We start from the raw sequence: 72,089 nt of genomic DNA, 5'->3' as shown, positions 1-72,089 counted from the left end.
CTGAAATTCTAGGCCCCGCCCTGGCCTACTGCCATGGAGGAGATCCATACACTTTGTCTGTGACATGGTTGTCTTTCTTGTTCCTACATGTGCTGGTGCAGTGGTGCTAGTGTTGAGCCGGAGCGTTTGAGGACATCATAATCCCAGTGCCTCTGGATGACCGTCACTCGGCTTGGGGCAGCGGCTATTAGGGCGAGCGTGACGGTGAGGTTTTAACCCTATGCTGAAGCCAGCGAGGTCCCTCTCCCGGTATCGGTGACGAAGAGCCAACAAGATGATGCAGCGCCCCATATATGTTTGCTTGAATTGAGTGATGGACGATCAAGACGATAATACTTTCAGTGCTGCTGACCGTGTTTTTTGCGACATGCAGTGTCACTTCTTGTGTGCCACGGACTGGTACATAAAAATCGCCCCCTGGGGACGAGCCGGCGATTCTTTCGGCGCTGGGGGCGGTTTTGCGCCCAGTCGTCGCCCCCAGCTCACCCCCAGTCGCTGATTTTGGCCCACTTTTGAAGCCCCATTTCGGCGAAAAAGGCCCATATGGACAAGAATAGAGCTATATTCGGCGTGGTTCGCCGTGGCTCGGCGTTCAATTATCAACATAAATATTTTTTATCACATATTTCATCACAGAAATTTCAAATATTTCAACAAAATAGTACAACAACAAATAGTTCAATACAAATTATATAGTTCAACAAATAAAAACACATATTTCATCACACGTTGCGCCCAGTGTCGCCCTTGAGCCTCCATAGGTGCTCTATCAGATCTTGCTGCAGTTGATGATGCACCTGTGGGTCTCGGATCTCCTGACGCATACTGAGGTAGGCAGTCCAGGTTGCCGGTAGCTGGTGATCAACTTGGGCAAGAGGACCCTGCCGGTGGTATGGTTCAGTGTCAAACACTGACTCTTCCTGCTCGCTCTCAGTGATCATGTTGTGCAAGATGACACAGCAGGTCATGATCTCCCACATTTGATCTTTCGACCAGGTCTAGGCGGGGTACCGGACAACAGCAAATCGAGATTGGAGCACACCAAATGCCCGCTCGACATCCTTCCTGCAAGCCTCTTGAATCTTCCCAAACCAGGCGTCCTTGCCTCCAGGCACAGGGTCTTTGATGGTCTTGACAAATGTCGACCATCTTGGATAGATGCCATCAGCTCGAAGTTCACCGGAGGAGAATGACCTTCAACAAGCTTGGCAAAGACAGGAGAGTACTGCAGCACGTTGATGTCATTGTGAGTTCTTGGCATCCCAAAGAAGGAGTGCCAAATCCAGAGGTCCTGTGTGGCCACCGCCTCAAGTACCACACAGCAACCGCCTTTGGCGCCTTTGTACATCCCCTGCCAAGCAAATGGGCAATTCTTCCATTTTCAATGCATGCAGTCGATGCTTCCAAGCATCCCAGGAAATCCTCTTGCAGCATTCTGTGCTAGGATCCGAGCTGTGTCTTCCGCATTGGGTGTTCTCATATATTGTGGTCCAAACACTGCCACCAGTGCCCGACAGAGCTTGTAGAAATACTCCATGCTGGTGGACTCGGCCATGCGCCCGTAGTCGTCCTGTGAGTCACAGGGAGCTCCGTATGCAAGCATTGTCATCGTTGTCGTGCATTTCTGGATGGAGGTGAATCCAAGTTCGCCGGCGCAATCCATCTTGCATTTGAAGTAGTTGTCGAACTCCCGGATGGAATTCACAATCCTGAGGAAAAGCTTTCTGTTCATCCAATAACGGCGCCGAAATGTTCTGTCGCCCTGAAGTGGAGCATCGGCGAAGTAGTCGGAGTAGAGCATGCAGTAGCCTTCGAGATGATGCCGGTTCTTTGCTTTCACCCGCCCCGGCACCGAGCCCGTGGCTTTTCATTGCTCGCCAGCAGCTGGGCGAGGGCGGCAAGCACCATGAGATGCTCTTCTTTCTGGACGTCGGCCTTGGCTTCCTCCTCCAGCAGCGCGGCGAGCACTTCCTCGTCATCCGATTCCATCACCGAGGCAGGCAAATCGCCGAACACCTTGCGCGCGGTGAGCATGCACCCACCGCTAAAGTGCCCCTCCGCAGCCGGAAACGGCGGCCGGAAACGCCCAGCTGGTGCCGGAGGGGCTATCGCGGCGAACCTATGCTATTTTTCCGGCGGGGAATTGCTATCTACCGGTGAAGGGCGATGGGGCGGCGCCGGGATATACCTAGTTGCGGCCGAGAGCGCGGGGGGTGGGAGGCGGTCGGGGAAGAAAATCTTGACTTTTCACCTGACGGCGTGGGCCAGCCGCGCTTTTCCCTTGCGGCGGAGCCCCCAAGCGCCCCCCAGCGCGCCGGGTTCGGCCTGCGGCCGCCGGGCGGAAAAAAGGGCCGAACCGGCGCTTTTCGTCGTCCTGGGGATGCGACTGGGCCGTTTTTTTGACGCTGGCGCCGAAAAAATCGCCAGGGGGTCCTGTTGGGGGCGTGGCTGGAGATGCTCTAAGCTAGCTCATGGTAGTTGCCCTTCACCAGAACGGAGGGGCAATGAATGGACATGATAGCTTATATACCTACATGTACATGTACAAATGCATTTCCCAAAATAACAACATTTTTCTCCAATAAAAAATTGTTAAGATATTGGGCCCTGCCATATAGGCAACTACTTGCAAACAACATCGCTTCAAGTATTGGTCCAAACAAATCATTGCTATACGAGCAGCTAAGCTGTTTGGAAGATGTTGTGTATGATATAAGACTCTATACATCATGTCCATCTTCTTTTATCAATATAGGTATAAAAATGCTCGACATCGGATGCTATACTTACTTTACCTGTTCAACTTTGTCGATATCTATAAATTGCTCGCCATAGCCCATAGGCTTTACTTACCCTATACAGTATAATTATGTTGGTAGATTACAGATCGATTTAAAATGGCGCATAATCTTTCAAAATTTTAGTATAGGACTGTGCTAACCATCAGTCGACTGGTGGTTAGCAACAGATCCGCACGACCTTCCATCGATCCTTCCGCTCCTCCCGCTGCGTCGTTCCTTCCGCTTCCACTGATTTTTTTTTCCTTCTCTCAAAAACCGTAGTAAATTGCTAGTGATTTTTTCTGGTTTTTCGCTGCATAATATGAAAAGAAAATAAAAGTGCTTGAAAGAGGATTCAAACCCAGGTCTATGTAATACCTATCGAGCCTAATAACCAACTGAGCCACCTTTTGTTGTTGTCTATTGTAGAATGACAATGTTATTTGAACCTTTTTTATTTCTGCCATATCAAAAGAAAAAATAAAGTTTGGCTTGGTAACTTTGGCAATGACCAGCGTGATAACTATGGTCTGAGTAACATGATAACTATACCATGATAAGGCTGGTAACTACAGTACGAGAAGGTTAAAAGCATGGGAAAGTATGGTAACTTAACATAGAAATTACCGGTGAAATGTTTCAAAAACTTTTTTCCCTTGGATGAAAGACACCATGGTGTTTAAACGTAAAATATTAGTTATCAAGTGTGCGATGATACATCATCATATTATTTACACAGAAATTATCGGGTGTATGTTTTTCAACAAAAAAGTTTCAGGTCAAAAGTTACAGTGGCATTTGTATGGGAGTTATCAATTTTGTATGTTTCTATTACCATGTTAGTTACACAGAAATTAGCAGGGCATCACCCCCTCGCCACAGTCGCCATATTACCAGGATCGGGTACATAAGTTATCAAGTATGCGATGTGTGAGTTATCATATTATTTGCATAAGAGTTATCATGGTATGGTTCAACAACTCCTCCCACCCCTACCCCCACCGACAAAGTTACCAGGACTGGGTACATAATTTATCATGTCTACGATGTGTGATTTATCATGTTATTTGCATGGAAGTTACCGTGGTATGTTTGAACGACTCCCCCCACCCCTACCCCCACCGACAAACTTACCAGGACTGGGTACATAATTTATCATGTCTACGATGTGTGATTTATCATGTTATTTGCATGGAAGTTACCGTGGTATGTTTCAACGACTCCCCCCACCCCTACCCCCACCGACAAAGTTACCAAGACTGGGTACATAATTTATCATGTCTACGATGTGTGATTTATCATGTTATTTGCATGGAAGTTACCGTGGTATGTTTCAACGACTCCCCCCACCCCTACCCCCACCGACAAAGTTACCAGGACTGAGTACATAATTTATCATGTCTACGATGTGTGATTTATCATGTTATTTGCATGGAAGTTACCGTGGTATGTTTCAACGACTCCCCCCACCCCTACCCCACCGACAAAGTTACCAGGACTAGGTACATAATTTATCATGTCTACGATGTATGAGTTATCATGTTATTTGCATAAAAGTTATCAGGACAGTGATGCGTAAACTATCATCATATTTACACAGAAGTTATCAAAACCCCTCCCTCCGGTGGAGGGAAAAGTTATCATGTTTGCGGTGCGTAAATTATTGGGGGTATATTTCAGCACCCCTTCTTGCCAAAGTTGCCAGGACCGGGGTGCATAAGTTATCGGGTCTCTGATGTCTGAGTTACCATGTTGTTCACATCAGAGCAAGTTATCAGGTCTCCGATGTGTGAGTTACCATGCTATTCACATGAAAGTTGTCGAGGGATACTTGATCACACCCCCCCCCCCCCCCCGACAAATTTATGAAGACCAGGGTACATAAACTATCAGGTCTGTGATGTGTGAGTTATCGGGGTGTTTGTATGTAAGTTATCAGGTTCGCGTGTGTTAGTGACCACGTTATTCACACAACATTATTGCGGGATGTTTCAACAAAAAAATGAGGTCAAAAGAATCACGTTAGTGGGGAAATCATTGACCGGACCACTATTTTTTAATTTTCAAATTCGTATTAACCAAGAACAAGTATCATGTAAACTTGTTTCAAAAACAACAAGTCTGAAGCCGGGCTAGTGGTTTGTGTCGTAGAAATTACTACTTGAGGAACAGGGTTCGATTCTTATCCAGCACAGGAAGCTATCAATTTTTTTGGAACGTGGGCAAGGATGCGATCGGTAATGGTCCTCTTAATTTAGGAAGATGGGCCGATGGGATGTGATGATGTGAGGAAAAAAGTAGTGGGAACGGGCCTGCATCGGGGAAAAAAGGAAGAGGGAACGGGCCAGCGTCGGGATATACGTGGGTTGTGCGGGCGATCCGGACGGGGTGCTTGGGGTCGTGCGATCCACAACGAGCAACGATCAGGTCGTATAGATCTATCGCTAACTTCTAGTCGAGCTTTAGGAATTGGCGCAAGTACTACACTACGCAACAATTCTTCAAAAAAAAATCATGTCCCTCGTCACAATTCGTTGATTTTGGAGTTTGACTCTAGCTCCCAGCAAAAAAAATCTGGAATTAGCACAACTTTTATTTTGATGCTATGAGGTATAAAAGGTTAAGTTCTTATGTTTTCCAGTTTGAACAACTAAGATGCTGTAGCTTGTTGGTCGAAGGGAGCATGCGGAGCCTGTGCGTCTTGGGTTCAATTCTCGTCACGGGCTTTATTTTTTTCCTCGAAAAAAAAGTAGCTAGCGATCTATCGGGAGATCGAACGTGGATCGTGCGTCGAGCGAGTGCCTGTGCCTAATGACCAGTCGACAGGTACAAATGCATTTCCCAAAATAACAACATTTTTCTCCAATAAAAAATTGTTAAGATATTGGGCCCTGCCATATAGGCAACTACTTGCAAACAACATCGCTTCAAGTATTGGTCCAAACAAATCATTGCTATACGAGCAGCTAAGCTGTTTGGAAGATGTTGTGTATGATATAAGACTCTATACATCATGTCCATCTTCTTTTATCAATATAGGTATAAAAATGCTCGACATCGGATGCTATACTTACTTTACCTGTTCAACTTTGTCGATATCTATAAATTGCTCGCCATAGCCCATAGGCTTTACTTACCCTATACAGTATAATTATGTTGGTAGATTACAGATCGATTTAAAATGGCGCATAATCTTTCAAAATTTTAGTATATCACGGTGTGCGTGAGGAATAGTTGGACGTGGATCCTCTGACTTTGCAATCCCTGCCATACCCTGCCTTTGAGTCACTGACAGGTGGGCCCCATGCTTTGTGGGACCCGTGTGTCAGTGACTCAAAGGTAGGCTTGGCCACGGCAGGGGATCCTCGTCCGGAATAGTTAGGCAAAGATTAGGTCAATGTTCGGTGCCTGGTGGCCCATTGCTACCGCGCAACGAGACAATAAATGCCAGTAAAGCATTGCAACTTGTAATGAAGTGAGAGATGTTGATCCCAGAATTAAAGCTAGTAATTATACATTTATTTATTTAGGTGCTGTCATTGTTATCATGTACAGTATAATTCTGTTCGTAGATTACAGGTTGATTTACAATGCGGCATAATCTTTTGAAATTCTAATTTATCGCGGTGTGAGTGAGGAATAGTCAGGCAAAGATTTGGTCAATGTTGGGTGGCTGGTGGCCCATTTGAAAACTACGAGTGCATTCCGGTTTTTAACCCCCCCCCCCCTCCTATTTTGACATTTTTGACACTAATTACCCAATTTAGTGAGTTTTCATCCTTTTTACATCATTTAGCAAAAGTGTTGCCATAATTTATCCCATTTAAAATTTTGTGAGCATTCTGACTCGTGAGTCAAAATCGTCTAGTCCAGCTGGCATGCCACGCCGATGGTTTTTCCTGTCTATTTTTCTCACTGTTGAATCGGGCCGCACAGCTTCTTCCGACCGGCTCGGCCCGATGGAGGCCGCTCGTGTTGTGTCCAACGCACAACGCCCGAGTTGGCTGCTCGCCACGCTCTCCTCCAATCACTTCCCGCTTGTGTTGCTCGCCCCCAATCGATGCATCACCTGTCCAGGCTTGCACCACACACTCCCATCAAGCTCGCTCGAACATACATAATTTCAGATTATATTAGTATATTTACACCACTTTTATCTGACCACAAAATCATGCATACTTAAGTTCGTATATGATAATACTGAAGAAAAACAAACATGATTTCAGATTATATCAGTAACAATTTCTCCTATAATTTATTCAATGGTAACATGCCATGCTAATTAAGTTCAGTCATCTCATCAATATACTTCTTCAAACCTGAAACGAGTAGCCTAAAGCCATCTAATATGCATCCTAGATTGAGAGAAAATCTAGCCACAAAAAACCTAACTACCAGGGGTGAGACACAGAGAATGCAGTCATGCATATGAGAGTGGAGAAGATTTTTGTACCTGCCGCCGCTTGCTCCGATGATCGCCAACGGCCACGCCCCTTGCCTGCCGCTTGTCGGCTACGTCGTCCTACCCCATCCTAGCAAAGGAGGCAATGGTTTGGGGCAGGATCGTGCGTGTGATTGTAAAGAATGCGAGTGATGTGTGCCATAAATAATGGAGGCCAGCATGGTGCGGCCCAACTCGGGCGTTGTGCGTTGGACGTGAGCAACTTGATCTGGTGCGCTCATATCAGGCCAGGCCGGTCGAGAGAAGCTGCGAGGACCGGTTCAGCAGGGAGAAAACCGTCAATGTGACATGCCAGCTGGATCAGGTAATTGGGATCCGCTGGTCAGAACACAAAAAATTACATAGAGTAAATTGCGGCAACAGTTTCGCTAAATGGGTTGAAACGGATCAAATCACGCTAAATGGGGTAGTTAGTGTCAAATATTTCAAAAGAGGGGGTACAAACCAGAATTCACTTGAAAACTTATGCAAACTATGTCATTCAAAATGTCTTTTTTTGTGGGACACTTATATTCCGATATACATTGATTTCATTACGTGCTGTCATTGCTTGCCTCTGTTCTAGGAAATTAGCGACAACTCTAAAGGTGAAATCTCTTCAACTATCTGAAATGCAAGAATATGGTCAAGGAAAAAAATGCTAAGATTGACATGCAAGTGATTTGCTGTTCGGCGAAGATAATGGAGGTTCCCTACGTGCACTAGAAAAGTAGGGTCATATAAGGGTGTAGGGAGATAACAAAGACATTCTGAAGGACATAGTTTGCATAAGTTTCCAAATGAATCGATTCGGTGTACTATGGATTATGGGAAAACAATAGAATGGAAGGTAGGCAAACAACATACATTAAGTAAAACAAAGCTTGGAAACTAAGAAAAGCTAATGGACAATTCAAAATTTAACATAGACACAAAATGTGAAATTTAAGCAAATCAAAATTCTTTGATATCATGTGTTCTAGCAAGCAACCCATTTTTGCTGCCATGTCAATCTATTTCTGGTAGCTGCAAAATTTGGTTGCCACCACAACTCCACAAACACGTGCGCACACACGCGTCTTTAAGAATTGCATGCCTGAGAGCCCTTCGTCCTGAAGCTCAAGAACCGCTCCCACCAACTTGTCGTAATCCATAGAGAGCAAGGTTACTAAGCTCCAGGAATGCAGCGCCCGGGGCGGCTCATTGGTGATAACAGACAATCCCGTCTCTCTATGAGTCTTTGGGAGATCGGTGGGCATAAAACTAGTCTTGTTGCCATGACTCTATCTTGGGCATTGGAAGCTCAAAGTATCCAGAACCTGAACAAGGTTGGATGACCGCCCTGCCGCAGTCTGGGATCCTCCCGTTCTCCTTATGCGGCTTCGCTTCAAAGAAATAGCGTCGGAGCTCAATTTGCAGGGCCATCCCGAGTAAGGACTCGCACAGCGTAATGAAACAGGCAAGGTGCAGAATCCCACTTGGGGTGCGATGGTGGACTTGGCACCCATAGTATGTCAAGATTCCCCGGACAGAGCTGTTTATCAGGAGAGACAAGCCACATAAAATGAAGGAAGTGTGAACGACTAAATTCCAAGGCAAAGGGTCCGGGACCTTTTCTGATGTCCATGCACCGATCCATGCCAAAGCACTTGTCTTGGGCAACAATCCCTGGGCAACACCCTCGAAATGACTGAAAATGGATGTGGAGACCCCCCAGCTCCCCGACCCTTCAAATAAGGCGAGTGCCCTGGTTGTGGGGGTGGCTGAGAATCTGAATATTCCCTCGTCCCGACAATTCTGTAGTCGGCGGCCGCATCACTATGTTCACCATGGACTTCCTAGGGTCGTTCTTCCGTGCGATGTCAAACATATTTCAGAGGGATTGGAGGAAGGAGATGTGCAATTTGTGCTCATCCACCTTGATTTATAAAGGTATGAGCGGAAGCAAAACCGCGGCATAATTCTTGAAAGTTTCACTGAGGCGGGCGGCAACACGTGGGCATTAGCTTGAGAAGTGGACATAAAGCTTTGAATTGTTCCACTGTTGGGGCCTCAGTTTCCAACCAAAAGACTTGACCACGGCCAAATTGGGAGCTCGGTTTTTAAGCCTCCTTGGATGCAAGAACGCCCTCACAAGCCGCAGATATGATGAGCTCGTGTCGCACAGACCTGAAGACCTCCTTGAAGCCAGACTCGCAAAGGGAGGCCGCAAACATGAGGAGCCCGTGGCGCGTAGACCCGAAGACATCATCGAATCTAGAATCACGAGGGCAGGCCACAAATCCATGGGGAGTCTGCCTGGATTCCTACTCCAAAGACTAAGATGCTCCAACTCCAACATGCTCGGGGCTACGGACGGTGTAATACACCGGGGTGACCGCTCGATGGGGAGCCCAGCAACATGCCCATCTCAGGGCCCGTCAAGATAGACGAAGCCCTAACCATGGGGGTCCTTGGAGTCTGGATAGGTGACAAAAGTACCATCCTGGTGAGCAAGTCGAGATGGTGACAACCAAATTGAATCTACCTCATGTAAAACCCTAGCCCACATCATCTATATAAGGTGGAGGCTAGGGGCTCTCAACCTCATCTAAATATGTAGAATCATACTTTCAGTAGTCTCCCCATTGTAACCCTCGCACGAGGTACTCCATCATGAATACTAACACAAAGCAGGACGTAGGGTGTTATTCCTTCTCGGAGGCCCGAACCTGGGTAGCTTCCTGGTGTGACTTCCAATCTATTACTTCCAACCACCTTCCACCCTACTGAGAGTACTGACATGTTTACGCACCGTCAGATGTTAGCCATCATTACCAGATCGGCATGGCTACTATTGACAAATAGGCAGTACTGTTGGTTTTGCCCCATGTCACTACAACTCTGGTTGCCCTTGCCTTTAGTGTGATATCATATGTCCACACTAGGCAACAGAATCAGGTTCGTTTTAATTGGACAAATTTAGCTCCGTTCGTTATGCGGGCATAGAAAACGAAGGAAAGATAAACTTTACAGGAACAATGAAAAACTATGGAATGGTATATAGGAGAAAGGAGCTGAAACTTGCGTTCGGACGGCTTGAAGAAAACACAGAAAGGCTACAGTAGCTAACTTGATTTTTTATTGGGGCACTACCTCAAGGGTGGTGTTGTTTATTTGTATGTTCTATCTTCCGCTCATGAACAACAACAACATGGTCTTTATTAGCTATAAAAAAATGGTCGAATAACTTATTCAGTCTTATAGTACGGCCTCTTGTGCCTTGGGACAACGTCCAAAAAATGAATGAGGTTTGGATGGATTTGGTCAGTCCTGTGGAATCTGCGTGCGTAGGAAAAGTTTCTCGGCAACGATAGGCGCCGGCGCACCGGCCGAAAGTTTGGCCGGTCCCTCGATAGCCGTACGATCTGCGCGCTCGTAATCGTTCGATTCTCCCCCAAACTCATCTCCTTCCTCGCGCTGGACGCGCGCCCCCCCGTGACCCGCGATTCCCCTGGTGATGGACACGACGGCCATGTTCGTCGAGCTCCGCTCGAGGGATGCCGCCGTGGCTGCTAGGGCACGCCATGGCCATGGGAGTCGAGCTCCGCGAGGGATGCTGCCGTGGCTATGGGCGTCGAGCTGCGAGGGGTGCTGCCATGGCCATGGCCGTCGAGCTCCGCGAGGGCTGTCGCCATGGCCATGGGCGTCGAGCTCCGCGAGAGGTGCCCGACATGGCTGCCGGGGCACCACCACACTAGATGCAGCTCCGCTGATGGCCGGTTCCAGCTTTTGACGATGCCTGTTGCAGCTTTTTCAACGAAAAAACTTGTCATCGTCGCCGGCGGTTGTATCTCGCCATTGTATCGTCGCCGGCGAAAAAAGAATGGATGTAGCAAAAATTGTTGCTGGATGTACCAGAAATCTATTACGGTTGCAGCAAAAAAGTCATCGCCGCCGTCGTCGGGTCGCATCTCAACCTGAACATATGTAGCAAAAAATGGAAACGGTTGTAGCAAAAAGCGACATCGATTGTAGCAAAAATGCAAGGTCGATTGTGCATTATAGCAAAACGTGACACCGGTGGCAGCAGTATGCAATGCCGTTTGTAGCAAATTCCGACACCGGTTGAAGCATGTAGCAAAAATAATGATGTCGATTGATTTCTCGGAGGAGCATCGCCCTATCCTCGCCATCCTGAGGTCGCCATGCTCGCCGTCTCATGGTCGGTCGCAGCCTCCCCGGGCACCGGTTGCAGCTTCCTTCCCAGACCTTGCCTCGTCTTGAACCATGGCTTATTTGAGAGAGAAGGAGAGATGTTTTGGGGGAGAAGATGTGTGGAGGAGGAGGACTGGCAGCAGTTGGGTAGTCCCCCTGGCTCGGCGAAGCAGACGGCCGGCAGCGGCCGCTGGTAGGCAGCAGCGCTGGGAAAGGGAAGAAGAAAAATGGTCACGGGAAAGGATGTATCTGGAGGTAGGGGATGAAGACAGCAAGTAGGGGAAAAATAAAAGGGATGAGGGGTGGTCCACGTGGAGCCCAACAATAACTGGAGTCTCACGCGGGGCGCGGCTTGGGCGGGCGCGGGGCGCCAGCGTGGCTCGCAACCGGCCGAATGTTCGGCCGGCGCCCCGGCCTGAAACGTTTCCCAAAATTTCTCTGGAATGTTGTATATCCTCGCTTTAAACTGAACAACCTAAAGGAAGGATCACTTGCGGAAGTTGACTTTCCTTGGATTGGCAACAAATCGTACGTGTGAACCGAACTGACTGTATCGGTCGCTTGTTATCATATGCATGGCGAAACCAATTAGGTTTGCGTGGGATACCCAAAAGATGGTGCTTCATCTTGCTGTGGATAGAGTTCGTGAGCGAGGCCATCATGTGATTAGTTATTGCATGATAATTACACGCAACTTTGACCCTGAAGTAGCCAGACTGGAGAAGCGAGGTGTTCACCCTAGCGAAGCAGGTGTTTCTCCCATTGCTACGCACGGACATATTCCCTGGTTTGTTACGTATAAAAGGAGCTTTCCGAAAGAAGATCGTGTGTAACAGAAGAGAAGAGCGCACATACAAGTAATCATTTGTTTTCCGGAATATCGGAAGCTTTAACCATCGTGCTGCTTTATTGGATACGATTTGATGCGAAACTTCCGGAACTTGAATAATCGGTAGTAAGTATGATTGCCGGGAATTTACCTGGTCTTGGCCGAGGTTTTGGCCTAGTGGTGGTGGTTAAGGAACGTAGTACCTGCTATGGGCGACAATCCGAGGAATGTTCTTAATCTTTTTCTAGAAACCCAGGCCAGCAGCATGAGTGCATGACCCATTTCTCTGTGTATAAATACCGGTGGTTCCAAGAAGCCCTCCAGAGTCCAAACCTAACTGGCAGAGATGGATAACTCCCCGATAGCTCAGCTCAAGCCTGTCCTCGACCAAGAATCCCAAGCGAAGCCAAAGAAAGGAGGATGGATCACTCTTCCCTTCATAGCTGGTCTCTCTCTCTCTCTCTCTCTCTCTCTCTCTCTCTCTCTCTCTCTCTCTCTCTCTCTCTCTCTCTCTCTCTCTCTCTCTCTCTCTCTCTCTCTCTCTCTCTCTGCACATATATCGTCACTCAATCTGTGCTGTGCAAAACATGGATGCAGCGACCATGCTGGGGCTGGGGCTGGCCGTTAACGGGACTACCAGCAACATGCTCGTGTACCTGCTCAAGGAGTACCACGTGGACGGCGTCGATGCCGCGCAGATCACCAACATCGTCCGTGGCTCCCTCAACCTGGTGCCCATCGCCGGCGCCATCCTCTCCGACTCCTACCTAGGCTGCTTCCCCGTCATCCTCGCGGGAGCGGCCATCAACCTTCTGGTCTGAACCCTACCCAAAATATAACAAAATGGTCCACGTTACAGTTTTCTTTTTTTTTTTGACAGAATGGTCCACGTTACAGTTCAAAGTATATATGGTGGGAAACACATCTTATAACTAGGCCCGCTGCTCCTGAAATTGCTTGGAATATATTTCAATAAGGTTTGGTTATATGAACATTAATATTTAAATTGATACTCCCTCCGTTTCATAATATAAGAACGTTTTTCAAGCTATGTTAACTTGAAAAACGTTCTTATATTATGGGACAGAGGGAGTATAATATAAAAACCTAAAATACATAAGGTAATTCTAAAATTAAAAATATTTATTTAATATAAGAAAATTAATATAATTATATATATTTATTGAATATAAGTAACGTAATATATAATTAAAATATTTAGCCTTTTTGCATGGATGATTGTATGTTAAGGGGTGCCCTTGACATGGCATAGTTAAATGTTGAGATAGTGTTTTTAGTGGGATCACCTACTTAGTTATAGTATAGGAACATGTAAATGGATATTTTGATTAATATATAAGTAGAAAAATCAAAATGCATATGATTGTTGTATTATAATAAAATATTAATTGTATATAAGTAACATAATATGATTAAAACATTGAGGAATTTTCAAGCGTGGTCGGAACAAAATTGAAAATACATATGATTACTGTATAATTATAAAATATTAACTAAATATAACTGACATAATTAATATGATGAAAACATTTAAGTCTTCTTCGATGCATTGTTGCACATGTTTAGATGGGCCTTTGAGGTGGCATAGTTACATGCTAAGATAAATATCTTAGTGGGAAATCACCTATTTAATTAGTTATATATGATGTTCCTATATACTCTTTCTGCACTTGTAGAAAACAGGGCATTATTTCCGGTTTCAAAGGGCCTTTAGTCCCGGTTCTGCAACCGAGACTAAGCAACCGGGACTAAAGGCCCCCACTTTTAGTCCCGGCTGTGTTACGAACCGGGACTAAAGGAGATCCACGTGGCCGATGTGGGCGCCCAGGCTGGAGGACCTTTAGTCCAGGTTGGTGTCTGGAATCGGGACTAAAGGTCCCAGCCGCTGCCAAGGCCCGGCTGGCGTCCTAGCCGCTCGAACCGGAACTGATGCTCACATTAGTCCTGCTTCGTAACACGACCGAGACTATTGCTCTGATCTGGACAGAACCAAAGCCTTGTTTTCTACTAGTGCTAGTGCGTCGCTATGCGTAATTACTTTTTAGTTTGAGTAATTTGCCATAGGATTCTCATCTTATTTTCCCCGCTAATAAAAGTAACAAATTGTTTAATGTATACCACCATTATTCAAATGGTTCTATGTCGAGAAAAGCATTCCGTGATCTGTATCAAAATAAGCATATGAATTATGCATGCATGATCACTTTGCACTTATCTGGAGATAATAGAAATACCAACCATATCTCATGCTCCCCACATGAAGGAAAGAAACCTCTCTTCAATTCAACTACCTCAATCCATATTATGATCCTTTCATATCCAAAAGTGAATAAAATATTTCCAGATTGTTTATAGTGATCGCTGCATCATTTTTCTCCGTTGAAAACACATATGTGCAAATACTTAACCGTGTGAGAAATAACTAAATCTTAGCCAAAATTAATTTTCACGGTGCCAACATTTTGTTTATATGTTCGCAACATGAAACATGACTGCACTATACCTTTAAATGCTCGCGATGCCAACAATCCCTTATCACGATAAATTAATCCAACAATCCATAGATCAACCTACTTAGGTCTTACTCCGTTTATAAGATTTTGGAGGATTCCTATGCGATTTTGACCCTTAGGAAGCTTTTCCTATGTATTTCATTCGTTTCATATGAATAAAATAAAAGTACTAGATTGCATGGAATTTTGTCCATGTTGCGCCAATACCTAAGGATTATTAGCATTACGTGAGATCACATGGAAAATTCCTAAGGATTTGAGTGGATAGGGCACCCAAATTATTTATCCTTTTTCCTATTCTTTCATTTGGAAATAATGTAAACGGAATGAGCCCTTAGTTATTTTCCGCATTCTCTGCCAATTTACGCAAAAGAAGAATTGAAGCACTTGAGCCAGGCAGTCTATGGCAAAATATCATATTTTGTTAATATTTTTGACAATGTGTTATTGTGCAGTCTTTTGTGCTGTTCACGCTCACCGCAGCGCTGCCATCCTTGCGGCCGCCACACTGCACATCACTGTCGGCCAAGTGTCAGCAAGCATCCCCGGGGCAGCTCGCCGTGTTGTACGGTGCCATCTGCCTTCTCGCCATTGGCGCTGGCGGGACACGTTTCAACATCTCGACGATGGGTGCGGACCAGTTCGAAAGCACGAGCGACAAGGACACCTTCTTCAACTGGTACATGGTCTTCCTCTACACCTCCTTCATGCTTGGCGACACAGCCATCGTCTACATCCAGGACAGCATTTCATGGGCCGTGGGCTTTGGTGTTTGCCTCGCCACTTCGGCGTTGGGCCTGGTCATGCTTCTTCTGGGCGTACGTTACTACCAGATGCCGGCAACAAAGGGCAACCCATACACAGAGCTGGCTCGCGTCATTGTTGCTTCCGTGCGCAAGGTTGGCATCAAAGTCGGCGGCGTACACGGCAGTGTGCAGTACAACGTCGGTGCCGGCGCCCTTGTGGACTCGGCCGCTGACGAGGCACCAAGCAAAAACTTAAGGTAGGCGGCATTCGACAGCTGCTTTCCAAACAGGACACCGGATTGGTGAATCATTCACTGGATCTGGTTTTTGTAGATTTCTGAATCGAGCCGCCATGATCACTGCAAGTGACGACAGCTCCAGGTCCGGAGATGGATCAGGTGGTGCGTGGCGGCTGTGCACAGTGCAGCAGGTGGAGGGCCTCAAGGCCCTCCTCAGCATCATCCCGGTGTGGTCATCCGGTATACTGTTGTTCATGTCGATCGGCGTGATGATCGGCATGATCGTCCTGCAGGCGCTCGCTATGGACCGCTCCGTTGGACCACACTTCAGCATCCCGGCGGGGTCGGTCGCCGTCAGCTGTCGCGTCTCGTTCATCTTGGCCACCCTGGTCCTGGACCGTGTTGTATTCCCTCTTTGGCGCAGGATCACCGGTGGCACGCCACCGACACCGCTGCAGCGCGTGGGCATCGGCCACGTTTTAAATGTCACTGCCATGGTCGCTGCCGCACTGGTGGAGCGCCGGAGGCTTGCGCAACCTGGCGTGCCCATGTCCGTGATGTGGCTCCTGTTCCCGCTGGGCATCGTCGGGGTCGGGGAGGCCCTGCACTTCCCTGGGAGCATGGCTTTCTACTACCAGGAATTTCCCAACACGCTGCGGAGCCTGGCTACGGCCATGGCTCCGATGCTCGTAGCGTTAGGATTCTTCTCGAGCACCATGTTTATGGACGTGGTGACGCGGATCACGGCGTGGCTGCCGGAGAACATAGACCACGGGAGGCTGGACAACGTATACTGGACGCTTGCGGCTTCGGGGACACTCAACCTTGCATATTTCCTCGCCTGCGCCAGGCGATACAAGTACCACAACCGAGCGGCAACATAGACAACATTATCATGTGCGTGGGTTGTTTGTCTACGAAATTGACAAGGGCTACCTCTTCGTGTGAGTTGCACCTTCCTACTTCGCAACAAAGTGAACAAAATGGATGGAACATCATAGCAAGGAAGAACTATCTAATAATATGCGCAATGGATATATTTTAGTGTCACGACATAGGCCTGTGTTGATTGATGAGCTCAACCTTACTTTATTACCAAGTGCTTATCAGTTGTTACGATCGGTCCAACGATCAAATGCTCCCCAATAGATATTACAGTGCACATACTTATGCATAGAAAATCCATGTACATACCACCACATAAATAGTCTGGTAAAAGCACGCGCTACCCAAAGTATAGTGTAGATCGTGTTTCCACATGTTGATTGTCGGTGTTTTGAGACGGTTAGTGTTGTTGAGTGATGACATATTTGTGTGGAGTGGGGCATGTGAGCGGCGGATTGATATGGTAAGGCAAGACATGGAGTTTACCTATATTCAGGACTCCGGGAGGAGGTAAGACCCTACTCCTTCCGTTGGTGGTTGTATTTCTCGAGTTCACGCTGGCGATCAGGAGAATCCTCAGAGAGAAACGTTTCTTAGGTTACAACTTACAAGCCCTCGGCCTGGTGGTGGAGGAGAAGAAGATGGTGGTAGGTGAAATCCTTAGTTCTACGATGATCCAGAATATATATGTTTGATCACTCCAAAAGGTCCCTAGCTTGCCTTATATACTTGGTCAAGCTAGGGTTACATGGCTCGGGGCAGACCATTGGTGGGTTGGTTCCCTTTGGTCGCATCGAACCATGTCGTACGATGTTGTCTTGTCACTTCCGTGCTTGCAAGTTGATGCCTTCGTTGACCTACAACTGGGCTCGAGAAGCTGACTCGACACCTGGCCACGAATGCATTGAGTATCCTTCCTAGTTGGTGCACCCGTGTGCCACATCCTCATAAGTAGCCATTGAGTGCCGCACAACCCACCTGCCAGAAGGTTATACGGGACTTGTTAAGTCTCTTTGCGTCTAGCGGAAAGCTACTCAAGAAGGAATTTCAGTGGTTGAATCATGGGGGCAGCATCCGGTCACATGGCCATGGGAAAATATTCCCACGATCTCGACTACAATGATGGACGGATCGTTGAAGGGGAATCATGTGCCACATGACGCTGACCGAGGGTTGAGGAATCGAGGCACCGCTGACATTATTGTTTGCCATGTCCCAGTCTTGATCGGTCAGTCTTGACTGGCAAATGGCATTCTGAACAAAGGGACGTTTCGGCCTCCCCCGTGCCTATAAGATTCTTGCCGCTCTCATCTCCTAAACCCATGCTCCTCTCATCTCCTTTCTCGTGATTCCCTTGTCTGGTGCTGCTCACATGTCACTGAGAGAGAATCGTGAATTCTCCCTGCCCGCCTTGCCGGTGTCCAGGACTTACTGCGTCATCAGTGCTTTCGTCATGGTGTCTCCCTCCTGTGTTCCCTTGGGTACCTCTTCCAATTCACCAACATCCTCCTCAACACCGATCTCGCCGGAGGACCAATCGGATCCCTCCATGGGGGGAGGATCCGTAAGTATGCACGGATGCGGTTGAGAGGAGGAGGAGGAGCATGAGTCATAGACATAGTAATAGCCTTATACCCATATTTTAGGGATCAAGATGAACCGTATTACCCGGTTTGATCACAAAATTATAATTTGTAGCTCCTTGCCCGGTTTGATTACAAAATTATAATTCATAGCTCCCTTGAACTGAGGAACCGGTTTTTTTTTTGTATGGGAGTGAAAACATGGATAAGAGATGAAGTGAATTATGAAGAAATATAAGCAAAATAAATACATCATGAAAATAAAATAAAAATGTATTTTAGCTTGTCAACCAATCATAAAAACATCCACAACGTCAATAATTCACGTGGCACTCCAGATATAACTTGACCAAATAACCACGGCACACGTATGTAACAGTACATCAATGGAAAGAATATACACGCCACGCCTCAGTGCACACCACCGGCGTCGTGCTTGTGGTTGTGGCCGCCGACGCCGGCGTGCTTGTGGAGGCGGTGCTCCATGGCGGCCTCGCGGTGCGCGACCTTCTCCCGGTGCAGCTGCGCCTCGGCCGCGGCGACCTTGGCCCTGCCGCGCTCGTGCGCCAGCTTCCGCTCGTCGTGCGACCTCGACGTCGCAGCCTCCACCTTCTCCGCCAGCTTGGCCCACGCTATCTTCGCCTTGGCCCTCAGCGCGCTCGAGCCATCCTTCACCTTCACCTTGGCTTGCTGCATCTTGTTGGTGATCCTTGTGGTTTTTTTGGATAGTCTTCCTGCAACCACCAGTTGTCTAGCTAGCTTGAGCTTCTTCTTCCTCTTTGTTTTCTTCTGGATTAGGGTGAGTTTTTATATAGGCGGAGTGGCGGTCCAGGTGGGTGAACCGTCGTGGCAAGGGTGACGGGTGAGAGGTTGCTGTTGAGAGGTCGGCCGACAGGGACCTGCTGTCGGTCGACATGGAGGAAATAAAAAATGAAAGGACGACATAGATGCATGCAAACTGCAAAGCCACTTCACTAGCGGTGAGACATGATAACGTGGCAAGCTGTTAATCAAAGTGGATTTGGCCGTAATGACATCCAAAGTCTAAAAATACTAGAAGATTCTTGGGAAGTTTTTCAACTAGCAAAAAATAGTTGAACAAAACAACGGAGCAAACAAACAAAATGCTAAACATCGTGTGGAATTTTTTCAAATTTATTAGTTGAAACATTGGCATTTAACAGATGGTGACAAAATGCCATTGCTAGAGATTGGAGAGAATGAAAACAAAGAGAGGATAGAAAAGCGAAAATTCAATTTGGTGCCGGGCTGGTGTGCACCTGGTGAACAGTAAAAATCATAAAAATAAAAATAAACAGATTTTTTTTCGTGGTGCAAGATACTCAAAAGCGTGATGTCCGTGCAAAATTGCAGGGTGTTTGTACATTCAAGGTGCTCATGCAAAAAAAGAGAAAAAATTGGGTGTCAAGAGTGTTGCTTTCAAAAGTTAAACTGTTCTTTATTAAAGTTAAGCGGCTAAAAACAACAGAGAGGAAAGAAAAGGCCAGCTGAAAGCGCAAGTAGTATACTCGAAATCGAACGGCCGAATAGTACAGTACGCTCAAGCTCTAGCCCTGATATTATCCAGCACAAGGGAGAACGAAGTTCCTCCTCGTCGTCATATCCACGACCAGGACCTTCTATTTGAATTTTTTTTGTCGTGGTGAATTTTCATTGTGTGTTTTGAAAAGTCATATATAATGATTTTTAAACACTAAGTACATATTGATTTTTATAAGATAATAGATTAATAATTTGTAAATACAATGACAAACATTTTTAAATACAACTATGAGCATTTTTCTGTAAACATTATGAACAAAAAGAACCTAATTAAAGAGAAATTAAGAAAGAAATAATAATAATGAAATAAAAATTGAACAAAGAAACAGGAATAGAAAAAACAAAAACAAAAAAAAGAAGACCGGTCCAGTACCCGGTATCTCGTGGGTGAAGGAACCCACATACTCCAGAGAGGCGACCGTGAGGAAAAGGAAATTTTTTGTCAGGATGAACCACTTGCAGGAGCACCGAAGGTGAGCGCAACTTATAACTCAAAATAAGCGAGATATAGTCGCCACACCGCATCCTCGTCAGGCCCCTCCAACCTAGTTCGATTATGTCAGTCGTCGACCTCTCCCCATTAGCTCCACCATGGACTAGTCTAAGCATAGCACTTTTTGGTCGCCGCTAGCAGGAGAAGGCTAGGTGGACGCATGAGTGGTGAAGTGGTTTGGCGTTGCTAGCACCCAACGTGTTCGAGTTATAGTGCAAAAATCAATGTAGTCCCATACTCCTCATGGAAATAATAGTAGTTCACTACTTGAAATACCCGGTGATCAATTTTGTTTACTAGTGGTGATAAATTTCAATGCAAACTGCTTTCCCTAGGTTTCAAAGAATCAATGAATCAGTACATTTACAAGCCAGAACAATAGTTAACTTGGCAGCAAAAACCTATTCGCACTAAAATTGTTCTTTAGGAGGTTACTACCGAGGTTCCTGTTTTCTGATATTTTGAACAACAGAATAACACCAGTTTTCTCATCTTTGAAAGGATCAAACAAACATGTTTTATTTACACCGATGCATGCTTGCTCACTTCCGGAAAAAATTAGGGACCTGAGAAAAATGTTCAGTTGTACACAGGGCACCCCTTGACAATGATACCTTTAGCAGTGGGGCAAGAAGCTAGGGGACATCCATCCAAATCATTGCCCCACCAGTTCAAACTAATGTTCACCAAGCCTAGGCACAAGTAAATTAAGACAGCCATGAACGCCAAACCTGCATCTAGTGCACCTGAGAGCAGATAATTGTGTCGTTCCCACCAGTCTCGTCGATATCTATAGACCATGGTTTTGGGTACCGGGCGGAATATTCGGATACCGCCCGGTTACCGCGTTTCTCGCCACCCCACGAGAAACCTACATACCGAGCGAATTCTTTTGGATTTTTTCGAATTTTTTGAATTTAAACTCTGGCACTTAGGTTAGATACATTAGGAACTCCTGCATAACAGGCAGCGATTTGTGGCTTACTGTTAAGCGTGTCCTTCCTAACTTTTCTGAGGTGTGGCGTACATGTACGACCTAACCACTGCGCCAGGCTGCTGTTGGTGAAAAAATTGAGTCCAGGGATAATCTATATAAGATTTTAAAAAATTGAATTCAAAATTCAAATTCAAATTTCGTCCGAATTTTTTCCGGGATTTAGCGGTTACCGCGGTAACCGAGAATTTCGGTGGCCCGCGAGAAAAAATGTGCACTTGGGATCCAAATCATTGCTATAGACCACATAACCTGACAAAAACCCAACAAGTACCCATGTGGTGTAGTTTACTGCAGTGGCAGGCGGCATCTTGACGGTGCAACCGATCATCACGGGCATGTTAATGAGTAAGATCCAATTCTGGCTGGGGAATGCCTTGTGTGCAAACCATACCAACAGCGGAGCAATAGCACCTCCCAAGAAGAACCAGTTCACTGCCGAGTAAGTTCCCAAGACTCCGAATATTCTGCGCGGGCCAATAATTCCCCATATGACCGACGCCCTTAGGACGTGTATGGAAGGAATTTTCATACAAAAACATGCCCTAATTATCTTTTGCGGGTATACACGTCCTAAGGGCGTGCTTGGATTGGGTGTATCTGAACACACCGGTATTTAACTTACAGGTGTAATTTACCAAGCTGCGAAGGAGTTTCGGCTGGAAATGAACCGGAGGTTCGTATATTTTCTACAAAGGTATTTGAGTGGAAACGACAATCCAAGCGCGCCCTAAATTGTTCGAATGACACCTCAAACGTGGTTTGTGGGAGTAAATCCTCACGTGTTGGTTGCCATATGCGACGACCGGCGGGAAAATCCTCACGTGTTGTGACAATCTAACCGAATTACTGAATTTCTTGGAACCGGCAGTGATCCGTGTTCATGACGTAATTTTGACGTGTCATGATCCCTGACAGGTAGCTAGCCAGCTACTGGTCTTTGCTCAGCCAAATCAAAGAAACTCTTACGTACTTGCAGTAGTCTAAGAAAAATAATACTCTCTCCGTTCCTAAATATTTGTCTTTTTACAGATTTTAATTGTCTTTATAGAAATTTCGACAAGTGACTACATACGAAATAAAATAAATGAATGTACATTCTAAAATATATCTATATACATCCGTATATGACAGTTCATTTGAAATATCTCAAAAGACAAATATTTAGGAACGTATGGAATAATAAATAATCATGGCTTGTGAATTAAGCTCAAGCATCAACAGTCAACCCTCTGACCAAGTAGTAGTATTAAGTTGTGTGTAATGTGATGACTAATTAGCGGTTAAAACTAATCATGTTGCTTGCCGGAGATATGGGAAGCGTGTACCTGAAGAGGGAGACCTGCACGAGGTTGGAGGGCCACCACATGCTCGCCGGCTCCACGAGGTACCGCCGGAATATGCCCGCCCACCCGAACCCGAGCACCTGGGTGGTGAGCACCACGAGGAGGGAGACGAAGAAGGATAGATTCTTGCCGTAGAAGACGCGGACGGCGGTGACGACGTGGATGGCGTAGACGGTGCCGGCGCCGGCGTTGGCGAAGATTGTGATCAGCACGTGCTCCTTCACGTTGAAGGGGCCCGGGTTGAGGGTGAACTCATACGGCCTGCCGCGGAAGAAGGCGCGCTCCGGCAGCGCGGCCGCCATGAGTCGGCCGAGCGGCACGACGGCAACCTGGGCGGAGATGGCGGTGACTGTGAGCGGCTCCTTGCGGTACCAGAAGAACTGGTTGAGGAAGGAGAGCACGGCGCAGGAGAGGACGCCGAGGACCCACATCCGGAAGGTGAGGACGGGGGTGTCCAGGTCGTCGCCCACGGGAACCGTCAGCGCCACCTGCTCGATCGGCAAGTTCTCCACCTCCTCGTCCAGCTCCGGCGAGCTGCGCGACGTCGACCGACAGCACTGCATGGGGAGCAGAGACCGGTTAAAAAAAATTTAAGGGGTAAAGCCAACTTTATTAATCAAACACCACAGATACGAGTCGGGGGATGAGGCTGGCCAAGCTATACATGACGCCCCGGAACTAAGGATAAAGCAAACTTAGCTAATCTATATGCATCCATATTGGTTGCACGACCCTCGAAAGAAAAAATTACAATTCAAAAGACCGGTTAAATGGGGAGCTCCTATACCGCGCCTTCAGCGCCCCGCAAGAGAAGTGGCGCCCGCAGCAGCCGCTGGATGGGCCGGCCCACGTTCGCGCAACAACCAACGCGAAAAATGACCGGCAAAAATATATCCCGACTGGGATTCGATCTCGCGACCTCGCGCTTCCAAACGAAGAAGCTAGCCACTGCACCAGGTCACTACTATTGCCTGTTAACAGCGCGAAAGATTTAAAGAACATAAGTGTAGACGCGTTATTTATTGCGCATTACACTGTAGCATTTATATTTTCCAATCATTTGAAAATATCTTCACATATTACAGATGGAGTTCATGAGCATGCAAAAAAAGTTCGCCTATTCAAAAATTAGTTCACCGACTCAAAAAGTTCATTTATTCAAAAACAGTTTATGGATTCAAAAGAAGTTCATCGATTTTGAAAAAAAGTTCATCGATTTTGAAAAAAGTTCATCGATTTTGAAGAAAGTTCATCAAATTTGAAAAAAGTTCACCAATTTTGGAAAAAGTTCACCTAAATTGAAAAAAGTTCATCGATTTTGAAAACAAGTTCATCGATTTTGGAAAAAGTTCACCTAAATTGAAAAAAGTTCATCGATTTTGAAAACAAGTTCATGTGAATTGAAAAAAGTTCATCGATTTTGAAAATAAGTTCACCGATTTTGAGAAAAAGTTCATCAATTTTGCAAAAAAGTTCATCAATTTTAAGAAAAACTTTAGAAAATCGTAAAAAATTCATCAAATTTGAAAAATAAGTTCCCCTATTCTGAAAATGATTCATCAATTTGAAAAAAGTTCACGAGTTTCGAAAAATTCAGTTATTGGATTTATAGAAGAAGGCTATCTATTTGAAGAAAACAATTACGAATTTCCAAAAAAGAAAGTAAAAAAGGATAGAGAAAAAAGCAAAAGAAAAAGGAAAAGGAAAAAGAACAACAAATAAATTGACAAAAACATGTATGCTACCACATCTGGTGAAGTGGTGGAGTTGGTATAGGTCAATACGTTATAACCGCGCGACACTGGTTCGAATCCTAGCTTTCGCGGCTTTTTTGCAGTTTTATATAGAGATTAAAGAACAGGAGTAATGGAAGTTGGGCCGAGCCCAGGTAGCGCCGCTGCAGGCGCCGGTTTGCGAAAACAGCTATAACCGGCGCCTGCAGCGCCAAATAGGAAATCCCGGTTAAATGGCCAGCAGCAGCGGCAGCTGGAGGCGGAATTGGGCCTAGGGCAACTGGGGCTATAGCCCCAGGCGTGGCCCAACTAGTAGTTATGCGTCCAGTTAATTTTTTTCCGGGAGCTCCTAACCGGCGCCTTAAGCGCTGGTTCAGGCAGCTGGCGCTCACGCTCCGCACCCCATGGGCCGGCCCACCGCGCGCAGTAGAAGGAAAAAAGGTCCTGCGAAAATAACACACAAAACGTGCGGATACAGCCACTCGAACTCACGACTTACGGCTACACCACGAGAACCGTTTTGCTAACCACTACAACCTGTGAGCACCAGCGACTACAAGGAACGCGAACTATTTAAGACCAATGCATCAGCACTATTTATTAGATTTGCGAATTATTAATTTTTTTAATGTATTTTTCGTTTTTTGTTCATGATTACAAAACATGTTCATAGTTTTCAAATTCTGTTCACAATTTTAAATTGTTCAGTGTACATCAAAAAATGTTCAATGGGTATTTAAATGGTTTTTCAGCGCATATCACAAAATTGTTCAATGTGTAGTTAAAAATTGTTCAGATTATATTACAAAAATGTTCAATGTATAAAATTTGTTCATCATATATCCAAAAAATGTATAAAATGTTTAAAATTATTTCAATGTATATCACAAAAATGTTCGCTGTAGTTAAAAATTGTTCATCGTACACCAAAAAAATGTTCAGTGTATATTTAAAATTCTCTAGTCGTATATAAATTTTTGTTCATGTTCTCAATAATTGTTCACATCTTAGAAAGTTCATGGAATTTTAAAATTTTCATCTAATTTTAAAAAAAGTTTATCAATTTGATAAAAGTTCATTCTATTTTAAAATTTCACGAATTTTAAAAAGAAAATAAAAAAGGAAAATGAGAAAAGAAAAAGAAGAAATGAACCAGAATAAAAAAGAAAAGAAACGCCCAGAAATCAGCGAGCAGTGAAAGCTGGTTTGGTGGGCTCTCGCGGCCTGCGTAAATAAAAGAACAAAAATAAGTAAAAGGACACAATCGGTACGGTGGTCTGTTGGTTAGTGCGCTGCTGTTTCAACTGAGAGATCGCGAGTTCGAGAAAGAAAAAGAAGGAAACGGGCCGGCCCAGCGCGACGCGGGGGTGTCTTTTAACAGAAAGAAAAAGAAGGAAACGGGCCGGCCCAGCGCGACGCGGGGGTATGCGCCCGTTTGCGGCAACTGAAAAAACGGGCGCTTAAGGCGCCCGTTAGGAAATGCCTTTTTTTCCATTTTTGTAAGCATAAACGGTCCAGCCCCAGCCATGTAAACGCAGCCCAGGCATCAGTCCATACATAGCGCAATATAGAGGTTTCCCATAAACGGTTTGCAATTAGCCCACGATGTCATGATCGCTAGCCCAACCACACCGTTTCTTGCTTCTCGCTCGTCTGATCAGGAAATAGATCTCGCTCAAGCGATCACGCTGCCTCGCCAATTCCTCTAGAGGCGATTGCTCGACTAGACAGACGAATGTACGCCCAGTCGGCTGGCGCTCGGAGCCTCGGATCGATCATCTCTCGTATCATCGGAGCTGCCCCCTCTAGCGCTCTGTTCTTCTCCATCTACAGTGGACTGGATATCTGACCGGTTAGGTTTGTGATCTCTTGTACCCTCTACTCTTTTTTTCCCTAGTTCGTTTTTTATCAACCGAAATCAAGGAATTGGTAATGCTAAATTTTATTTCTTTGTTATTTGTTAACATGGAAAAAAATACCAATCCAAGATGAAGAAGACCCGGACAATTAAATCTGTTTTTCAAGCTAATTCAAACAGCCTGCATCAAACACATAAATGAATGACCAACCGAGGAAATGCAATGGTTTACTACCTCGTGCACTTTGCGATAATTTCTTTTTGTAATTCATATGAACAATTGACCTAGTACATATCCATTATCTTGATTTTAATTACTCTATTTTATGCTTACAGTTCCCGGTCCTTCTAATTGCTGGTGAAGAATGATGTCCTCAAATAAAGCAAGTCTTCACTAATATGGTACGAGGGTTTCTTCTCACAGTAAAAATGAGCTTATATTTCATTTTTTTGTTAACTATTTCTTTTGTCGGATTTCTTCTCACAGTAAAAGTGAACTTATATTTCATTTGTAATGGTGTTGTACTTCTAACATGCATTTGTATGCGGTATTTAACGTTATTTGTAGTCCCGGAGACACCGAGCTTACGGAGTGGGGAGGTGATGCAGTTGCCATCCAGCTCCCCCTCCTCCGCCTCATGGTGGGAGCGGGAGGAGGACGCCATGGCTAGCTCCTCTTCTGTTCCGTGGCTGGCGATCTTGTTGATCCTCCGCGCGCGGTAATTCTTCTTGAGCTGTGACGACGTCGTTGCTGCATCATAGTTATATATCTAATCTAATCTAATCAAATCTAAACTATTCTAATCTAATCTATATCTATACCGCTATACCTTTTTATATTCTTTTTACTAATAAAGCAAGGTGCGTTTCGCCAATTTTTTCATCCGTACACCGCCGAAAAGAATTTTTTTCTACCTGAAGTGGTACTAAATTCTTATGTGTTTTTCTACTAGAAAAAGAAATTTCATACATGGGCCGCGCGCTGTGGCCCAGCGAAGCGAGCCCACTTATTTTTTTGCCGGCGCTGCTGGAAAAATTCTATTTTCCGCACAGGGTGACAAATAGTCAGCATTTCGCACATGACAACAATAATGGGCCGGCCCCTTTTTATTTTTCTGTGTTTTACTTCTATTTCTATTCTCCTTTCCCAATCTATTTTTCCCTTCCAACTTTATATTTATTTTAGAATTTATTTCATATTTCAAAAATTCTAAAAAAACTTTCATAACTAAAAAAACAAATTTTGCAGAATGTTCAAAATTCCGAAATTTTGTTGCTACTTTGATAAATATTCGGAACTTGAAAAAAGTTGCCGATTTTCAAAATTGTTTGATATTTCTAAAAAGAAAATGGCATTTCCAAAAATGCTCCAAATTTTAAAAATATGCGTGTTTTTCTGAAATTTTCAAAATTAAAAATAATATTCGTGTAGAAAAGATACACATTTTCTGAAAATCTTATGAATTTTCAACACATGTTCCCCTTAAAAAAATGTTCAGAAATTCAAATAATGTCCATGTTTTTATACAAAATTGGTTTTTTCAGGAAATGTTTGTGAATTTTATAAGATGCCACCTTTCATATTTTTTTCGCATTTTTTGAAAGTGCACATAGTTTTGAAAGAACTGTTCAGGATTTAAAAAATAGTTCATGTTTTCTAGAATATTCAGAAACTTCGTACCTTGAAATCCCCTCGATTGAGAGGATTGAAAGGAAGAGTAGATTGAATAACTAATGGGCCTTCTCTAACGTAGGATGACGTAACAAAACTCTTAAATACCCTCAATCAATGAATGAAAAAAAACAGCGGATTGATTCCTTCTCACGCCGCGAAACTGAAAAGCTAAATGTTTCTTTTTCGTGTGCACAGAGGGTTTTGCTTTCACATATATTTCTCACTGACTTAAAATCCATACTATTTTGTATTCCGTTGCAACGCACGGGCATATGTGCTAGTCAATATTAAAGGGAGGAGCATTTCTCTACTTTTTTTTGGTTCATGGTGGGACCCGTATATTTTTTGTACGTCGTGTTTCCTCATGCGGGCGTTCTCTAGCGTACGTTGACGTAACAAAACTCTTAAATACCCTCAATAGATGAATGAAAAAAATAGCAGATTGTTTCCTTCGCATGCCGCGAAACTGAAAAGCTAAAAGTTTCTTTTTCGTGTGCACAGAAGGTTTTGCTTTCACATATATTTCTCACTGACTTTAAATCCATACTATTTTGTCTTCCGTTGCAGCGCACGGGCATATGTGCTAGTCAATATTAAGGGGAGGAGCGTTTCTCCACTTTTTTTTGGTTCATGGTAGGACCCGTATATTTTTTGTACATCGTGTTTCCTCATGCGGGCGTTCTCTAGCATACGATGACATAACAGAACTCTTAAATACCCTCAATAGATGAATGAAAAAAATAGCGGATTGTTTCCTTTGCATGCCGCGAAACCGAAAAGCTAAAAGTTTCTTTTTCGTGTGCACAGAAGGTTTTGCTTTCACATATATTTCTCACTGACTTTAAATCCATACTATTTTGTCTTCCGTTGCAATGCACGGGCATATGTGCTAGTCAATATTAAAGGGAGGAGCGTTTCTCCACTTTTTTTGGTTCACGGTGGGACCCGTATATTTTTTGTAGGTCGTGTTTCCTCGTGCGGGCGTTTTCTGGTTCTCCCAATTCGTTTATGTAAAAAAGAATCGCAGGACATTAGTGTACAAACAGCCCGCTCCAGTAAATAAAATAGTTCCAAGAAAAACAACTGCACCATGAGGAATCGAAGCCAGCCGCTCACGCAACAGCACCCAGAAAGCTAGCCACTAGACTAAACAAGACTAAGTGTTTAATTAGCAGTGCGATATTTTGTATTAAGAACGGTTGTGCCAGATACTGAGAGGAAAATATATTTTTCGAAAAAGTGAATATATTTAAGAACGCGAAAATTTTGCAAAGTTGTTAATAAAAAAATTAAAGTCGAAATTTTTTTAGAGGAAAATATTTCTCATTTTGTTTTGAAAACTGAGTAATTTTTAAAACACAAACAATTTTTTAAATCTAGGAGGTACTGTTGTGATTATTTTTTGAAGTTGCAAACATTTGAAAAACACAAAAAAAAACATTTGAACTTTAAATTCGAAAATGCAATTTTTTTTAAAAAAACGGAGAGGTACTGTAGCTAAATTGTTTTAATCTACACTCCCCCATTCGGAAATACTTGTCAAATAAATGGATGTATTTATACGTATTTTAGTTCTAGGTACATCCAATTTTATCTATTTCTGCGACAAATAATTTCGGACGGAGGGAGTACTTGCAATAAAACTTGGCAAATTTTGAAATATGCCCACCTGGTGTATATTTTTGAAATATGCCTCCTGATGTATTATTTTAGTTTAATTTATTAAACTAGGGATATAGAAGGAATCTTTTTCTCTGCCGCGTATTCACGTACGACCAGTTTCACTTGACCCAGTGACTCCCGTCAAAATGCATGAGGAGTCCAACTAAAGTTTCATGGTCTATCTGACACAAAGTACTCAATTTACATGATGACACGTACATATATTATGTGTAGTGCTTTTCCCTATTATATTAGCCAGATGATAGAACTAAACTTTGTTTAACGCTCTTGATCTTCGTCGGACACAATGGCAGCTCAACAATCCAGCTATTGGACCTTGCCAACCTTGGTTTAGTGACTGGTACTGCGACCACCAGCGACAAGGACAACAAAGACGACAAGCAAAAACATGTGTCTGGTGTTATATTGAAATGGGGGATCTGAACCTGAGGATGAGGTATTAGTCATGTTTATTATGTTATGGGCATGAGGGTGAGGTGTTTAGCCATGCTTAGTATGTGAAGACGTGTGAGGGCTGTTTTCTCCCGTTGCAACGCACGAGCATTTTTGCTAGTATCTAATCAACTGATGAGTAGTACGAGGATGAATACATACACCCTAATAAAATCATAAACAAAAATGGTAAAGCTACGGGAAGAATCCAAACATAAATTCCACACCGAAAGGAAACTTTGCAAACATAAGCATAGATTGCATTTTCACATTTATAATTTGTGGAGCTACGTACATATCGGTTTGCTAGAGTGAGCGAGAAATTAATCGCAACGAATATGATGTTTTTTGTATGGCTCCTGCTTGACCAGCGGGGCCAAGGAAAATCTCAGCCAGGCACCTAGAAGCACCATCTGCATTGCAACATCAGTGGGAGTGGGGTACCGATCAACGTACGCCCTCCTTTAATTAAAAGTCCTTTTCTAGCAGAATTGACGAGCTACTAGATCCAAATCGGCGAGAGCCACTGGACACATTGCTGGTTAGAGCATCTACAATGAAGCCTTATATCCGCCTCAAACATTCGGATGGTATGGATAGAAAAGAGCCATCCAATCGGACCAGACAAATTCAGCCTTAATATTTGGGCTGACTGGCAGTCCCCATACCCGACACATATCTGAGGCGGATATGGGGACGCCCAGACACGTCCGTCATATAGGACTGACCACAAGGGCCTACACCAATTCACTTGAAGACCCCTCCCCCCCCCCCCCCCCAGCGCCGTTATTTCCGCCATCATTGTTGCGATGTCGTTCCCAACCCATAGCCTCACCACCGGAGTCCCCAACTCACACCGCCACCGACCCTGCCACAACCGGTCAAGGTCGGTGCTGCCGGACGCCGCCCGAGTACGTCTGTTCGATGACATATCGGAGCAGTTTTTTTGGTCATTTCTAGGTAACTGATGGATTCATCGAGGAATGATGTCTATGGAAACACGAACCTTGACAAAATCATATTCAATGAGTTCATTGATTCGTCGGATTTGGAAGAAGAAAATGCTGACATGATGATGAGCATCCAAAGGAAATGGAGAAGGCAGACGAGCACGTACTGAACTTCAAGGGTTCCATATAGGGACAGAGAGTTATTCCCCGGGATAGGACTGCCGGTGCGGGGCTTCTGTTCACGGACTACTGCACACTGGACCTAACATACCATGAAGGTTTGTTTCGACGTTGCCTTTGGATGAGAAAAGGTTTGTTCTTATACATAGTGACTGTCGTGGAGAGGGCTAATGACAACTTCAAGCCAAGGAAGGACTGTTACGAAAAACTCTCTTTCTCTCCTCTGTAGAAATGCACAACTGCTCTCGGGATGCTTGCTTATAGTAAGGCCACATATGCAATTGATACTGAACTCCGGATGGGAGAGACCACAATCATGAACACCACGGTGTAATTTGCACGCACTATGGTGACAATGTTTGGACCATAGTACCTGAGAGAGCCAACTGTGGAGGACATACAAAAATATTGTTGGCAATTAGAGCATCAAGAGGATTTCCATGTATGCTGGGTTCAGTTGATTGCATGCATTGGCAAAGGAACAATTGCCTAAAAGGATTGCGTGGTCAATACCAAGGTCACATCAAAGTAATCACCATCATACTTGAAGCAGTGGCAACGAATGACTTATGGATTTGGCATGCTTTCTTTGGCACGCCTGGTTCTAACATGACATCAATGTATAAAACACAATAAAATCATAAACAAAAATGGTAAAGCTACGGGCAGAATCCAAACATAAATTCCACACCGAAAGGAAACGTTGCAAACATAAGCATAGATTGCAATTTTTACATTTATAATTTGTGGCCTAGGAGTGTCACACATATTACATCAGAAAACAAAACCGTCAAGATAAATGACATAAACAATTGGAGCTACGTACATATCGGTTTGCTAGAGTGAGCGAGAAATTAATGGCAACGAATATGATGTTTTTGTACGGCTTGAAGGAAATATGCCCTAGAGGCAATAATAAAGTTATTATTTATTTCCTTATTTCATGATAAATGTTTATTATTCATGCTAGAATTGTATTAACCGGAAACATAATACATGTGTGAATACATAGACAAACATAGTGTCACTAGTATGCCTCTACTTGACTAGCTCATTAATCAAAGATGGTTGAGTTTCCTAACCATGGATATGAGTTATCATTTGATCAGTGGGATCACATCATTAGAAGAATGATGTGATTGACTTGACCCATTTCATTAGCTTAGCACTTGATCGTTTAGTATGTTGCTATTGCTTTCTTCATGACTTACACATGTTCCTATGACTATGAGATTATGTAACTCCCGCTTACCGGAGGAACACTTTGTGTGCTACCAAACGTCACAACGTAACTGGGTGATTATAAAGGTGCTCTACAGGTGTCTCCAAAGGTACTTGTTGAGTTGACGTATTTCGAGATTAGGATTTGTTACTCCGATTGTCGGAGAGGTATCTCTGGGCTCTCTCGGTAATGCACATTATTATAAGCCTTGCAAGCAATGTAGCTAATGAGATAGTTATGAGATGATGCATTACGTAACGAATAAAGTGACTTGCCGGTAACGAGATTGAACTAGGTATTGAGATACCGACGATCGAATCTCGGGCAAGTAACATACCGATGACAAAGGGAACAACGTATGTTGTTATGCGGTTTGACCGATAAAGATCTTCATAGAATACGTGGGAGCCAATATGCGCATCCAGGTTCCGCTATTTGTTATTGACCGGAGACATGTCTCGGTCATGTCTACATAGTTCTCGAACCCATAGGGTCCGCACGCTTAAAGTTTGGTGAGAGTTATATTATGAGTTTATGAGTTTTGATGTACCGAAGGTAGTTTGGAGTCCCGGATGTGATCACGTACATGACGAGGAGTCTCGAAATGGTCGAGACATAAAGATCAATATATTGGACGACTATATTTGGACACCAGAATGGTTCTGGGTGAGATTGGGACAATACCGGAGCACCGGGAGGTTATCGGAACCCCCCGGGAGGTATATGGGCCTTCATGGGCTTTAGTGGAAAGGAGGGGAAAGCAGCAAGGGAGGGGGCGCCCCCCCAAGCCCAATCCGAATTGGGAGGGGGGCCGCCCCCCTTTCCTTCCTCCCTCCTTCCTCTTCCTTCCCTCTCCCTCTCCAAATAGGAAAAGGAGGAGTCCTACTCCCGGTGGGAGTAGGACTCCCCCCCTTGGGCGCGCCTCCTCCTCCTGGCCGGCCCTCTCCTCCCCTCCTTTATATACGGAGGAGGGGGGGTGCTACGTATTGAGCTTGCGTTGGTTTTCCTCGAAGAGGAGAGGGTGATGCAGCGATAGTAGCGTAAGTATTTCCCTCAGTTTTTGAGAACCAAGGTATCAATCCAGTAGGAGGCTCCTCAAAAGTCCCATGCACCTACACAAACAAACAGAGAACTCGCAACCAACGCAATAAAGGGGTTGTCAATCCCTTCACGGCCACTTGCGAAAGTGAGATCTAATAAAGATAGTATGGTAAGATAAATATATATTTGGTATTTTATAATATAGATGCAAAAAGTAAAGATGCAAATAAAAGTAGATTGAAAGCAAGTATGATAAGAGATAGACCCGGGGGCCATAGGTTTCACTAGAGGCTTCTCTCAAGCTAGCATAAGTATTACGGTGGGTGAACAAATTACTGTCGAGCAATTGATAGAAAAGTGCATAGTTATGAGATTATCTAGGCATGATCATATATATAGGCATCACGTCCATAACAAGTAGACCGACTCTTGCATGCATCTACTACTATTACTCCACACATCGATCGACTCCTACCTGCATCTAGAGTATTAAGTTCATAAGAACAGAGTAACGCATTAAGCAAGATGACATGATGTAGAGGGATAAACTCAAGCAATATGATATAAACCCCATCTTGTTATCCTCGATGGCAACAATACAATACGTGCCATGCAACCCTTTCTGTCACTGGGTAAGGACACCGCAAGATTGAACCCAAAGCTAAGCACTTCTCCCATGGCATGAAAGATCAATCTAGTAGGCCAAACCAAACTGATAATTCGAAGAGACTTGCAAAGATAACTCAATCATACATAAAAGAATTCAGAGAAGATTCAAATATTATTCATAGATAAACTTGATCATAAACCCACAATTCATCGGATCTCGACAAACACACCGCAAAAAGAGTTTACATCGAATAGATCTCCACAAGAGAGGGGGAGAACATTGTATTGAGATCCAAAAAGAGAGAAGAAGCCATCTAGCTAATAACTATGGACCCGTAGGTCTGTGGTAAACTACTCACAACTCATTGGAGGGGCAAGGATGTTGATGTAGAAGCCCTCCGTGGTCGATTCCCCCTCCGGCAGAGTGCCGGCGTAGGCTCCAAGATGAGATCTCGCGGATACAGAAGGTTATGGTGGTGGAAATTGTGTTTCGTCCTGCTCCTGGATGTTTTTGGGGTACGTAGGTATATATAGGAGGAAGAAGTACGTCGGTGGCCGCCCGAGGGGCCCACGAGACAGGGGGCGCGCCCTATAGGGGGGGGGGGCGCCCTCCTATCTCGTTGGAGCCTCGGCAGCTTCTTGGCTTGCACTCCAAGTCCTCTGGATCACGTTCGTTCCAAAAATCACGCTCCCGAAGGTTTCATTCCGTTTGGACTCCGTTTGATATTCCTTTTCTTGGAAATACTGAAATAGGCAAAAAACAACAATATGGGTTGGGCCTCCGGTTAGTAGGTTAGTCCCAAAAATGATATAAATGTGTAAAATAAAGCCCATAAACATCCAAAAGGGGTAATATAATAGCATGGAACAATAAAAAATTATAGATATGTTGGAGACGTATCAAGCATCCCCAAGCTTAATTCCTGCTCATCCTCGAGTAGGTAAATGATAAAAAGAGAATTTTTGATGTGGAATGCTACCTAGTATAATTCATAATGTAATTTTCTTTATTGTGGCATGGATGTTCAGATCCAAATGATTCAAAATAAAAGTTCATATTGATAAAAGAAATAGTAATACTTCAAGCATACTAATGAAAGTAATCATGTCTTCTCAAAATAACATGGCAAAAGAAAGTTCATCCCTACAAAATCATATAGTTAGGCTATGCTTCATTTTCATCACAAAAATATGTTCCCAACTTCTATACCCCCGATGACAAGCCAAGCAATTGTTTCATACTTAAATAATCTCAAACTTTTTCAACCTTCACGCAATACATGAGCGTAAGCCATGGATATAGCACTATGGGTGAAATAGAATATAATGATGGGGATTGTGTGGAGAAGACAAAAAAGGAGAAAGTCTCACATTGACGAGGATAATCAACGGGCTATGGAGATGCCCATCAATTGATGTCAACATGAGGAGTAGGGATTGCCATGCAACGGATGCACTAGAGCTATAAATGAATGCTCAACAAAAGAAAACTAGTGGGTGTGCATCCAACTTGCTTCCTCACGAAGACCTAGGGCATTTGAGGAAGCCCATCGTAGGAATATACAAGCCAAGTTCTATAATGAAAAATTCCCACTAGTATGAAAAAGACAACTTATGAGACTCACTATATGAAAAACGTGGTGCTAGTTTGAAGCACAATATATGAGACTCACCACATAAAGAACAAGGTGCTACTTTGAAGCACAAGTGTGCAAAAAGAGATAGTAACATTGCCCTTTTTTATTTATTTTCTTTTTTTCTTTTCCCTTTTTTTTCTTTTTCTTTTTTTTGGGCCTTTTTTTATTTTTGGCCTTTCTTATTTTTTTCCCTCTTTTTTGGGCAATGTTCTAATAATGATGATCATCACACTTCTATTGATTACAACATAAGAATTACAACTCGAAACTAGAACAAGATATGACTCTATATGAATGCCGCCGGCGGTGTACCGGGATGGTGCAATGAATCAAGAGTGACATGTATGAAAAATAATGCATGGTGGCTTTGCTACAAATACGATGTCAACTACATGATCATGCAATGGCAATATGACAAAAGTAAAGTATGTCATGATGATGATGAACGAAACGGTGGAAAGTTGCATGGCAATATATCTCGGAATGGCTATGGAAATGCCATAATAGGTAGGTATGGTGGCTGTTTTGAGGAAGATATAAGGAGGTTTATGTGTGATAGAGCGTATCATATCACGGGGTTTGGATGCACCGACGAAGTTTGCACCAACTCTCAAGGTGAGAAAGGGCAATGCATGGTACCGAAGAGGCTAGCAATGGCGGAAAGGTCAAAGTGCGTATATTCCATGGACTCAACATTAGTCAAAAAACTCATATACTTATTGAAAAAATTTAGAATTCATCAAAAATCAAGTACTATGCGCATGCTCCTAGGGGGATAGATTGGTAGGAAAAGACCATCGCTCATCCCCGACCGCCACTCATAAGGATGCACAAGCCAGGTACACTTCATGTTTCAAATTTGTTACACAACTTTAACTATACGTGCATGCTACGGGACTTGCTAACTTCAACACAAACATTCTTTAAATTCATAATCACCCACCTAGCACGACTTTAATATCACTACCTCCATATCTCAAAACAATTATCAAGTATCAAATTGATCATAGCATCCAATTCACTTCCTATGATAGTTTTTATTATACCCAACTTGGATGCCTACCATTCTAGGACCAATTTTATAACCATAGCAAATACCATGCTGTTATAAAAGACTCTCAAAATAATATAAGTGAAGCATGAGAGACTAATAATTTCTACAAAAATAAGTCACCACCGTGCTCTAAAAGATATATGTGAAGCACTAGAGCAAAAACTATCAAGCTCAAAAGATATAAGTGAAGCACATAGAGTATTCTAGCAAATTCTAATCAAATAGGCTTCTCCCAAAAGGTGTGTACAGCAAGGATGATTGTGGTAAACTAAAAAGCAAAGACTAATATAATACACGACGCTCCAAGCAAAAACACATATCATGTGGCGAATAAAAATATAGCTCCAAGTAAAGTTACCAATGAATGAAGACGAAAGAGGGGATGCCTTTCCGGGGCATCCCCAAGCTTAGGCTTTTGGCCATTCTTGAATATCTTGGGGTTTCTTGGGCATCCCCAAGCTTATTCTCTTGCCACCCTTTAGTCCATAGTCCATAAAGGCTTTATCCAAAACTTGAAAGCCTCACAACACAAAACTTAACAGGAAATCTTATAAGCTCTGTTAGTGAAAGAAAACAAAACCACCACATAAGGTACTGTAATGAAATCATTCTTTATTTATTTTGGTGTTATACCTACTTTATTCCAACTTCTCTATGGTTTATAAACTATTTTACTAGCCATAGATGCATCAAAATAAGCAAACAACACACGAAAAACAGAATCTGTCAAAAACAGAACAGTCTGTAGCAATCTGTAACTAACGCAAACTTCTGGAACTCTAAAAATCCTACCAAAATAGGAAGTCCTGGACAACTTGTTTATTGAACAGAATAAAAAATAATCAATGCAAAATCACGTTTCTGTGATTTAACAAAATTATATTTGTGCACGCAAAGTTTCTGTTTTTCAGCAGAATCAAATCAACTATCATCGTAGGTTATCCTATAGGTTCTACTTGGCACAAACACTAATTAAAAGATAAAAACACATATGAACAGAAGGTATATGCAAGATTTATTACTAAACAGGAGCAAAAACAAAAAACATAAAGAAAATTTGGTTGCCTCCCAACTAGCGCTATCGTTTAACGCCCCTAGCTAGGCATAAAAGCAAAGATAGATCTAACGAGTGCCATCTTTGGCACTAAATTCATAAGTAGCCCGCATGATAGATTCATAAGGTAATTTGACTTTCTTTCTTAGAAAGTGCTCCATGCCTTTCTTGAATGGAAATTGGAATCTAATATTCCCTTCCTTCATATCAATAATCGCACCAATCGTTCTAAGGAAAGGTCTACCAAGAATAATAGGGCAACAAAGATTGCAATCTATATCAAGAACGATAAAAATCTACGGGCACCAAATTTCTATTTGCAACAATAAGAACATCATTGATCCTTCCCATAGGCTTTTTAATGGTGGAATCCACAAGGTGCAAATTTAAAGAGCAATCATCAAGATCATGGAAACCTAGAATATCACATAAAGTTTTCGGAATCGTGGAAACACTAGCACCCAAATCACACAAAGCAAAACACTCATAATCTTTAATTCTAATCTTTATAGTAGGTTCCCACTCATCATTAAGTTTCCTAGGTATAGAAACTTCCAAATTAAGTTTTTCATCATAAGATTACATGAAGGCATCAACGATATGTTTGGTAAAAGCTTTATTTTGACTATAAGCATGAGGAGAATTAAGAACGGATTGCAACAAGGAAATACAACCTTTTAAAGAGCAATTATCATAATCAAATTTCTTGAAATCCGAGATAGTAGGTTCAATGTTATTAGAAGTTGAGGACTCTCCAATCTCATTTTTACCAAATTTAGCATCAAGATCTAAAGACTCTGAATTCTTGGGACGCCTTCTAGGCAAAGTTGATTCATCATCAGTCCCATAATCATAAAATTTCATATTGAAAAACATAGATCTAATAGGATACGCATCAATAACTTTAAGATCCTCATCATTATTTTCATGGAAACTAGAAGAACACGCTTTTATAAAGCTATCTTTCTTAGCACGCAATCTAGCAGTTCTTTCCTTACACTCATCAATGGAAATTCTCATTACTTTGAGAGACTCATTGATATCATGCTTAGGAGGAGAAGATCTAAGTTTAAGAGAATCAACATCAAGCGAAAGTCTATCAACGTTCCTAGCCAAATCATCAACTTTGAGCAATTTTTTTCAAGCAAAGCATTAAAATTCTTTTGAGAAATCATAAATTCTTTCACACTATTCTCAAAATCAGAGGGCATCTTATTAAAGTTACCATAAGAATTATTGTAGGAATTTCCATAATTATTAGAGGAATTACTAGGGAACGGTCTAGCATTAAAGTTTCCTCTATAAGCATTGTTTCCAAACTATTCCTACCAACAAAATTCACATCCATAGATTCATTATTATTCTCAATAAAAGAAGACAAAGGCATATCGTTGGGATCAAGAGGAGTATTTTTAGTAGCAAACATCTTCATAAGTTCATCCATCTTTCCACTCAAAACATTGATTTCTTCTATAGGATGCACTTTTTTACTAGAAGATCTTTCGGTGTGCCATTGAGAATAATTATCCATAATATTATCAAGAAGTTTTGTAGCATCTCCTAACGTAATTTCCATAAACGTGCCTCCCGCGGCTGAATCTAAGAGATTTCTTGAAGCAAAGTTCAAACCGGCATAAAATTTTTGTATGATCATCCATAAATTCAAACCATGAGTAGGGCAATTGTGAAGCATCAATTTCATTCTTTCCCAAGATTGGGAAACATGCTCATGATCAAGTTGTTTAAAATTCATAATATCGTTCCTAAGAGTGATTTATCTTAGCAGGAGGAAAATATTTAGAGATAAAAGCATCTTTGCACTTGTTCCAAGAATCAATACTAGTTTTAGGCAAAGAGGAAAACCAAACTTTAGCACGATCTCTAAGTCAAAACGGAAATAACTTCAATTTGACAATATTGTTATCCGTATCTTTCTTCTTTTGCATATCACATAAATCAACAAAGTTGTTTAGATGAGTAGCGGCATCTTCACTAGGAAGGCCCGCGAATTGATCTTTCATAACAAGATTCAGGAAAGCGGTATTGATTTCACAAGACTCAACATCATTAAGAGGAGCAATCGGAGTACTAAGGAAATCATTATTATTGGTATTCGAGAAATCACACAATTTGGTATTATCTTGCGCCATGGCAACAAGTAATCCAACACACAAGCAAACAGAAAAAGGTCAAGCGAAAAAGAGAGGAGGAGATTGGGAAAGAGAGGGCGAATAAAACGGCAAGGGTGAAGTGGGGGAGAGGAAAACGAGAGGCAAATGGCAAATAATGTAAATGCGAGGGAGATGGGTTTGTGATGGGTACTTGGTATGTCTTGACTTGAGCGAAGACCTCCCCAGTAACGGCGCCAGAAATCCTTCTTGCTACGTCTTGAGCTTGCGTTGGTTTTCCTCGAAGAGGAGAGGGTGATGCAGCGATAGTACCGTAAGTATTTCCCTCAGTTTTTGAGAACCAAGGTATCAATCCAGTAGGAGGCTCCTCAAAAGTCCCACACACCTACACAAACAAACAGAGAACTCACAACCAACGCAATAAAGGGGTTGTCAATCCCTTCACGGCCACTTGCGAAAGTGAGATCTAATAAAGATAGTATGATAAGATAAATATATTTTTGGTATTTTATAATATAGATGCAAAAAAGTAAAGATGAAAATAAAAGTAGATTGAAAGAAAATATGATAAGAGATAGACCCGGGGGCCATAAGTTTCACTAGAGGCTTCTCTCAAGATAGCATAAGTATTACGGTGGGTGAACAAATTACTGTCGAGCAATTGATAGAAAAGCTCTTAGTTATGAGATTATCTAGGCATGATCATATATATAGGCATCACGTCCATAACAAGTAGACTGACTCCTGCCTGCATCTACTACTATTACTCCACACATCGACCGACTCCTTCCTGCATCTAGAGTATTAAGTTCATAAGAACAGAGTAACGCATTAAGCAAGATGACATGATGTAGAGGGATAAACTCAAGCAATATGATATAAACCCCATCGTGTTATCCTCGATGGCAACAATACAATATGTGGCTTGCAAACCGTTCTATCACTGGGTAAGGACACCGCAAGATTGAACCCAAAGCTAAGCACTTCTCCCATGGCAAGAAAGATCAATCTAGTAGGCCAAACCAAACTGATAATTCGAAGAGACTTGCAAAGATAACTCAATCATACATAAAAGAATTCAGAGAAGATTCAAATATTATTCATAGATAAACTTGATCATAAACCCACAATTCATCGGATCTCAACAAACACACCGCAAAAAGAGTTTACACCGAATAGATCTCCACAAGAGAGGGGGAGAACATTGTATTGAGATCCAAAAAGAGAGAAGAAGCCATCTAGCTAATAACTATGGACCTGTAGGTCTGTGGTAAACTACTCACAACTCATCGGAGGGGGAAGGATGTTGATGTAGAAGCCCTCCGTGGTCGATTCCCCCTCTGACAGAGTGCCGGCGAAGGCTCCAAGATGAGATCTCGCAGATACAGAAGGTTACGGTGGTGGAAATTGTGTTTCGTCCTGCTCCTGGATGCTTTTGGGGTACGTAGGTATATATAGGAGGAAGAAGTACGTCGGTGGCCACCCGAGGGGCCCACGAGATAGGGGGCGCGCCCTATAGGGGGGGGGGGGCGCCCTCCTATCTCGTGGGAGCCTCGGCAGCTTGTTGGCTTGCACTCCAAGTCCTCTGGATCACGTTCGTTCCAAAAATCACGCTCCCAAAGGTTTTATTCCGTTTGGACTCCGTTTGATATTCCTTTTCTTCGAAATACTGAAATAGGCAAAAAAACAACAATATGGGCTGGGCCTCCAGTTAGTAGGTTAGTCCCAAAAATGATATAAATGTGTAAAATAAAGCCCATAAACATCCAAAAGGGGTAATATAATAGCATGGAACAATAAAAAATTATAGATACGTTGGAGACGTATCAGGAGGCACCCCATAGACACAACAATTGATCCCTTGGATCTCCTAGCCGTGTGCGGTGCCCCCTCCACCATAATCCACCTCGATAATATTGTAGCAGTGCTTAGGCGAAGCCCTGCGTTGGTAGAACATTATCATCGTCACCACGCCGTCATGCTGACGGAACTCTCCCTCAAAGCTCGGCTGGATCGGAGTTCGTGGGATGTCATCGAGTTGAACGTGTGCAGAACTCGGAGGTGCCGTGCGTGCGGTATTTGATCGGTCGGATCGTGAAGACGTACGACTACATTAACCGCGTTGTGCTAACGCTTCCACTTTCGGTCTATGATGGTACGTGGACACACTCTCCCCTCTCGTTGCTATGCATCACCATGATCTTGCGTGTGCGTAGGATTTTTTTTTGAAATTACTATGTTCCCCAACAGTGGCATCCGAGCCAGGTTTATGCGTAGATTTTATATGCACGAGTAGAACACAAGTGAGTTGTGGGTGATACAAGTCATACTGCTTACCAGCATGTCATACTTTGATTCGGATTGTTGGATGAAGCGGCCCGGACCGACATTACGCGTACGCTTACACGAGACTGGTTCTACCGACGTGCTTTGCACATAGGTGGCTGGCAGGTGTCAGTTTCTCCAACTTTAGTTGAACCGAGTGTGGCTATACCCGGTCCTTGAGAAGGTTAAAACAACACTAACTTGACAAAATATCGTTGTGGTTTTGATGCGTAGGTAAGAACGGTTCTTGCTCAGCCCGTAGCAGCCACGTAAAACTTGCAACAACAAAGTAGAGGACGTCTAACTTGTTTCTATAGGGCATGTTCTGATGTGATATGGTCAAGACGTGATGCTATATTTTATTGTATGAGATGATCATGTTTTGTAACCGAGTTATTGGCAACTGGCAGGAGCCATATGGTTGTCGCTTTATTGTATGCAATGCAATCGCCCTGTAATTGTTTTACTTTATCACTAAGTGGTAGTGATAGTCGTAGAAGCAATAGTTGGTGAGGCGACAACGATGCTACAATGGAGATCAAGGTGTCGCGCCAGTGATGATGGTGATCATGACGGTGCTTCAGAGATGGAGATCACAAGCACAAGATGATGATGGCCATATCATATCACTTATATTGATTGCACGTGATGTTTATCTTTTATGCATCTTATCTTGCTTTGATTGACGGTAGCATTATAAGATGATCTCCCACTGAATTTCGAGATAGAAGTATTCTCCCCGAGTATGCACCATTTCCAAAGTTTGTCGTGCCCACACACCACGTGATGATCGGGTGTGATAAGCTCTACGTCCATCTACAACGGGTGCAAGCCAGTTTTGCACACGCAGAATACTCAGGTTAAACTTGACGAGCCTAGCATATGTAGATATGGCCTCGGAACACTGAGACCGAAAGGTCGAGCGTGAATCATATAGTAGATATGATCAACATAGTGATGTTCACCATTGAAAACTACTCCATTTCACGTGATGATCGGTTATGGTTTAGTCGATTTGGATCACGCGATCACTTAGATGATTAGAGGGATGTCTATCTAAGTGGGAGTTCTTAAGTAATATAATTAATTGAACTTTAATTTGTCATGAACTTAGTCCTGATAGTATTTTGCAAATAATTTTGTAGATCAATAGCTTGCATTGTTGCTTCCCTATGTTTTATATGTGTTCCTAGAGAAAACTAAGTTGAAAGATGATAGTAGCAATGATGCGGACTGGGTCCATGATCTAAGGTTTATCCTCATTGCTGCATAGAAGAATTATGTCCTTGATGCACCACTAGGTGACAGGCCTATTGCAGGAGCAGATGTAGACGTTATGAACGTTTGGCTAGCTCAATATGATGACTACTTGATAGTTTAGTGCACCATGCTTAATGGCTTAGAATCGGGAATTCAAAGACGTTTTGAATGTCATGGACCATATGAGATGTTCCAGGAGTTGAAGTTAATATTTCAAGCAAATACCCGAGTTGAGAGATATGAAGTCTCCAGCAAGTTCTATAGCTAAAAGATGAAGGATAATTGCTCAACTAGTGAGCATGTGCTCGAATTGTCTGGGTACTACAATCGCTTGAATCAAGTGGGAGTTAATCTTCTAGATAAGATAGTGATTGACAGAGTTCTCTAGTCACCATCACCAAGTTACTAGAACTTTGTGATGAACTATAATATGCAAGGGATGATGAAAACGATTCCCGAGCTCTTCGTGATGCTGAAATCGACGAAGGTAGAAATCAAGTAAGAGCATCAAGTGTTGATGATTGACAATACCACTAGTTTCAAGAAAAGAGCAAAGGGAAAGAAAGGGAACTTCAAGTAGAATGACAAGAAAGTTGTCACTCCTGCGAAGAAGCCCAAAACTGGACCAAAGCCTGAAACTGAGTGCTTCTACTGCAAAGGAAATGGTCACTGGAAGTGGAAATGCCCTGAATGTTTGGTAGATAAGAAGGATGGCAAAGTGAACAAGGGTATATTTGATATACAGGTTATTGATGTGTACCTTACTAGTGTTTATAGAAACCCCTGGGTATTTGATACTTGTTCGGTTGCTAAGATTAGTAACTCGAAACAGGAGTTACAGAATAAACAGAGACTAGTTGAGGGTGAAGTGACGATGTGTGTCGAAAGTGGTTCCAAGATTGATATGATCATCATCGCACACTCCCTATATTTTCGAGATTATTGTTGAACCTAAATAAATGTTATTTGGTGTTTGCGTTGAGCATAAATATGATTAGATCATGTTTATTGTGATACGATTATTCATCTAAGACAGAGAATAAATTGTTATTCAGTATTGTCATACACCCAATGTTGATGGTTTATTGAATCTTGATCATGGTGATACACATATTCATAATATTAATGCAAAAAGATGCAAAGATGATAATGATAGTGCAACATATTTGTGGCACTACCGTTTGGGTCATATCGGTGTAAAGCGCATGAAGAAACTCCATAAAGATGGATTTTTGGAATCACTTGGTTATGAATCATTTGATGCTTGCGAACCGTGCCTTTTGGGCAAGATGACTAAAACTCCGTTCTCCGGAACAATGGAACGAGCTACTAACTTGTTTGAAATAATACATACTGATGTATGCGGTTCAATGAGTGTTGATGCTCGTGGCGGGTATCATTATTTTCTGACCTTCACAGATGATTTGAGCAGATATGAGTATATCTACTTAATGAAGCACAAGTCTGAAACATTTGAAAAGTTCAAAGAATTTCAGAGTGAAGTGGAGAATCATTGTAACAAGAAAATAAAGTTTCTATGATCTGATCGTGGAGGAGAATATTTGAGTTACGAGTTTGGCCTTCATATAAAACAATGTGGAATAGTTTCACAGCTCACGCCACATGGAACAGCATAGCGTAATGGTGTGGCCGAACATCGTAACCGCACTTTATTGGATATGGTGCGATCTATGATGTATCTTACCGATTTACCACTATCGTTTTGGGGTTATGCATTAGAGACAACTACATTCACTTTAAATAGGGCACCATAAAAATCCATTGAGACGACGCTGCATGAACTGTGGTTTGGCAAGGAACCAAAGTTGTCGTTTCCTAAAGTTTGGGGCTGCGATGCTTATGTGAAAAAGTTTCAACCTGATAAGCTTGAACCCAAATCGGAGAAGTGCGTCTTCATAGAATACCCAAAGGAAACTGTTGGGTACACCTTCTATCATAGATCCGAAGGCAAAACATTTGTTGCTAAGAATGGATCCTTTCTAGAGAAGGAGTTTCTCTCGAAAGAAGTGAGTGGGAGGAAAGTAGAACTTGATGAGGTAACTATACCTGGTCCCTTATTGGAAAGTAGTTCATCACAGAAATCAGTTCCAGTGATTCGTACACCAATTAGTGAGGAAGCTAATGATGATGATCATGAAACTTTGGATTAAGTTACTACAGAACCTTGTAGGTCTTCCAAAGTATAGTCCGCACCAGAGTGGTACGGTAATCCTGTTCTGGAAGTCATGTTACTAGACCTTGATGAACCTACGAACTATGAGGGAAGCCCAAATTTCACGAAATGGCTTGAGTCCATGAAACCTGAGATGGGATCCATGTATGAGAACAAAGTGTGGACTTTGGTGGAGTTCCCCGATGATCGGCAAGCCATATTGTATAAATGGATCTTCAAGAGGAAGACAGACGCTGATAGTAGTGTTACTATCTACAAAGCTCGACTTGTCGCAAAAGGTTTTTCGACAAGTTCAAGGTGTTGAATACGATGAGATTTTCTCACTTGTATTGATGCTTAAGTCTATCCGAATCATGTTAGCAATTGCCACATTTTATGAAATTTGGCAAATGGATATCAAAACTACATTCCTTAATGGATTTATTAAAGAAGAAGTTGTATATGATGCAACCAGAAGGTTTTGTCAATCCTAAAGGTGCTAAAAAAGTGTGCAAGCTCCAGTTATCCATCTATGGACTGGTGCAAGCATCTCGGAGTTGGATTACACGCTTTGATGAGTTGATCAAAGCTATGGTTTTATAAAGACTTTTGGAGAAGCCTGTATTTACAAGAAAGTGAGTGGGAGCTCTGTAGCATTTCTAATACTATATTTAGATGACATATTTTTAATTGGAAATGATATAGAATTTCTGGATAGCATAAAAGGATACTTGAATAAGAGTTTTTCAATGAAAGACCTTGGTGAAGCTACTTACACATTGAGCATCAAGATCTATAGAGATAGATCAAGACGCTTGATAAGATTTTTGAATGAGTAAATACCTTGATAAGTTTTTGAAGTAGTTCAAAATGGAATAGTCAAAGAAAGAGTTCTTGCCTATGTTGCAAAGGTGTGAAATTGAGTAAAGACTCAAATCCCGACCACAGCAGAAAATAGTAAGAGAATGAAAGTCATTCCCTATGACTCAGTCATAGGTTCTATAAAGTATGCCATGCTATGTACCAAACCTACTGTATCCTTGCTCTGAGTTTGGCAAGGGAGTACAATTTTGATCTAGGAGTAGATCACTGGACAGTGGTAAAGAATATCCTTAGTGAGGGAAATGTTTCTCGATTATGGAGGTGATAAAAGAGTTCTTCGTAAAAGGTTACATCGGTGCAAGATTTTACACCAATCTAGATAACTCTAAGTCTCAATTTGGATACATATTGAAAGTGGGAGCAATTAGCTAGAATAGCTACATGCAGAGCATTGTAGACATAGAATATTTGCAAAAATACATACGACTTTGAATGTGACAGACCCATTGACTAAACTTCTCTCACGAGCAAAACATGATCACACCTTAGTACTCTTTGGGTGTTAATCACGTATCAATGTGAACTAGATTATTGACTCCAGTAAACCCTTTGGGCGTTGGTCACATGACGATGTGAACTTTGGGTGTTAATCACATGCAGATGTGAGTACTGTGTTAAATCACATGGTGATGTAAACTAGATTATTGACTCTAGTGCAAGTGGGAGACTGAAGGAAATATGCCCTAGAGGCAATAATAAAGTTATTATTTATTTCCTTATTTCATGATAAATGTTTATTATTCATGCTAGAATTGTATTAACCGGAAACATAATACATGTGTGAATACATAGACAAACATAGTGTCACTAGTATGCCTCTACTTGACTAACTCATTGATCAAAGATGGTTGAGTTTCCTAACCATGGATATGAGTTATCATTTGATCAGTGGGATCACATCATTAGAAGAATGATGTGATTGACTTGACCCATTTCATTAGCTTAGCACTTAATCGTTTACTATGTTGCTATTGCTTTCTTCATGACTTATACATGTTCCTGTGACTATGAGATTATGTAACTCCCGCTTACCGGAGGAACACTTTGTGTGCTACCAAATGTCACAACGTAGCTGGGTGATTATAAAGGTGCTCTACAGGTGTCTCCAAAGGTACTTGTTGAGTTGATGTATTTCGAGATTAGGATTTGTCACTCTAATTGTCGGAGAGGTATCACTGGGCCCTCTCGGTACACATCACTATAAGCCTTGCAAGCAATGTAGCTAATGAGATAGTTACGGGATGATGCATTACTTAACGAGTAAAGAGACTTGCTGGTAACGAGATTGAACTAGGTATTGAGATACCGACGATCGAATCTCGGGCAAGTAACATACCGATGACAAATGTAACAACGCATGTTGTTATGCGGTTTGACCGATAAAGATCTTTGTAGAATATGTGGGAGCTAATTTGAGCATCCAGATTCCGCTATTGGTTATTGACCACAGACGTGTCTCCGTCATGTCTACATAGTTCTCGAACCCGTAGGGTCCGCACGCTTAAAGTTCGATGACGGTTATATTATGAGTTTATGAGTTTTGATGTATCGAAGGTAGTTCGGAGTCCCGGATGTGATCACGGGCATGACGAGAGGTCTCAAAATGGTCGAGACATAAAGATCGATATATTGGACGACTATACTTGGACACCGGAATTGTTCCGGGTGAGATTGGGACAATACCGGAGCACCGGGAGGTTATCGGAACCCCCCGGGAGGTATATGGGCCTTAATGGGCTTTAGTGGAAAGGAGGGGAAAGAAGCAAGGGAGGGGGCGCCCCCCCAAGCCCAATCTGAATTGGGAGGGGGCCGCCCCCCCTTTCCTCCCTCCCTCCTTCCTCTTCCTTCCCTCTCCCTCTCCAAATAGGAAAAGGAGGAGTCCTACTCCCGGTGGGAGTAGGACTCCCCCCCTTGGGCGCGCCTCCTCCTCCTGGCCGGCCCTCTCATCCCCTCCTTTATATACGGAGGAGGGGGGCACCCCATAGACACAACAATTGATCCCTTGGATCTCTTATCCATGTGCGGTGCCCCCCCACCATAATCCACCTCGATAATATCGTAGTAGTGCTTAGGCGAAGCCGTGCGTCAGTAGAACATCATCATCGTCACCACGCCGTCGTGCTGACGGAACTCTCCCTCAAAGCTCGGCGGGATCGGAGTTCAAGGGATGTCATCGAGTTGAACGTGTGCAAAACTCGGAGGTGCCATGCATTCGGTATTTGATCGGTCGGATCGTGAAGACATAAAACTACATCAACCGCGTTGTGCTAACGCTTCTGCTTTCGGTCTACGAGGGTACATGGACACACCCTTCCCTCTCGTTACTATGCATCACCATGATCTTGCGTGTGCGTAGGATTTGTTTTGAAATTACTACGTTCCCCAATACGGCTCCTGCTTGGCCAGCGGGGCTAAGGAAAATATCAGCCACGCACCGAGGAGCAGCAAATGCATTGCAACATCAGTGGGAGTGGGGTACCGATCAATGTACGCCCTCCTTTAATTAAATGTCCTTTTCTGGCAGAATTGATGACCTACTAGATCCAAATCAGCTAGAGCCACTGGATACATTGCTGGTTAGAGCATCTACAATGAAGTCTTATATCCGCCTCAAACGTTCGGATGGTCTGGACAGAAAAGAGCCACCCAATCGGACCAGACAAATTCAGCCTTAATATTTGGGCGGACTAGCAGTGCCCATACCCGACACATATCTGGGGCGGATATGGGGACGCCCGGATGCGTCCGTCATATAGGACTGACCGCAAGGGCCCGCACCAATTCACTTGAAGACCCCTACCCCTACCCTCGCCCCCCGCCGTTATTTCCGCCATCGTTCTTGCGCTGTCGTTCCCAACACATAGCTTCACCACCGGAGTGCCCAACTCACACCGCCACCGACCCTACCACAACCGGTCAAGGTCGGCGCTGTCAAACGCCGCCCGAGTACGTCTGTTCGATGAAATATCCGCGCCGTTTTTTGGGTCATTTCTTGGTAACTGATGGATTTGTCGAGGAATGATGTCTATGGAAACACGAACCTTGACAAATTCATATTCAATGAGTTCATTGATTTGTCGGATTTGGAAGAAGAAAATGCTGACATGATGATGAGCATCCAAAAGGAAATGGAGAAGGCAGACGAGCACGTATTAAACTTCAAGGGTTCCATATAGGTACAGAGAGTTATTCCCCGGGATAGGACTGCCGGTGTGGGGCTTCTGTTCACGGACTACTTCACACTGGACCTAACATACCATTAAGGTTTGTTTTGACATTGCCTTTGTATGAGAAAAGGTTTGTTCTTAATCATAGTGACTGTCGTGGAGAGGGCTAATGACAACTTCAAGCCAAGGAAGGACTGTTATGACAAACTCTCTTTCTCTCCTCTGCAGAAATGCACAGCTGCTCTTGGGATGCTTGCTTATAGTAAGGCCACATATGCAATTGATACTGAACTCCGGATGGGAGAGACCACAGTCATGAACACCACGGTGTAATTTGCACACGCTATGGTGACAGTGTTTGGACCGTAGTACCTGAGAGAGCCAACTATGGACGACATACAAAAATATTGTTGGCAATTAGAGCATCAAGAGGATTTCCATGTATGCTAGGTTCAGTTGATTGCATGCATTGGCAAAGTAACAACTGCCTAAAAGGCTTGCATGGTCAATACCAAGGTCACATCAAAGTAATCACCATCATACTTGATGCAGTGGCAACGAATGACTTACGGATTTGGCATGCTTTCTTTGGTACGCCAGGTTCTAACATGACATCAATGTATAACACACAATAAAATCATAAACAAAAATGGTAAAGCTACGGGCAGAATCCAAACATAAATTCCACACCGAAAGGAAACTTTGCAAACATAAGCATAGATTGCATTTTTACATTTATAATTTGTGGCCTAGCAGTGTTACACATATTACATCAGAAAACAAAACCGTCAAGATAAATGAGATAAACAATTGGAGCTACATACATACCGGTTTGCTAGAGTGAGCGAGAAATTAATCGCAACGAATATGATGTTTTTTGTACGGCTCCTGCTTGGCCAGCGGGGCCAAGGAAAATCTCAGCCAGGCTCCGAGGAGCAGCATCTGGATTGCAACATCAGTGGGAGTGGGGCATCGATCAACGTACGCCCTCCTTCAGTTAAAGGTCCTTTTCTGGCAGAATTGATGAGCTACTAAATCCAAATCGGGGAGAGCCAGTGGATACATTGCTGGTTAGAGCATCTACAATGAAGCCTTATATCCGCCTCAAACGTTCGAATGGTCTGGACAGAAAAGAGCCACCAAATTGGACCAGACAAATGCAGCCTTAATATTTGGGCTGACTGGCAGTCCCCATACCCGACACATATCTAGGGAGGATATGGGGATGCCCGAATGCGTCTGTCATATAGGACTGACCACAAGGGCCCGCACCAATTCACTTGAAGACCCCTCACCCTACCACCGCCCCCGCCGTTATTTCTGCCATCATTGTTGCGTTGTCATTCCCAACCCAATGCTTAACCACCGGAGTCCCCAACTCACACCGCCGCTGACACTGCCACAACCGGTCAAGGTCGGCTCTGCCGGACGCTGCCCGAGTACGTCTGTTCGATGAAATATCCAAGCAGTTTTTTTGGTCATTTCTTGGTAACTGATGGATTCATCGAGGTATTATGTCTATGGAAACAAGAACCTTGACAAATTCATATTCAATGAGTTCATTGATTCGTCTGATTTGTAAGAAGAAAATGCTGACATGATGATGAGCATCCAAAAGGAAATGGAGAAGGCAGACGAGCGCGTACTACACTTCAAGGGTTCCATATAGGGACAGAGAGTTATTCCCTAGGATAGGACTGCCGGTGCGGGGCTTCTGTTCACGGACTACTTCACACTGGACCTAACATACCATGAAGGTTTGTTTCGACATTGCCTTTGGATGAGAAAAGGTTTGTTCTTAATCATAGTGACTATCGTGGAGAGGGCTAATGACAAATTCAAGCCAAGGAAGGATTGTTACGAAAAACTCTCTTTCTCTCCTCTACAGAAATGCACAACTGCTCTCGCGGTGCTGGCTTATAGCAAGGCCACGTATGCAATTGATACTGAACTCCAGATGGGAGAGACCACAGTCATGAACATCACGGTGTAATTTGCACGCGCTATGGTGATAGTGTGGTGATAGTGTTTGGACCATAGTACCTGAGAGAGCCAACTGTGGAGGACATACAAAAATATTGTTGGCAATTAGAGCATCAAGAGGATTTCATGTATGCTGGGTTCAGTTGATTGCATGCATTGGCAAAGGAACAACTGCCTAAAAGGATTGTGTGGTCAATACCAATGTCACATCAAAGTAATCACCATCATACTTGAAGCAGTGGCAACGAATGACTTATGGATTTGGCATGCTTTCTTTGGCATGCCTGGTTCTGACATGAGATCAATGTGTAACACACAATAAAATCATAAACAAAAATGGTAAAGCTACGGGTAGAATCCAAACATAAATTCCACACCGAAAGGAAACTTTGCAAACATAAACATAGATTGCATTTTTACATTTATAATTTGTGGCATAGCAGTGTCACACATACTACATCAGAAAACAAAACCGTCAAGATAAATGAGATACACAATCGGAGCTACGTACATATCGGTTTGCTAGAGTGAGCGAGAAATTAATCGCAACGAATATGATGATTTTTGTACGGCTCCTGCTTGGCCAGCGGGGCCAAGGAAAGTCTCATCCAGGCACCGAGGAGCAGCATATGCATTGCAACATTACAGGGAGTGGGGCACCGATCAACGTACGCCCTCCTTTAATTAAAGATCCTTTTCTGGCAGAATTGACGAGCTACTAGATCCAAATCGGTGAGATCCACTGGATACAATTCTGGTTAGAGCATCTATAATGAATCATTATATCTGCCTCAAACATTCAGATGGTCTGGACAGAAAAGAGCCACCCAATCGGACCAGACAAATTCAGCCTTAATATTTGGGCTGGCTGGTAGTCCCCATAACATATCTGGGGCGGATATGGGGACGCCGGGATGCGTACGTCATATAGGACTGACCGCAAGGGCCCGCACGAGTTCACGTGAAGACCCCTCCCCCTACCCCCGCCCCCCACCATTATTTCCGCCATCATTCTTGCGCTGTCGTTCCCAACCCTTAGCTTCACCACCGGTGTCCCCAACTCACACCGCCACCGACAATGCCACAACCAGTCAAGGTCGGCACCGCCGGACGCTGCCCGAGTACGTCTGTTCGATGAAATATCCAAGCAGTGTTTTTGGGTCATTTCTAGGTAACTGATGGATTCGTCGAGGTATGATGTCTATGGAAACACGAACCTTGACAAATTCATATTCAATGAGTTCATTGATTTGTCGGATTTGGAAGAAGAAAATGCTGACATGATGATGAGCATCCAAAAGGAAATGGAGAAGGCAGACGAGCACGTACAAAACTTCAAGGGTTCCATATAGGGACAGAGAGTTATTCCCTGGGATAGGACTGCCGGTGCGGGGCTTCTGTTCACGGACAACTTCACACTGGACCTAACATCCCATGAAGGTTTGTTTCAACGTTGCCTTTGGATGAGAAAAGGTTTGTTCTTATGCATAGTGACTGTCGTGGAGCGTGCTGATGACAACTTCAAGCCAAGGAAGGATTGTTACGAAAAACTCTCTTTCTCACCTCTGCAGAAATGCACAGCTGCTCTCGGGATGCTTGCTTATAGTAAGGCCACATATGCAATTGATACTGAACTCTGGATGGGAGAGACCACAATCATGAACACCACGGTGTAATTTGCACGCGCTATGGTGACAGTGTTGGGACCATAGTACCTGAGAGAGCCAACTGTGGAGGACATACAAAAATATTGTTGGCAATTAGAGCATTAAGAGGATTTCCATGTATGCTGGGTTCAGTTGATTGCATGCATTGGCAAAGGAACAACTGCCTAAAAGGATTACATGGTCAATACCAAGGTCACATCAAAGTAATCACCATCATACTCGAAGCAGTGGCAACGAATGACTTATGGATTTGGCATGCTTTCTTTGGCACGCCTGGTTCTAACATGACATCAATGTATAACACACAATAAAATCATAAACAAAAATGGTAAAGCTACGGGGAGAATCCAAACATAAATTCCACACCAAAAGGAAACTTTGCAAACATAAGCATAGATTGCATTTTTACATTTATAATTTGTGGCTTAGCAGTGTCACACATATTACATCAGAAAACAAAACCGTCAAGATAAATGAGATAAACAATTGGAGCTACGTACATATCGGTTTGCTAGAGTGAGCGAGAAATTAATCGCAACGAATATGATGTTTTTTGTACGGCTCCTGCTTGGCCAGCGGGGCCAAGGAAAATCTCAGCCAGGCTCCGAGGAGCAGCATCTGCATTGCAACATCAGTGGGAGTGGGGCACCGATTAACGTACGCCCTCCTTTAATTAAAGGTCCTTTTCTGGTAGAATTGACGAGCTACTAGATCCAAATCGGCGAGAGCCACTGGATATATTGCTGGTTAGAGTATCTACAATGAAGCCTTATATCCGCCTCCAACATTCGGATGGTCTGGACAGAAAAGAGCCACCCAATCGGACCAGACAAATTCAGCCTTAATATTTGGGCTGACTGGCAGTCTGAGGAAATATGCCCTAGAGGCAATAATAAAGTTATTATTTATTTCCTCATATCATGATAAATGTTTATTATTCATGCTAGAATTGTATTAACCGGAAACATAATACATGTGTGAATACATAGACAAACATAGTGTCACTAGTATGCCTCTACTTGACTAGCTCATTGATCAAAGATGGTTGAGTTTCCTAACCATATATATGAGTAATCATTTGATCAATGGGATCACATCATTAGAAGAATGATGTGATTGACTTGACCCATTCCGTTAGCTTAGCACTTGATCGTTTAGTATGTTGCTATTGATTTCTTCATGACTTATACATGTTCCCTTGACTATGAGATTATATAACTCCCGCTTACTGGAGGAACACTTTGTGTGCTACCAAATGTCACAACGTAACTTGGTGATTATAAAGGTGCTCTATAGGTGTCTCCGAAGGTACTTGTTGAGTTGACGTATTTCGAGATAAGGATTTGTCACTCCGATTGTCGAAGAGGTATCTCTGGGCCCTCTCGGTAATGCACATCACTATAAGCCTTGCAAGCAATGTGACTAATGAGTTAGTTGCGGGATGATGCATTGCATAACGAGTAAAGAGACTTGACGGTAACGAGATTGAACTAGGTATTGAGATACCGAAGATCGAATCTCGGGCAAGTAACATACCGATGACAAAGGGAATAATGTATGTAGTTATGTGGTTTGACCGATAAAGATCTTCGTAGAATATGTGGGAACCAATATGAGCATCTAGGTTCCGCTATTGGTTATTGACCGGAGACGTGTCTCGGTCATGTCAACATAGTTCTCAAACCCGTAGGGTCCACATGCTTAAAGTTCGGTGACGATCCGTATTATGAGTTTTTGTGTTTTGATGTACCGAAGGTAGTTCAGAGTTTCGGATATGATCACGGACATGACGAGGAGTCCCGAAATGGTCGAGACATAAAGATAGATATATTGGATGACTATGTTCGAACACCGGAAGTGTTTCGGGAGGTTTCAGACATTTACCGGAGTACCGGGGGGTTACCGAAACCCCCCGGGGAGTATATTGGGCCTAATGGGCCTTGGTGGGAGAAGAGGAGGGGCGGCCAGGGAAGCCGCGCCCCCTCCCCCTCTAGTACGAATTGGACAAGGAGGGGGGGGGGGCGTCGCCCCCCTTCTTTCCTTCTCCTCCTCTCTCCCTTCCTACCCTTCTCCTACTCCAACAAGGAAAGGAGGAGTCCTACTCCCCTCTTGGCGCGCCCTCCTTGGCCGACCACCTCTCCGCCCTTGCTCCTTTATATACAGGGGTAGGGGGGCACCTCTAGACACACAAGTTGATCTATTGATCTCTCCAGCCGTGTGCGGTGCCCCACTCCACCATATTCCACCTTGGTAATATCGTAGCGGTGCTTAGGCGAAGCCCTGTGTCGGTAGCATCATCAGCACCGTCATCACGCCATCGTGCTGATAGAACTCTCCCGCAAATCTCTACTGGATCAGAGTTCATGGGACGTCATCGATCTAAACGTGTGCTGAACTCGGAGGTGCCGTACGTTTGGTACTTGGATCGGTCGGATCGTGAAGACGTATGACTACATCAACCCCGTTGTGCTAACGCTTCCGCCTTCGGTCGACGAGGGCACGTGGACAACACTCTCCCCTCTCGTTACTATGAATCACCATGATCTTGCGCGTGTATAGGAATTTTTTTGAAATTACTATGTTCCCCAACAGTGGCATCCGAGTCAGGTTTTATGCGTAGATGTTATATGCACGAGTAGAACACAAGTGAGTTGTGGGCGATACAAGTCATACTCCTTACCAGCATGTCATACTTTGGTTCGGCGGTATTGTTGGATGAAGCAGCCCGGACCGACATTACGCACACGCTTACGCGAGACTGGTTCTACCGACGTGCTTTGCACATAGGTGGCTGGCGGGTGTCGGTTTCTCCAACTTTAGTTGAACCGAGTGTGGCTACGCCCGGTCCTTGAGAAGGTTAGAACAACACTAACTTGATGAAATATCGTTGTGGTTTTGATGCATAGGTAAGAACGGTTCTTGCTCAGCCTGTAGCAGCCACGTAAAACTTGCAACAACAAAGTAGAGGACGTCTAACATGTTTTTGCAGGGCATGTTGTGATGTGATATGGTCAAGACATGATGCTAAATTATATTGTATGAGATGATCATGTTTTGTTACAGAGTTATCGGCAACTGGCAGGAGCCATATGGTTGTCACTTTATTGTATGCAATGCAATCGCCCTATAATTGCTTTATTTTATCACTAAACGGTAGCGATAGTCGTAGAAGCAATAGTTGGCGAGACGATGCTACAATGGAGATGAAGGTGTCGCGCCGGTGACGATGGTGATCATGACGGTGCTTCGGAGTTGGAGATCACAAGCACACGATGATGATGGCCATATCATATCACTTATATTGATTTGCATGTGATGTTTATCCTTTATGCATCTTATTTTGCTTTGATTGACGGTAGCATTATAAGATGATCTCTCACTAAATTTCATGGTAAAAGTGTTCTCCCTGAGTATGCACCACTGCCAAAGTTCGTCGTGCCGAGACACCACGTGATGATCGGGTGTGATAAGTGATGAGGATACAGACCTGGGATAGGGTCATAGGCCTGACCTATACGTCCTACCCAAGGCCACTACCCTGGAAGATAAGAAGTCCAAGAGGCAACAAGGGACGCCCAACCAAAGATATCGATGCAATTCACTCAACAGTCATGTCACTCGGGCGACCCTTACCTATTGCCACTCGACCACTCAAGGAGTCACTGGACCTACCAAAGATCAGGAGTCACTCAGCATTGCAACGGTCAAGCGTTCACTCTGTAGTCTTTAAGGTCATAAATAACACTTAAGGCTGGCATTACCAGTAACACCCATACTTTATGTACATTAAGTCCCTTGTAATGGAGGACGGCTGGGGTCCTGGCGCACTCTATATAAGCCACCCCTCCTCTGGGACAAGGGTTCGCACCCCCTGTAACATCACACACATATAATCCAGTCGACCGCCTCCAGGCACCGATACGTAGGGCTATTACTTCCACCGAGAAGGGCCTGCAATCGTAAATCTTGTGTGTACACCTTCACCATAGCTGAGATCTTGCCTCTCCATACCTCCCCCCCTTTCTACTGTTAGTCTTAGAACCACGACAGTTGGCGCCCACCGTGGGGCCGGTTCCTTAGCGACTTGTTGGTGAAGTTTCAAAATTTTCCGATCGTCATCATCATGGTTTCTAGCGGCGGCTTGGCTGAGCGCCGCGAGATCCATCTCGGCACGCTCATTTTCATCACCGACGACTCCGCTTGGCAGGAAGCTCCCCTTGACGTTGAGGCGCTCCCCGTCCGAGGGGCGACACACTTTCACGCGTGCATTCGCGGCGTCCTTATCTGATAGCCGTCGACTCAGTATCGGTCGGCTCCGATGGTGTCTTCCCTCCCCGCTGTTCACCGCCGCAAGCGTTCCGGTCGGTCTCGGCTTCAGCGGTGGGTGAAACACCCGGTGGCTCGGCATTCGGCCACCCATCAAGTCGCGGCAATCAAGCCTGACGAAAACTCTCCACGGCCTGTTTGATCTGTCAACTGGCTCCGCAGAAATCGCATCCGAGTGCGATAGCAGCGACCCTGCGGCTGAAGTCTTGATGGTCAATGGACCATGTAGTCCGCCTGGTTTCCGCCGCGCTGACAACAAGGATGGTGGCGGCGATCCGTTGCACGTCCACGAGGAGTACCATCCCGAACCCCTCTCTTCACAGCAGAGGTAGGAACTTCGTCGCTGCAACATGGATGCACTCCACACCCACATTGTTGGAGAAACACCCGAGGATCGGGCCTTAGTAGAGGTGAGCTTGGATAATTTGGATGAGCACACTCGACTGGATAACCTTCAGCGTGCTCTCGACGAGCGTGCTCGGGAGCGGATTCCTGATTCCAGTCGACGACAGCTTTTCCCACCTCCGCCTAAGGTATACATACTCCGATTCAGAATCTCACAGCTACGGCCCGAATAGCAGAGTTGATTCAACCTTCCCAGTTGGAGGCTGGCAGAGGTTTGATGCAGATCCGGGCCTTACTATGGGTAGGAAGAGAACAAAACTCAGTAGTGTCTCAGTCGCGGAATAGGATTCACAGCAGATCCGTAGTAGCAAATACGGTCCAGTCAGCTCACAGTCCAGGATCGCCCCTGCGACGTGAAGGTCGTGGGCAATATGATCATCAGCTCGACCGGGACAATCGTCGTCGAGTTCCCACACCCCGTCCGAGGAGTGCGTCATATGTGCCTCGGCAGTGCGATAATAGACGCCGTCACAATGGTGAGCGCAGAGCACCAGTCCACCCGAGAGAGCCAGGCTTCGATGCAAGATCTATCATCGTTCAAGGTCTAGTCGACCGGAACAGAGCACATAGAGAAGACCCTGGTAGAGATCGTCCGACCGGCAACAAAGTGCATGTTTTGGGTCCAGAATGTTTCAGCAGAGCCATCAAGGCTGCAGTGATTCCACCCAACTTCAGGTTGGCGACTGGAGTCAGTAAGTTCACTGGGGATTCCAAGCCTAAAACTTGGCTTGAGGATTACCGAGTGGCTGTGCAGATCGGTGGCGGGAATGATGAAGTGTCAATGAAACATCTTCCTCTGATGTTAGAAGGGTCGGCCAAAGCTTGATTGACTCAGTTAGCCCCAAACAGTATATACAGTTGGGAAGAGCTGGCTCGAGTGTTCGCTAGAACTTTTGAGGGCACTTGCAAGCGACCAGCAGGATTGACCGAGTTACAACATTGTGTGCATAAACAGAGTGAGACTCTAAGGGATTTCATTCAGAGGTGGACCACTTTGCATCACACCGTTGAAAATGTATCAGAGCATCAAGGAGTATGTGCCTTCAAGGAAGGCGTCAAATACCGAGAGTTGGTCCTAAAGTTCGGTCGGACTGGAGATATGACTCTGACTCGGATGATGGAAATAGCCGCCCGATACGCTAATGGAGAAGAAGAGGATCGACTCCGTAGCAGAAAGGGTAAAGCTGTCGGACAAGAGGCCGGTGGGGGTAATTCCAATCGGAAACAGAAACGTAAGGCCGAGCCTGCACTACCCGGTGAGATTGCAGCAGTAACTCAAGGGAAGTTTAAGGGAAAACCTAAAGGGCCTCGGCCCCCTAAGAAAGTAAAGGATCAAGCAGGAAATGATTTGTTGGATTTACCGTGTCACATCCACACGAAGAAGGACGAAGAGGGTAATCTGATTTACCCTAAGCATACCACTCGACAATGTCGACTCCTGATCCAGCAGTTCCGAGAGAAACAACCCAGTGGGAAGGAAAAAGAGTCGGACAAAGATGAGGACGAAGAGGAAGATGACGGTTATCCCAAAGTCAATTCCACCCTTATGATTTTTGCTGATGTTGAGAGCAAGAGTCGGTTGAAAGTTATCAACAAAGAAGTGAATATGGTCGCTCCGGTGATGACGACCACATACCTGAAATGGTCTCAGACAGCCATCACATTCGACCAGTCTGATCACCCCGCTCGCATAGCCACCCCTGGGAGGCAAGCATTAGTGGTCGACCCAGTGGTCAAAGGCACTAGACTGACCAAAGTGCTAATGGATGGTGGAAGCGGTCTGAACATCCTTTATGCTGAAACTTTGAAGGGGATGGGCATTCCGATGTCCAAACTTAGCGAGAGCAATATGAGTTTTCATGCTGTTATCCCTGGAAAGAAAGCCGAATCACTCGGTCAGATCGCCCTTGACGTGGTTTTCGGTGATTACAATAATTACCGTAAGGAAAAATTGACATTTAAAGTTGTGGATTTCCAGAGTGCTTACCATGCCATTCTGGGTAGGCCTGCCTACGCATGTTTTATGGCTCGACCATGTTACATGTACCTCAAGTTGAAGATGCCTGGCCCTAGAGGTGTGATAACAGTTACTAGCAATCGACAGAAGGTGGAGGAATGCTTCCAGAAGGGTTCCCAAAATTGCCGATGCGCAAATTGCAGTAGTTGAATTTCAAGAATATTAGAAGAATGCAGATCCGAGTGATTTGCTCCGAGCTAAGAAGCCTGCCACAGATTCCGCATTTCAGTCGTCTGGTGAAACAAAGCCGATTCATATTCACCCGACCGATCCCAATGCCGCACCGACTCATATATCAACAACACTCGTCAGCAAATAGGAAGAAGCGCTCATCCAGTTCCTCTGTGAGAACTGGGACATCTTTGCATGGAAACCTTCTGACATGCCGGGTGTACCCAGAGAACTGGCTGAGCACCGTTTGCGTGTCGACCCCAAGGTAAAACCCGTCAAAGAACATCTTCGATGGTCCACCGTACATAAGAGAAAAGCAATTGGCGAGGAAGTGGCTCGGCTCCTCGCAGCAGAGTTCATCCGTGAGATCTACCACTCCGAGTGGCTTGCCAATGTAGTCATGGTCCCCAAGGAGGACGATTCACTTCGTATGTGCATTGATTTCAAGCATATCAGTCGGGCCTGCCCGAAAGATCATTTCCCTCTCCCCCACATCGATCAGATTGTTGACTCGATGGCGGCGTGTGAGCACTTGTCTTTTTTAGATGCATATTTCGGGTATCATCAGATCCGACTGTATGGTCCCGATGAAATAAAAACATCCTTCATCACCCCATTCGGGTGCTTTTGCTATGTCACCATGCCATTTGGTCTTAAAAATGCAGGAGCCACATTCATGAGAATGATTCAGAAGTGCCTGCTCACTCAAATCAGTTGGAATGTGGAAGCATACATGGACGACATTGTGGTCAAGTCTCGAAAAGGTTCCGACCTACTGACTGACCTTGCAGAAACCTTTGCCAACCTAAGAAAGTATGATATCAAGCTTAACCCGTCAAAGTGCACATTCAGAGTTCCGGGTGGAAAGTTACTCGGTTTTCTCGTTTCCGAACGAGGGATTGGCGCCAGAAAAAGTTGATACCATCCTCCGAATGAAACGCCCTGTGCGTGTGCATGGATTTCAGAAGCTTACGGGGTGTTTGGCCGCCTTGAGTCGATTCATTTCCCGTCTCGGTGAAAATGCCTTACCTCTTTACTGATTGATGAAGAAGTCTGATAAGTTCGAGTGGACTGATGAGGCTGATGCAGCGTTTGCAGAGCTCAAAACCCTGCTTACCACCCAGGCGGTGCTTGCTGTGCCAATCAGCAAAGAGCCTTTACTGCTTTATATTGCAGCCACTGGACAAGTCGGCAGTATAGTACTCACGGTCGAGCAAGAAGAAGAAGGAAAGGCTTAAAAGGTTTAGCGCCCAGTGTATTATCTCTCTGAAGTTTTGACTCCATCCAAGCAGCGATATCCACATTATCAGAAGCTTGTCTATGGAATCTGCATGACCATGAAGAAGGTTGCACATTATTTCTCTGATCACTCCATTACAGTCGTCAGCGACGCACCATTATCTGAAATTCTGAATAACAGAGATGCAACTGGTCGAGTGGGAAAATGGGCGATTGAACTCCTTCCATTGGATATCAAGTTTGAGGCAAAGAAAGCTATCAAGTCCCAAGCAATCGCAGATTTTCTTGCCGAGTGGATTGAGCAGCAACTACCGACTCAAGTTCACTCGGAGCATTGGACTATGTTCTTCGATGGCTCCAAGATGTTGAATGGTTCAGGCGCTGGGGTAATATTGGTATCCCCCCGTGGAGACAAGCTTAGCTATGTTCTCCAAATTCATTTTGATTCTTCCAATAACGAAGCTGAATATGAAGCACTTTTATATGGGTTGCGTATGGCCATTTCACTCGGCGTCCGTCGCCTTATGTTTTACGGCGACTCGGATTTGGTGGTTGATCAAGTGATGAAAGAGTGGGATGTCAGGATCCCAGCCATGACTGGTTATTGCAATGCGGTAAGAAAGCTCGAAAAGAAGTTTGAAGGGTTGGAGCTTCACCATATACCCCGACTGAAAAATCAAGCTGCGGATGAATTGGCAAAGATAGGTTCTAAGAGAGAGGCCATCCCCAGCAATGTGTTTTTGGAGCATATTCATTCACCTTCAGTTCAGGAATATCCTTTCACTGAAGAGTCCCCACAGCCTAAGAGCGCCATAGATCCGACTGAAGTCGAAATCCCAGCCGTGGTCGACTTTGTCACATCCCTAGTTCTGGCCTGATCTATGCTTGCTTCCATGTGTGCATCATGTTTAAATTCAAATGAAATTTGAATTGAGGAATTTTCAAAAGCCTCAGGAAACCTCTAAAAATAACCAACATTTAAATCTTCTCAAATGAGTCCAAGAAAATGTTCCTATTATTCCATAGAAATATTGGTAAGAGGTAAAATTTAAACCAATATTTTTGGAGTCACAGAGATATTTATTTTGGCCATTTGAATTAATCCAATAAATATTTGCTTTGGATTTATATTTAATATATATTAAATATGACTCCAATAATTCTGGAAGTTTGTGAGTGGCTTTGTATATATTTTAGCAAGCCACATAAAAATCTACAGAATTTATTAAAATGATTTAGTTGCTAAACTAAATCAAAACAGAGGAAGAAAAAAATAGAAAACAATAAGAAAAAGGAAAGAGCAGAAGAACTACCTGGCGCTCACCTCTCAGCCCACCTGGCCCAACTCCAGCTGGCGGCCCAGCCCGCCACCGCTACCCCCCCTGTCGCCTTCCTCCTCTGCCAGGAGGACGCGCGTGCGGCCGAGACGCGCACGCACGCGCCCCGACCACCTCCTCCCTCCTAGCCTGCCTGGCTCCCCCTCGTCGCGCCTAGACGACGCCAGCGCGACGCCTGAACCCCCCTGGACTCCCTCTCTCTCCCCCAAACGCTCTCCCCTCCTCTGTTCTTTCCGTTCGAACGCGCCCGTTGCCACCGACGCCGTTCGCCGCGGCCACAGCCACCGCCTCGCCTCTCCGACGCCTCCCAAAGCTCCGCCACCATCCATTACACCTCCTAGAGCAAGCCCCGAGCGCCGGACACCCCAAGACAACCGCCTCGACTCCGTATTCAAGCTTCGGTCGCCGGCGATCGCCCTCGACGATTCGTCATCCTCAGCACGCCCCCGGCTACCCCGAGCATCGCTTCGTGATCTACGTGAGCCCTGCCGTCTTTCCCCTCTCTTCTCGCTGCGGAACGCACCCTCTAGCTGCCCTAATCACCGGAGCCGATTGCTCCTTGCCGCCGGCCATGGCGCCGCCGTGGCCAGGGCCACCCCAGCTTGCGCCCGAGCATGTTACCAAGTTCGCTGCCCTCCCAGGAGCCCGCAACGCCCTTCTGTTTCCCCTCTAGTGCACCGCAGCGCCGTGTTCGACCTCGGCCGAACTCCGGCGGCCACCTAGGTCATCGCCGGCGCCGATTCCGGCCACCCCGACCCCAGCTAACTCCACCAAGAGCTTCGGCTCGTCCCCAGCTCCACCTAGATGCCCTCCGCGGCCCATTTGGTCGTCGGAGTGGCCAAAACCACTCTCGCCGCCGCGTCGGGCTCGCCGGCGGCTAAACGCCGGTGTAGCCGACGTTGACCTTGACCACGGGTGGGCCCTGGTTGACTCTCCTGAGTCAATGACAGGTGGGGCCCAGCCCTGTTAACTATTTAGGATTAGTCTAAATTAATTTTAGTTTAACTAATTACACTGACACGCGGGACCCACTGTCACGACCGGTTTTCCAATAAAAATATTTATTGATAAACCAGTCTTTTGAGTCCAGTATGAGAGAAATCCTCCTCACTGGTAGACAATTTCTTGATACAATAAGCCAGTAGCATAAAATATATTACAGGGTTGAACTGCGGTCGCTCAACCAAATTATTACAAGCACGCCAATAATCATACATAATGGCGGACAGGACACAGCGGTGTGGAGACATACTACTGACTCATGGATAGGTTGGTGGTGGAAAAGCACAGCGGGAAGGGAAATACAAGACTCTAATGATATCATTTCATCGAACGTCGAGGTGAGGCTCGATAAATTTTTTTTGGTAGCGGAAGCGGTTATAAAACAGTGGCCAAATCCAGGGTCGCACGAGACTGACTGGGACTCCTCTAAGTGTCGGACTCGCTATCGAACTCTTCATCCATGAGATCGCCTTCGTCAGCATCTGGCCAAATCAACAAGCCAGTGAGTACTTTGAAAGTACTCGCAAGACAGTTCGGACGTAAGATATAACAAATGCATGCATGGATGCAACATGATTAATTCCTTAATGCACAATAAATAAAATTGGCATAACGGGTAAGTAAAAAGGGAAAACGGCGGTAGTCCGCCTGAAATTCCACAGACATAAATAAGGACCGATCGAGTGTCTGAAGCGACGCCTCGAAAGGTGAACAAATACAAATAAGGAAATGATGCCACAGTAGGGCATCTTAGCGACACCACATAAAGGGCTTTAAAAGAAATGCCACAGTCGGACGTCTGAGCGACATCACATAAAGGGCTTTAAAAGAAATGCCACAGTCGGACGTCTGAGCGACATCGCAGAAAGGGCTTTAAATGAAATGCCACAGTCGGACGTCTGAGCAACATCACATAAAGGGCTTTAAAAGAAATGCCACAGTCGGACGTCTGAGCGACATCGCAGAAAGGGCTTTAAATGAAATGCCACAGTCGGACGTCTGAGCGACATCACATAAAGGGCGTTAAAAGAAATGCCACAGTCGGACATCTGAGCGACATCACATAAAGGGCTTTAAAAGAAATGCCACAGTCGGACGTCTTAGCGACATCGCAGAAAGGGCTTTAAATGAAATGCCACAGTCGGACGTCTGAGCGACATCACATAAAGGGCTTTAAAAGAAATGCCACAGTCGGACGTCTGAGTGACATCGCAGAAAGGGCTTTAAATTCACCAGTAAACAATACTTATAATAAACATTCAATCCATGAGAATAAACGGGTTAGTCCATCCACAGGGATAATCATTCAATCAGACTCAGCACTCATGCGATTCACCGGAGTCTCTGTCATCAAAGCTGACAATTGATTAGGATCAGATGGAACGAAACTTGACATGGAAGAGATGATTTGGAGGAATATATGACTCTGCAGAGTTTGTACAAAATTTTTCCCACAGTCAACGGATTTCCGTAGTCACGAGGGACTAGTTCCGTTTATGGTATTTCGGAAGAAAACACAACTAACCGGTACACACCCATCCTACCTCTCGATGCTAGGAATCACCCTAGTCATCGTCCAAGAAAAACTTTTGAGACGGGGAGATCACAATCTCGAATAGCATGGGATCAAATTTATATACGCGCGCTCTAAGGGGTGCCCCCCTCTCGGTCCCAACCGGAAACACCCATGCCCCCTGACCGGATGACTGGCTTTAATCCAGGGCCATGGAACCATCATCACGGCCTCTCCTCTTTGGTGTGTACCACGAAAGTGGTTTGCAACTTACTAAACCATATTCCTTGCGGAAAACATGTGGTAGTACAAGGAAGGAAATGATAGGTACTGGACCGAAATGGTTTGACACTGAAGTCACATAGTCTGGCGTAAGACTGGCATGCTACAACACTGCCATCGTACCCATCCTCATACCAACACATGGCCATTCATATTCACATTCATCCACGTATGGATCATTGAACTCACTCACCTTATTATCACATAAAATAACGTTCATCGGTATGCTTACCAACATGCCATGAAACTAACTAAATGCAAAACATGCCGAGACACTCATCATATCAAAAGTTCAAACATGCTTGCCTGGTTCAGAGTAGTCGGAGCCTAGCTCGGTGAAGTTCGCGGCTCCGTCACCTCCTTCGGTATCTACGGTTTAAAGAAAATACATGCGCTAACGTAAATACCAAGGAGAGCACAGAAGGTAAACCAAATATTTTTCAAATAAATCTGATAAAAAACTAGACAAAATTTTAAAGAGAACAGAAAAAGAATCAATCAAAAATACTTTTCTGATTAAAAGTTATAAGGGTTTTTGTCCAGGGACTTATCTGTAATGAAACAGAAGATTTCCAGGGGCTAGTTTATAAAAGCAGAAAATGCTTCGGTAGCGATTACGCCAGCCCGAAGAGAAAACATATTTGGCAGAAGGCGTTTTCAGATAACGCTTCGTTTAGAAAGGACAGAGAGGCTGACAGCGGGTCCCACTTGTCATGTTTAAATATTCAAATGGGAGGGACGAGGCTCGTCGGCGCCCGAGAGCTGCTGAGGTCACCGGCGGCGATCCACGGCGAGGCATGGGGATCAGAGGTTACCAATGTGCTCACCGTGTCCTTCCGCAGCGGTGGGAGGTGGTGTTGGTCACCGGTGAGCACCACGTCGGCGGCGGTCTCAACTCCGGCGGATGGTGGTTCGGGCGTGGATGGAGCTCGTCGGAGAGGGCTGCAAAGATCAAATTGAGGTGGGGGTTAGACTACTGGGTGCAAGAGAGGGCTACGGACGAGGTTTGGGCGCCGGAGGTGGCCTTACCGAAGTGAATCGAGCTGGAGGCCGAGGCGGATCGGGGCGGCCGGAGCCGGGGAAGGAGACCTCCTCGAGGTCCCCCTAGTGGCCTGGCGGGGTGTTGGTGAGTAGTGGGGGTGCTGCGTGCACGAGAGTGAGCTCGGGACCCCTTTATATAGGCGGTACGAGGCGGTTGCCGTGAACGGAGATTTCCGGCGAGCGATTACGGTGGCGCAGTGCTCGGTCGGGGTGGTTAGGGAGTCGAGCGTCATCACGGAGGTTCAAAGGGCCCGTTTTAGTGCTAAGCTGGCCGGGGTTTGGGCGTTTGGGTCGAGCTCGACGGAACGGGGTGGCGCGGGCCCGTCGGCGGCAGAGAGCGCGCTCCGTGCGTGCTGCGCCACGGCGACGGTGCCGCATGCGTGCGCTGGCACGGAGAAGGCCACGCGGAGCCACCAGAGGATTTGGGCGGTGCTGAACGGCGTTGCGCCGCCGTTCTCCTCCTTGTCGGCCGTTACGGGGAGCCGGCCGCCGCAAGACACGCCGGCGCAGGCGGGCCAGGGCGCCACCGACGCCAGGGTCGCGCCAAGTGCGCGTGTGAAGCTTCCGACAAGCAAGAGAGGCCGCGAGCAACGTGCCAAGTGCACTGTGGCCGCGTGACTGAAACTGTCGAAACTGAAGATGACACTGAAACTGAATTTCTGAACTTTGAACAGTAACATTGCCCACAAGGTGTTCGACCAAATGAAAATGGCCTCTGGTGATTTTTTTCCTTGAGCTGATTTTTGGTGGAGTGGCTTCTCCTTGCTCAAGTAGGCTGCATGATTTTTGGTGGAATTTTTGGAGGAGTGTAGATATGAATTTCACCAAATTTGGCAAATCTGGTCCAAACTTGCAGAGACTAAATTTTGAAAATTTTGAAAAGAGTAGGAGTCGATCAAGATGGTTCTGGGTTATGGATGCTAAGGACAATCCAGGAGAATTGGTTTGAGGTCAAATCTCAAATGCAATAGGGCACTTGCTTTGAAAATCTCTCAGGCTCCAAATAATTTTCAGAATTGAATTTGGGGAAAAAATAATTAGAATAAAAATCCAAAACCAGTTTGGATTAGTTGGGACAGATAATTTAGGTTGATCACAAGGGGGAGGGGAGGTTTTGGAGGGGTTTTATCTCATGGGCAAAAATACAAAGCCAAGGGTGGCTTCAAAGATATGAAAAACCCAAATTTTCATGGAGTTTCTTTTTAAAAGAAAAAGATTAAACTCCCAAAATAATTTTGAGAGAGAACCAACAGAGAAGAAGTTTTCAAAAGATCAACCACCAAAGTTTGAAAGAAATAAAATCCCTGCCAAGGCAAAAAGAGGTTTTTAAGAAGAAGGTTTTTCTGAGAAAGAAAAAAATTAAAAAAAAGTCTCTCCTCAAAACCACAAAGTTTTTGATAAAAACCAAATAAAATTTTTGGAGTGTCACACCCACTGTCAGGTTTGACCCGGATCGTGTCCCGTTGACCCGCTGATGTCACACTGTCGTCAGGCTGACGCAGTAATTGATTTTCTGGATTTATTTTAATTCAGGAAATTTCAGAAAATACCCCAAACTTCTAAAAATCATATAAATTCAACCGTAGCTTAGAATGAAATAATTTATATATGAAAAATGATCAGAAAAATATGAAGAATCTGTTTATGCCATGATCATGCATGTTTGAACAAGTTAACCTCACTGAATAGGATGAATCATGATTAGGGTAATTTGTGAAAGAACATTTGGAGTTGGAGTTTAACCTTGTTTGAATTCCACTTCAATTAATTTGTCTTACAGCTGCATTAGCTCAAAACACCAGCATATTGCCATGTCATTATCATGCATCATATTGTTGCATTGCATTGATTGTGTTCTTTCTTGTTTGCCGGTAATTGTCCCCTCTCAGTAGACGACGTTCCGATGATTGTTCGATGACACCGATGAAGAACTATATTATCTTCAGAAGTGCCACGCAAGCAAAACCCCCTTGTTCATTCCGATACAATCCTACTCTCTCGCCTTGCTCTCTTTTACTGCATTAGAACAACAACGAGTCATTTGTTACTTGATGCGGTAGCTGAACCCCTTTATCCTCTGCATGACCTGTCATTGCCACAGTAAATAGATGAAACCCACTAGTATGAGTAGGAGTTGTTTGAGCCATGTTGTGCCTACTCATTCATGTTTGTTTGTCATGCCTGCTATTGCTTAGAGTTGAGTCAGGTTTGATTCATCGGGAATGAATCAGAGGTGTGTGAACATGTCCTACTGTCTGTGAGCTAAGTGGTGAACACGATTTGGTAAAGGTAGCAGTGAGAGGCCATGTAGGAGTACATGGTGGGTTGTCTCATTGAAGCCGTCCTTAGGAACTGAGTTCTGTGTTTGTGATCCATGATTTAGCTACTACCATACATTGGGCCCTGAAATATGACCCCGCTCGACTTCTTATTCACCCTAGTCCTCTGTCCAGGAGTTGCAAGTAGTTTCTGGTGTTTGTAGCTTACTGGAGGCCGTGGACAGCGCTAACCGTAGGGGTGGGCTGTGATGCGGTAGGTACGTGGCCGGGAATACCGGGCACCCGTTTGGTGTCTCGAGAACCCTGCACACATCGTTTGGGGCTGTGAGCGAAACTCCGGCCGGATCTCCTCATGGATGGAACCCGAATAGGCGATAAACCTGGACTAGAGACTTGAGTGTTTAGGTAGGTCGTGGTCTACACCCACGTCGGCTTTCGCTTGAAGTCTGCCGAGCACATGTCGTGTGCAGACGCTAAGTGGTGGAAACATGTATGAAGAACTACAGCCCTGCAGGGTTAACATCATCTATTCGAATAGCCGTGTCCGCGGAAAAGGACTTCTGGGTTGCTTATATCAGTTCATAGACAAGTGAAAGTGGATACTCTAAAATGCGCAAGATAAGCGTGAGTGATATGGATGGCGTTCTCGTAGGGAGACGGGAGTGGTTCCATAGTGGTGTATTGATATGGTGAATATGTGGACTCGTGTGCGCCACCTCAAAAGAGTTACTTGCAGTCGTAGATCAGGATAGCCACCGAGTCAAAGCTGGCTTGCTGCAGTTAAACCCCACCATCCCCTTTGTTGATAATGATGCATATGTAGTTCTTTCTGATGTAAGTCTTGCTGGGTACATTTGTACTCATGTTTGCCTATTTTATGTTTTTGCAGAGAGACTTTGGTCTCGCTAGTAGTTCCATGTGGACTTCGACGTTTAGCTTGTTACCTCAGCTACGATCTTGTGCCCTCGGCAGGATCTGGTAGATAGTCAGGCTTCTCAGCCTTTTTCATTTATAGATGTTTGTACTCAGACATGATAGCTTCCGCTTGTGCTTTGACTTGTATGCTCTGAATGTTGGGTCATGAGACCTATGTTTGTAATATTCCGCTCCTCGGAGTCTAATGAAAAAAATACTTGAGTCGTAGAGTCATGTTGTGATGCCATGTTGTACTTGCACATATCGAGCATATTGTGTGTATGTTATTGAAATGCTTGGTATGTGTGGGATCTGACTATCTAGTTGTTTATCTTTAGTAGCCTCTCTTACCAGGAAATGTCTCCTAGTGTTTCCATTGAGCCATGGTAGCTTGCTACTGCTCCGGAACACTTAGGCTGGCCGGCATGTGTCCTTCTTCGTTCCTGTGTCTGTCCCCTCGGGGAAATGTCACGCGATGAATACCGGAGTCCTGTTAGCCCGCTACAGCCCGGTTCACCGGAGTCCTGCTAGCCCAGTGCTACAGCCTAGATTCACTCGCTGATGACCGTCACGTTCGATGCTGGGTCATGGATGCCTGTCCCTGTAAGTTTGTGCCACTTTGGGTTTACGACTAGCCATGTCAGCCCGGGCTCCTTATCATATGGATGCTAGCGACACTATCATATACGTGTGCCAAAAGACGCAAACGGTCCCGGGCAAAGGTAAGGCGACACCCGTGGGAATACCGTGCGTGAGGCCGCAAAGTGATATGAGGTGTTACATGCTAGATCAATGTGGCATTGAGTCGGGGTCCTGACAGCGTTGGTATCAGAGCTTGACTGCCTGTAGGATTACCAAGCCAAACTGGTCGAAGTTGAGTCTAGAAATTCTTTAGTTATATAAGGGAATTGATTGTGGGATGGAACGTAAGGCTCTTTTTACTCCTTTACCTCATGACCTTCCGATCTGAGTCATCTTATCTTTTCTACGGGATTAAGAACTAGGCCTTCTCATCTATCTATCAGGATGACGTGTTACTAATCCATAGACTTATAGAATTGTTAGTTTCAAATCTCAGCTCAGCTTTTACTACTTATGTATGTTAACTGTTGATCTCGAAACCTTGATATTGTGCTTCTGAGTGGTTATGCCACCATTTTTGTGATTGTCTCAAATCTTTTTGAGCATTTACAGCCGTTATGCTGTCCGAGTCATCCCAGGTTTCTAAACAATCTGATGCACTTGCAAGTCCTTTCCCTTTGGTTTTTATGTTCCTTTGGGCCAAGTTAATCACACTAATTGCTGAGTTGAGGTATTCTATTGCCTTGACATATATGTTGGAGTTCTTATTATGACCCTAAGTGCTTAGGGGATCATCTAGTGGTCTAGCCATGATCTGTGTTTCCAGTGTGATGATTCTGGCCGTCATTATCGAAAGCATCCCGTGATGCCATTTAGTTAGTAGGCATTCTATTTCTGGGTTCTTGAACCCGAGATTCACTCTACTTACTTCATGTTGATAGTGTTGCTAGTTCCTTTAGGAAATTAGTAACTTTTGCATTAGTCCTCGAGGTCCATGGTATTTTCCTTCTTCCAAATACTATGAACCACTTATGGCAGTAGTTTGTTGGATCAAAAGATCATAACAGGAGTGCTCTCGATGGGTTCTCTATTCTATATTGCGACTCTGCTAGTTCAACTTTTTCTGCATGGGTTATCCGAAAGAAACATGTTGAACTTGGTTCGACATGCTAGTCCATGCATCCACAACTCAGAAAAACATATGTTCCTTTGAGTTGTCCCCCTTTAGTTGTCTTCTGACCGTCGTCTATCAATTGATAGTCAAGAGTATGCGTGCGTTCATTCATCGATGCCTATTACTCTTGTGGTCCGTCAAGCCATTCTATTCCGGAATGACTAGGAGAAACAAACTCCAGTACCTTGTCCATTTCCAGGATTGGGTCAAAGCAGTCGTACTCCATAGATCGAATTGCTAATCTTGCTTTTGCTCTACTCTACCTTGGAGTATTACCATCTTTATATCAAGAATGTCATGGGAATTGCACACCATCCTATGAACTCTTGGTACAGTGATACTTCTTGCCATCATTGTTCATTCCTCGGTTTCCGTGTTTTTGTAACTGGAATGCCGACAAGTGAATCGTGGTGTGTGAAATCAATACTGCTAGCAACTCCGTTGCTTGGTAGTTAAATGGAC

General features: G+C 44.5%; 3 protein-coding genes across 3 annotated transcripts; 1 reads left to right on the top strand and 2 right to left on the bottom strand.

The window, feature by feature from the left end:
• Nucleotides 1–12,593: 12,593 nt before the first annotated feature.
• LOC123084375 (protein NRT1/ PTR FAMILY 2.5-like) lies at nt 12,594–16,650 on the top strand. Its single transcript, XM_044506012.1, has 4 exons — nt 12,594–12,693; nt 12,845–13,062; nt 15,237–15,784; nt 15,861–16,650. Exons 1-4 carry the CDS (start codon nt 12,594–12,596, stop codon nt 16,648–16,650), a joined length of 1,656 nt encoding a protein of 551 aa, XP_044361947.1.
• Nucleotides 16,651–18,489: 1,839 nt separating this feature from the next.
• Nucleotides 18,490–19,000, bottom strand: LOC123083339 (uncharacterized). Its single transcript, XM_044505405.1, has one exon. It carries the CDS (start codon nt 18,928–18,930, stop codon nt 18,646–18,648), a length of 285 nt encoding a protein of 94 aa, XP_044361340.1. The 5' UTR covers nt 18,931–19,000; the 3' UTR covers nt 18,490–18,645.
• Nucleotides 19,001–22,017: 3,017 nt separating this feature from the next.
• LOC123083338 (oligopeptide transporter 7-like) lies at nt 22,018–26,886 on the bottom strand. The gene is made up of 2 exons (XM_044505404.1): nt 26,800–26,886; nt 22,018–23,187 (listed from the first exon to the last, which is right to left on the bottom strand). The coding sequence occupies exons 1-2, from the start codon at nt 26,884–26,886 to the stop codon at nt 22,561–22,563; spliced, it is 714 nt and encodes a 237-aa protein (XP_044361339.1). The 3' UTR covers nt 22,018–22,560.
• Between the last annotated feature and the right edge of the window lie 45,203 nt (nt 26,887–72,089).

Source organism: Triticum aestivum, chromosome 4A (genome assembly GCF_018294505.1).
Source record: "Triticum aestivum cultivar Chinese Spring chromosome 4A, IWGSC CS RefSeq v2.1, whole genome shotgun sequence".
Taxonomy (NCBI): domain Eukaryota; kingdom Viridiplantae; phylum Streptophyta; class Magnoliopsida; order Poales; family Poaceae; genus Triticum; species Triticum aestivum.
This window is presented reverse-complemented; position numbering and strand designations above follow the sequence as displayed.

Coding starts and splice junctions, on each gene's coding strand:
- LOC123084375 (XM_044506012.1), top strand. CDS start 12,594: ATGGATAACTCCCCGATAGCTCAGCTCAAGCCTGTCCTCGACCAAGAA. Junction 13,063..15,236: donor GAGCGGCCATCAACCTTCTG/GTCTGAACCCTA, acceptor GTTATTGTGCAG/TCTTTTGTGCTGTTCACGCT. Junction 15,785..15,860: donor GCACCAAGCAAAAACTTAAG/GTAGGCGGCATT, acceptor TGGTTTTTGTAG/ATTTCTGAATCGAGCCGCCA.
- LOC123083339 (XM_044505405.1), bottom strand. CDS start 18,930: ATGCAGCAAGCCAAGGTGAAGGTGAAGGATGGCTCGAGCGCGCTGAGG.
- LOC123083338 (XM_044505404.1), bottom strand. CDS start 26,886: ATGGCGTCCTCCTCCCGCTCCCACCATGAGGCGGAGGAGGGGGAGCTG. Junction 23,188..26,799: donor CCCCACTCCGTAAGCTCGGT/GTCTCCGGGACT, acceptor CTCCCCATGCAG/TGCTGTCGGTCGACGTCGCG.